Source organism: Gymnogyps californianus, chromosome 5 (assembly GCF_018139145.2).
Source record: "Gymnogyps californianus isolate 813 chromosome 5, ASM1813914v2, whole genome shotgun sequence".
Taxonomy (NCBI): Eukaryota; Metazoa; Chordata; class Aves; order Accipitriformes; family Cathartidae; genus Gymnogyps; species Gymnogyps californianus.
In genome coordinates, this window is record NC_059475.1 from 18,320,735 (window position 1) to 18,392,375 (window position 71,641).

At 44.2% G+C, this 71,641-nt stretch overlaps 2 protein-coding genes across 3 annotated transcripts; both read right to left on the reverse strand.

Moving 5' to 3' along the window:
• Nucleotides 1–30,363: 30,363 nt before the first annotated feature.
• MRPL23 (mitochondrial ribosomal protein L23) lies at nt 30,364–41,007 on the reverse strand. Of its 2 annotated transcripts, XM_050897704.1 has the most exons (5): nt 40,982–41,007; nt 40,738–40,860; nt 39,782–39,864; nt 37,835–37,908; nt 30,364–30,728 (listed from the first exon to the last, which is right to left on the reverse strand). In XM_050897704.1, exons 1-5 carry the CDS (start codon nt 41,005–41,007, stop codon nt 30,564–30,566), a joined length of 471 nt encoding a protein of 156 aa, XP_050753661.1. In that variant the 3' UTR covers nt 30,364–30,563. The 2 variants fall into 2 exon arrangements, with proteins under 2 accessions (XP_050753661.1, XP_050753662.1); XM_050897705.1 differs by lacking the exons at nt 40,738–40,860; nt 40,982–41,007 and adding an exon at nt 40,518–40,665.
• A 982-nt stretch (nt 41,008–41,989) lies between these two features.
• TNNT3 (troponin T3, fast skeletal type) lies at nt 41,990–58,195 on the reverse strand. Its single transcript, XM_050897026.1, has 12 exons — nt 58,153–58,195; nt 56,468–56,479; nt 56,043–56,060; nt 51,842–51,860; nt 51,010–51,055; nt 50,052–50,168; nt 49,635–49,712; nt 49,265–49,378; nt 48,951–49,060; nt 47,984–48,074; nt 44,908–44,948; nt 41,990–42,391 (listed from the first exon to the last, which is right to left on the reverse strand). The coding sequence occupies exons 1-12, from the start codon at nt 58,193–58,195 to the stop codon at nt 42,343–42,345; spliced, it is 738 nt and encodes a 245-aa protein (XP_050752983.1). The 3' UTR covers nt 41,990–42,342.
• Nucleotides 58,196–71,641: the final 13,446 nt, after the last annotated feature.

The following is a 71,641-nucleotide window of genomic DNA, read 5'->3' on the forward strand; positions in this document are numbered from 1 at the left end:
ACCTGTCTTCATTTAAACTTTGAAATCAAGGTCATGTAGATCAAGAACGGAGAGCTAATTTGCAAAGCTCCAAGCCCCTCAGACCACCTTGGGTGAATCGCAGCAGCCCTCTGCCTCAACAGGACATGCTGCAAACTCTCCACGGATCCTGCAGCTGGTTCATTAGCTTTCTCCATCCCTCAGCTGCACTTGGCTGCATGTAGGACTCCCAACAGCCCAGCTTTCTGGAGATAATTAACATCATTCATTTTACATCCCTCTTTTTCTTCTGTTGTGTCTTGCTTGCAGTAATTTGTGTTTGGGTGACAACTAACAAACTGGGTACCCCTTCCTCAGAAAGGTGGCTTTCTATCAGTGCCCATCAACTGAAGAATAAGGCCTTCAGGTTCAAAAGTTAACCCTATCTGAGGAGACAGCTGGTCTCTTCCAAAACTGCACCTCAAAAGCAGCAGCAGGGAAAGATGTGAGACATCCTTAAGGCAAGGCGTAAAAACAAGCAGAGGACACATGGTGAAAGAGAAAAGTAGGTGCCAGGAAAGAAACTTAGGGCACTGCAGGAACAAGGCTCTCCTCACCAATCTGATCACATTAAACCACCTCCTCTGTCGCACATCTCCATTTCAAAAGCCAGGAAACCACAAGAAACAAAGGTGGAAGCCAAACTGAGAATAGCCTACCTCCAGAGGCATTTTCTTTCTCCTCATCCTAAAGGTTGCTTTAGGTAAAAACAGAGACAAGAAACAAAGAGATGGGGGGCTGGCAACAGATGCTGCTTACCTGCCTGTGAGCAAGATCCAAGGGCAGAAAGCATGGCCTGACCAAGCAGTTCTCCCACCACCAGCAACCTGCAGCCCTCACCATGAGATCTGCCAGCCCAGGAGAGACCTCACTCAGGGGATTAACTCCACTTAAAACACCACTCCTTCTGCCTCCCCCTTCTCCCCCAAGCCCTTTAAAACCCCACCACCTGGGTGGGTTCATCCTCTGCTCCCATTTACACCTGGGCTACACCCCTCCTCACCAGCAGGTCCCATAAGAAAAGACAGGTTGTGTTTTCATCAAGAAACTGCAGATGAGATACCACCATCATGTTAAACCATCCTTTCACCCTAGCTCTGGGCCCTTTGTGCCCAGGGGATGCCTTCAAGGCTGAAGTGCGGTCACACAGATGTCAACGGGGCTGCCTCAGCCCTGCCCTCGCCTGCAGTGCAGAGGAAGGTGCTGCGAGCCCTGTATGGCGATAAGCCCACACAAGAGGCATCCCTTTTCTTCTCCATACCATCTCTGACTTCCCCCCCACCTAATCTATGGGGTTTTTTCCGGCCCCATGTATACTTTCCAGCTCGTTTCCTCTTGCGGTTCTCATTTCCCACTCCTAGGAGGTGAGCTCATGCATTTCTCAATTACCAGCCAAAGAAAGGGAGAGGGAGAAAGCAATCTTATGGAAACAGATGAAGTCATGCCTGTATAATGCCATATTACGGCTCGTGCTCACGGAGCCATGATGCAGACATCGCTGCCCCCCAACCCTGGCAGGGCAGTCCGGCTTCCCAGTCCCCCGCTCAAGTTGTTCTCCTTGCGCTGAGGGAAGATGCTCCGCCGACACGCAGGGAGAGTGGAGCATGTTTGTCTCGCTCGCTTTTCACTCTCGTCCCCCCCTCCACCCCTGCTTTCGATCCTCCCGCCCTTTTGTCCACCCCCAGCGATCCCCACGGATCTTTGACTCATTCACAGCACGCCACTGAGTCAATAGCGAGCCCACAGACCATGTGCAAGGCTCCCAGCGCTGTGCGCTCTGCCTACGGCTATGCGGACGCCGGAGAAGTTACACAAGGGAAATCTAAAGGCAATTAAAAGCATAATACAAGTAGTTGTTCAGAAAAGGTGGTGGGGAGGAGAGAATAAAATTAAAATAAATAAAGGAATGTTTTAATGAGCGCAGCAGTGAAAGCAGGATTAGAGGTGCCTGAATGGCATCTCTATATTTCCCGTATGGAAGGGAGGGCTGCCCAGCGCAACCAGAGCTGACAAAAAAAAAATTAGCTGGGCCTCAGGCTCGGAGAAACATTTGGCTAGAAAGGAAAGAAGGTAATTGCTGCAAATGGAGACTAATTCAGGAAGCAGCCAGCCCTACACGGGGCCGGTTCTTGTGCCGTCAGAGCGCTACAGACACTTCATGAGTGCTGGGTTGAGGGGCGGAAAAAAGCACAGGGAAATCTTAGGAAAAAAAAACAATACAAGACAGAAAGACAACAAATCTCTCCTTCCCACAGTTCACACATGCTTAGCGTTTCTCTTCCCTTGTTCCTCGCTCCCCAAGGACACTTAGGACCTGCTGGCAGTCCTACTCAGCCTTGCCTTCACCAGTCTATCCAATGGCCACATAGGGAGCGAACTCAGCGGCTCCCAAAGTGCGGACCATACCCCTCCCTTCCCCCTGCCCCAGGAGAGGAGTAGGCTGGAAGGTGAGGTGCAGGGCACGGAGGATGTGTTTACTCTCATAACACCCCTGTGAGGTGGGGAAGTCATAGCCTCATCTGACAGATGAGGAACAGAGGCAAAGTGAGATTAAAGGATTAGCCCAAGGTCACACAGGAAAAGTTTGTAGCAGAAGTGGAAATTAAACCCAGGTCTCTCGGTCCAAAATCAGTGCCTTAAGTGCAAGACCAGACTTTCCTAGAGCTGGTCAACCTTTTATATTTGATAGTTTGTTTTATTTTCAAACAGAAAAACAGTTTATTTTCTAAATACACATTTTCATAGAAAAGGGAGATGGAGGAGCTCATTTCCTGGAGGGAGGAGCTGCTTAAGATCTTATTTATTTCTTTTTAACTTAATTTCTTTTAGGTTTTAGCATTTCTGATGGGGAAAAAAAATGCTGCAGAAATTTCAAAGCACAGGAAGACATTTCTTTTCATTTATAATTCATCATGGGAAATACTTTCCACTTTCCAACCAGTTCTGCCCTGCCTCTCTTTGCCTTACAAGGTTTTTAATACTTTTCATTATTGTTTTTTCATAGCCTCTACTAGCTTAGAAAGCCTGCATCTTCTAAACAGAGGCCTTTGTTGGACAACACTACCGTCACTAAAATCCCGTTGATTGGAAAGGTACTTTACAAACAAATACAGGCAACAGGTCGATGCCTTGACATCCATAAGCTGCAGGGCCAAATCTGAGTTGGACCTCACCTGCTGCTGACTCTGCTCATCCAGTCCCTGCCTGGACCATGCCTCCCTCTGCCACTGGCTCTGAAACTCCCTATTTTCTTCCCTTTATTGTGCTACCAAGCCCAGTCCTTCCTAAAACACATCTCCCCCTTGGCTCTGAAAGCCCCTTGGCAAAGGAAGGCAGTCCCACTCCGCTTGACACATGGGCCAGCTGAGGTCCATGGAGGAGCAACTACTTGGCCACGATCAACTAGGAGACCAGCAGCAGAGCTGGAGAAAGAAGATGGGTTTCATTAACACAGAGCCTCTCTCCATTTAGACATGTGAAATTCAGCCCTCACAGAGGCCCCTAGGAATTTACCATCACTATCCAAAATGGGAGGTTTTTCATCCCGAGACACTAAGCAGCGAGAAAGCCATATGAAGCAAATGCAATCTGAGGCTGGCATATTTAAAGGTGACTTAAGGATCCAGACACTCGATTCCCATGAAAACAAATGGGAATCAGTAGGCAGAAAAGGGCTGGCTTATATTCAGACCAACCGAACAGTTAAAATTAGCTACAATTGGTAAAGCATTTTGAAGAAAATGTGGAACACTTATATAAAAGCTGAGTGTTGCTCAGAAACAAAGATCTCTTTTCCTGTAATTGTGTTTAATGATCTTTGAAGAACAAGAGGACAATCCACAAGGATGACTACCACCATCACACATGTTCCTGTGACAATGAGGGAATTAGGCTGAAACAAAGACTAATATGCTATCCTTACAAGGCAGTTTTCACTCTCGGTTTGCTCTCCCCTTTACTTAAAGGTCTATTTGCACAAGCAGGCAAACTTCATGTATCAATGAAGCTGAAGTATTTCACCAGCAGAAAAGAAAGCACGTTATAAACTTATGACGAGTATCAGTCCAGCTTATTCCATGTCCTGAAGATATCTAAATACTCACCTACCACGCACAAAAGGGTTTCAGTCCCCTCCCTGGCTCCCAGCACAGCTGGGCTGTGTCTGGCCCACAGTACATACCCACCACTCTCCTCTGGGCTGGGGAAGGCTAACCTAAGAGCAGAGCTTTGGCAGCATTGCAAGGGCAGGTCTTGGATCTCTTAACTGACCTTCATGCACTGAAGACTGCGCTATGAGCTCCAACAAAACCCTTTTTTGACTCAGTCCCAAGGGAGGGCAGTGTGTCCCCTCTGGGACAAGCTCCTTGAGGTTGCCTCACTTGTGCAACAGCCCAGAGCACCCTGCACTGTCAAGTGAAGAGCTCGCTTGCAAATTTTGACTTACCTGAGCCAGTGCAGATAACAAGAGCAGCGTAGACCAGCATGTGCTACCCAGGACATGTCTAAGGCTACCTGGAGATTTTTGCATATGGGCTGTGACTTCACCGTCTCTCTCTGTCACTGCTTCCCCTATTATCAGCTTAATTAACAGCAGGTGAGAAACTAAATTTACCAGAAGCCCATGCGGTCACACACAGGTAGCATAAGGGCAGGGTCCTTCCTTGGCTCAGTTGATTTGTTGCGGTCTGTCCCCCATGGTCAATGTTTGTTTGCTTCCTGAGGATATGCCCATAGGGAAGAGATGCAGAGAGACCTGAATACACTCACAGGGCTGCCTGGGAGAGGTTTGGGAGCAGCTGGTCCAGGGAGACAGGCAGGTGCTAATGCACTAGTCTTCATCCGATTTTGCAGGTCAGGTCTGGATCTAGGACAGAAATACCTGGAGGAAAACTTCTCTAGCCTAGCACTATAAAGGCTGAATGTGGTTTTCACTTCTTTGTCCCAAGTTCTGGGTAAGATGAAGCGAATTCCTGGAAACTGAAGGGTTTGGACACTACAGTTGTAGACTTGGAAAAATACTACTTCTGGCTACGATGATTTATTTATAGTTGCAATTAAGGACAAAAAGGCTCTTCAGAGAGGGAGGATGAAGTGGAAACAAGGCCAGGCCTAGAAACCTAAGACTGTGGGGATTCCCAGAGCAAAATTAATCAGGGGACGGAGTTGTTTTCTATTTATTTTTTTCCTAAATGGTTATCTCTTTTATTTGGCTTATCTGGCCCAGAGCTTTGCAACAACTACATTTCTGGCCCCTCCCCATGGGCTTTGGAGCTAGGCCAAAAACTGGAATTGAGATTGGGAATGGGTCTCAAACTCACAAGAAGGGCGTGAGACCTCAGCCAGAAAGGCCACTCTACACCTTACTGCTGGAGCCGTTCTCCACTTGGCTCAGCAAAGGTAGTGATGGCTTTGGGATGTGGCAGTGGAGGGAAAGAGGACAGCCAGAAATCACCAACTGCACGGAAGAGTAAGAAAGCGCAAGAAGGCAAGAAAGAGGCCAAAAGTCCTTGCATCTACAAAAAGAAATAGCGCATGGTAGGATTCTCTCTGTGCAGGACTTTGATTTACAGCCTGCCAGGGTATATATTATTCCAGCTCCTAAAAGAGTGGGTGTGGTGCAAACCCCCAGACAACCTTTTGAGCTGGAGCTCTGTAGATGTCTCTTCATCTCTATTAGATCCAGTTTTTGCTCCTGCAAATATACCCTGTGGAATAAAAGATCTGGCTCCAGTTACCATGACCTGGATAACAAAGGAGGTGGGGAACTGCAGACCAATTCAGACAGCAAGACAAGTCAAAGGAGGTGCTCTTTGCTGCCTCAGTGGCTAACAACCCTGTCCGACCAAGGGCTCCGATCAAGACCTCCAGGCTATATAGGACCTCCGGTCACTGCAGCAATCAGAAAAGTGCCCAGGCAGACCAAAACTAGGGACAATCTTTCCCTTGGGGAAAGTTTCAGAAAAGCCAGGACCGCTTTACTCCAAGAGACACTGAGGTCACCTCTGTTTGTCCATCCCCCAGTCTGGACTCTCAGGCCTCAACTTCCCTCTCTGGACTGGAGTAAGAGCCCTAGACAGCCTCCCGGGTCATTACCATGTGCAAGCACCTTCAGCTAAAAGGCTGCTACAGGTTCTCCCTTCAACCTGTGTTTCCCTTGTTTACTTATTGCGTTCCAGCCTGGAAGAAGAGGCTGCTACTCCCTGTTTATATACGCTTTGTTCCAAGAGATGTTTTTCAGTCTGTTATTGTTGCCTGATTTCCACACTGTAACAAGGAGCTGCACTGCACCATCTCTATGCTACTTTTCATGCAACTTTCTCCCCATCCTGCATCCATGAGACGCTGAAACATGCATGGACTTCTAGAAGCAGTTATCACTAAACAGATACAAGAAGCACAGCTAAAACCAATGGCAGAGGGGTAGTACCTCAACCTAAAATGGGGAAGCAGCAGGACCTGATGAATTTTAACTCACAGGATTTAGCGAACTGGCTGAAACAATTAGCAATTACCTATGCGTCTCTTGTCAAGCATGGCCGAGGTGCACAATAGAGAGAACAAAGCAAACTTCATGCCCTGAATTAAGTAAGTTTGTGGATTGCAGAAGGAGGAAAAGTCAGGTTAGCTGTAATTCCCAGAAAAAAGTCTGAAACATAAATAAATAATGAATAAATACCACAAACTATTTGTAAGCACAGAAGATAACAAAGCAAAGTCTTAGGCTAACATGGATTTAATCAGAAATAAACTGCATCCAACCAAGCTAATGTCCCTCTATGACAGGCCATGTGGATAGCAGAGAGGCCATTGATGTTACATGCCTTGACTTGTAAAACTTCAGATGCATAACATCCTCCTAAGATATCAAATAAATGGTCTCAAATAAACTTTCATATAGCAGATGCAGAAGTGACTGGAAATATGATACTTGGATGCTAACTATCACTGGGACACTGTCAAAATGGAGGGATTAACCCAGCAGAGTTGTATTGTGTTTGTTGTGAGTCCAGCTTTCTTCAAAGTTTTCTCTAACAACCTGGGCTATGAGATAGATTGCACACTTGTAAAATACACAGCTGCTATGTAGCTGGGAAGGACTGCCTGAAGACAGGTTTGAATTCTGATCTTGGCAGTGGGGAAAACATCTGAAAAAAAAAATTGGATCCCATTCAGTAGAGATAAAGATGCGGAAAAGCTGTGCACAATTCCTCAGAAAATTATGGAGGGAGTTGAGGTAGACTGCAAGCTGAACACGAGTCAGCTATGTCTCACTGCTACAAACAAAGGACAAATGTTGTCCTGGGTTGTACAAACATGAGTCCAGCCTGTAAACCATGTGGAGTAACCCTTCTGCTCTGGTCAGCAGGGCAAGGTCTTAGCCAGAGCATCCCATCTAGTCTTGGGACAGCAAACTTCAGAAAAGATGTGCACTGACTGGAAACAGTCTGGAGGAAAGCAACAGAAACAATCAAAGGTTTAAGAAAACCTCACCCACAAGGACAGCTTTGAACAAAGTGGGGTTGTCCATCATAAAAAAGAAACTTATCAGGAGACAGGACACAACAGGAGTCTTCAGACTCCTGAAAGTCTCACCTGCCTTTCTAAGCCCAGGAACTGGACAACCTCCAACTCGCAAACACACAGCAGGTAATCAATATGCATTTTAGGAAAGTACACCGCATGATTGAGGGTGGTCCAGCAGAGACCACGCTGTAAGCAAGAACTTTTGGCCACTGTTCACAAAGAGCAGGACCTACTGATACCCTTTGCCTCCAACAGCCCACTCAAAAGATGTCGCAATGGAAGGCAGTCTCTGCATCCTGCGAGAGCAGCCGGGCAGGAGTGCGTGTGAGACCTTGATTGGAAACAGGCTGCTCTTCACATTTCAGCTCTGCTTCTGGCAATGTGCGAGAACTTCCTCATTCCTAGATGGTCTCCTCATCCCAGATGAGGGAACTGGTGCCTGGGGAAGACCTTTAGTATTCATTACAAAAATGTTTCCACCCTCTCATTGGTCTCTCCTCACTTCACCAAAGCATGCGGACAATCTTATTTTTTTAGAAGCACCCACCAGCTCTCCCTTGACTGGCTCTGGCACTGCTACTTGAACGCCTGACTCAACTCCTATCGCTGTCAATGGAAAAGGCTTCCATTGATGGAAAGCTCTCCACTGGTTTCAGTGGGACCTGAACAGGACCCCAAAGCAATGATAACGAAACATGAGGAACCCACGGCTTTCACAAGTGACTCATCGGATTTGAGAGTAGGTGGAAATCCCTGAAATACAGGTGGAAGAGCGTTACGCTGGACCGGAATCATACAGAAGGCACAGCAAGACCAAGCTGCATTGCTCTGTGGGTTTGGGAGTGATCTCCCCTCCCCAGACACACCGAAATGCGGAGGCAACATGGCTGCTCTCCTGGGGAAAGGATGAAATGCTGGTCCCCAGCGGAGCTGCGAGTTCCCGTCCCCAGTTGCAGCAGATGGAGCATGCCACGGTCCCAGCTGGAGGGAGAGAAGCATCTCCAAACACCGAGGGAGGGGCGTCTCCGGTGCTTACAAAGCCTAGAGGAAGGTCCAGACGATGAGAAAAACAAACAGCAACCAAAACCCCGTGGAATATGAAAGGGAGAAATAAGTAAAAGCAGATGGAGTTGTGCCACAGAGGGCTCTTCCCTCGCATTCCCGGCATACCGAGAACGGTCACCTCCCCTGCCCAGATCGTCTCTGTCCTCACTGAACTGGGCAACTCTGCTCTCAGCTCCGTCTGGCAGCCCTCGTCCATGGGGAACACTAAACCTCACAGCCCCAACACACACATTGCAGACAAACTTTTAACCACCTCCCCTGCTCCGAAGCAAAGCCAACCGCACTGGAGTCCCGGCACGATGAAAGCACAACACAGGTACAAACCTGAACAGGTCAAAAATCTTCGAAATTTCATATAGTACTTCGTTATCTCCATTCCTTTTCTAGGCAGGTTCAAACCTGGTCACACATATTCTGCCATGTCTAGCCATCAATTTAAATATCAGTTAATGCAGAATTTTACATTGATTCAGTTACATCAGGGCAAAGACCTATCTGAACAGGGTTAATTTGGCCTGAGCCACTTCCTGATTCACCTGCAGAGTATTACACAGGGATTTAACTGAGTTCTTGAACAATAACTTCCCCTTACAAATGCAAGTTTGTGTATAGGTCAGTCCTAACCAGTGCTTGGTCTAGACTGGAAAGATCTCTGTATGTTGCATACCCTGGTGTAGCTGTGTTTCTAGCATAAAGACAGCATCCCGAGCACACACAGACCACGTCTATACTCTCAGTGAGATACTGGTGTTACTTCATCATGATGAGAAGTTATATTGCTTTAAAAGCAGCAGCCCAAACAGAGTGGTATAGCTTTTTTGCACAAACTCTCAGACCTTTCCCTGAAAGCAGGGGCCAGCAGCTACTTCTGAACCAAGACACCATACAACAGTGGCACTGGATGATTTGTTTTCTGGAAAATGCTGCACTCAAGCCAGGCTGATAAAAGCAGTCCAGTACCCAAAGCGTTTCTGCCATTTGTTAAAAATGCCAAATTGTCTTTCCAGTTAATTTACTAGCATAAAATCCAGTACATTTTAATTGCTGTCTAACTAGCAGAGATCTTACTGGGCCTGTGCTTAGGCCTCCCCTGAAGCAGGAAAATAACAGAATTGCCTGGGAAAGACCAATTTTGAACCTTTGCAGGTTCAGAGCTGCAGCCTTCAAGGAAAGACCTCACTGGCATGAGAAGCTTGGCTGTATCTCGCTGGCAGTCTATGAGAGTCCATGAAGAAGCAAGTGCACTCATAAACGTAACTCCACACAAGTCCTTGGCTAGCTGAAGGTGAGGAAGCTCTACTGTACACTGCACAGCCCAGGGTCTACTTCAAAGAGATCAGTCCCCAGTTGAGCATTTTATATGCACACACAGCATTTGCAAAGTCCCACCGTTACGACTTGGTATCAGTAAAAAGAATGGCTTCTGAGGGACAAAGACGCAGGCTCAACACAAAACACTAAATACTCCTGCTTGTCTATTAATCATCTTGGATGGATATCATGGAAATAGAGGCAAAATCATTTTTAGGAGATTTTAGGTGACAGTAGCTATGCTTCTTCCAGTCATGACTTAACACATGCATTTTACCAAATGTCTGGCTAGGACCAACTGGTGTTGTTCCACCATCTTTGGTGCTCATCTCCACTAACCATCAATACAGGCCAATGTTTTTATGTAGCTGTCTATATCCTATGCAAGTAGCTGCCCTAGATTTGAACAAAGCTTTCAAGGTAGTCATACAGAGAAAGTTCAGGTACGATTTATGGTTATCATGAGGGTAAAGGGAATTGACACTCCCTTCTGATGTTGCTCTCTGCTATGCAGATGTGGTGAAGACAAGCCCAGGTGCATCAAGTCTAGCACGTGCACATGTCTGGAAGACTGAGCTGAGAAACAGACAGCCCAGGAGAATCACCTACCACCTTCTGGCCACCAGAGATTCACATGCTCAGCTCACAGGAGCAACAATTCCTCACAGAGTTTCCCTGAGCTGACTCCAAGCAAGCTGGGACATCCAGCCAGTGTGATTGAGGCCTGTATGGAGAGACTAGATATTCTGAAGAGCAAGGAGAGCCACATCAGCATGGCCCACAGCCAAGCCCAGCCAGCCTCCCGAGCTGCTTGGCTCAGCTGCGGTATCACACTGACACGACTACATCCCTCCAAGCGCTGGAGTTACCTTGGGCATCACCGCAGAGTGCTGCATCACACAGGGTAGAGGTGCTCAGAGGGATCACAGTCTAACAGACAGAGGAGAGGAAAGGGAAGAGAGTCATGGAGTAACTTGCCTGAGGTTACACAGCTGGTCAGCCACAGAGCCAGGTAGCGCGCCCAACTCGAGCCTGCTGTCCACTTGACCACACTGTCAGTCTGCCAGCAGAGAGTTCAATATATAGTTTAAGCCACTTGCACACATATGGTTGCTGGCACATTGCTCAGGAGGAGGAAGACAATAACAGACGATCTAAGGACAACATAATACTGTATATCAGATAATGCCAAGAGGGCCCAACCCAAGTATGCTTTTTCCCCCCTTCAATGGAATTTTCTCGTGTATGCATGTTTTATTCAGAAGAAGACATTTGTTTGCCTAAGAGGGAAGATTATTCTGTAGACTATTTTCTTTAAAGAAAAAAAAAAAGAATCTTCCAGATCACTAGAAAAATTTACAAGATTTTTTTAAAAGGAGAGACCAAATGCAGGAAAGGCACACAATGAGAATAGAGTGAAATAACAGAAATAATGGGAAGAAATTCATCCTTCGGGTTTGCAGATTAACCCTGCATTTTCTCAGCCATGCTCAATTCATGTATATTTTAATAATCTGGTTCTTGTCTGCATCCAGGTCCACCTGGCCCTACCAGGAAAGTTCCTTTCATGCTTCCCCACTGATAAGATGAAACCTGAACAGAAACACAGATGAGTCTCACCAATAAGATAAAGAATAAGAAACACGGAAGAGACTCACCTATAAGATAAACAGCCCCGAGCAGTTTTCATGGGTTTTATGTTTCCAGCCAAGATCATACCTTCTACTCTTTCATCTCCCCTGCCTGTCCCCATAGTCAAACCACAGACTCACCAGGGAGAGACATGTTCATGGAAAAAAAAAGGACCTTCTCTCTTCTGTGTATAAGAACAGCCACCCCCACATCACTTTACCAGGGTCATTTGGGCCACCATGCTCACTGTTTCCCAGCCTGAAGAGTCCTACTATATGTTTCAGCCCTTTTTGACTGCTAAAGGTTCTTCCAGTAGACACACCTTCTGCACAGTAAATGGAAACTCGCAGACAATATCTTTTCTTATCAACTTTTCACCCCTGGACTGTAGGTTTTTCAAACATAGGTCAAAACCTGTGCATCTAGTTCCTCTCACTCACATCATTCCAGCACTCAAGCAATTTAATCCTATTTATCGTGCTTGTCAACTATCTCTGAACCTTGTATAACTTCGCAATTAACTACTATTTTCACATCACATTCTCCCCCTACGCCTCAAAAATTGGTACACCTTAGTATCAGAGACTATTTCAAGTCACATAGGACCTCTGGAAATCATCTAGTCCCACCTCCTGCTCGAAGCAGGGCCAACTCAGAGCAGGTTGCTCTGGACCTTATCCATTCAAGTTCTGAATACCCCCAAGGATTCCCACAACACCTGTGGGCCCCTATTCACGTATTCCACAATCCTCAAAGTGATGGGGTTTTTTTTCCTAATATCTAATTGGAATTGCCCTTTTTGGAACTTGTGTCCATTGCCAGCCCTATCACTGTCCAGCTCTGAATCAAACAGCCTGGTTCTCCAGCCTCCCATTCAGTACTTCTAATGAGTATAACTGCTCACACAGCAATTTCAATCTAAACTGAAGACAAAAGTTGGACTTCATCTAGGAAATGAGAGCAGTTCCTTCCACATCAATATTTTTCACTACTTTCAGCAAAGGAAAGCTGAACGCTAGGACAATGCAAAAGAATTCCTAACCAAAAGTTAGTGAAGTAACTGGGAGTCTTCCCATCACAATCAATAAGCTTTGAATTAAATACAGGAAGTGGACAGATACCATAGTGAGAGGAGGTTTAGAGATGCATTTTCTTAGTGGCTTAAGGCAAACTGTTTTTAAAATTTGTCCCTGCATGCATGCATTGCATAGCAGATCCCTTTTTAATTCCTACTTGCAAAAGCAACAACAAAAAATATCTCACAGAAATATCATTTGGTACTCAAAGAATGCTTGGCGTAAGTCGGGGAGGATATGGTATAATTTTTCACGAGTAATAAATGTTTAAGTCATGCTTGAAGTGCAAAATTCAACTTTAATTAGAGAGGCGTCACTAAAGCTCTTATTATGATTTTATAGGCCACTGAGGAGATCAGATCAAATTCTCAAGTTACGCTGAACTGGGCAGAAAAGGCAAAGAACAGATCACATGCAGGATGATTCAGTTCATCAACACTCTGCTAATTTGTGTGTTACCATTCTAATCTACCTGATCCAGAGATGACTACTCTTTAAGGATCCCTGGTACAGGCTGCAATGCTACTGCACAGGAGGGCTTCAAAAGTACTGGTGCCTGGCCTACACTATGCCATGGAGTAAGTCTTTGGGAGGAGCTGGGGCATGTTGAGTAAACTCTGCTAGGCTATTAGACCAAGTATGATCAGATACCTTTCCAGCTGCAGCACCGTCAGCATCAGCTTTACGATAGTCTAAGGCTGTTGGTACATGTGCCTTTTTTCTCTCCCCAAAATAAGAGACAGATCTGCATTAGCATCAGTACGCAAATATGCATACATCATCCTCCGTAGGCATCATGACAAGCCGGCTCTCCATGATGACGCAGCAGATCAACCGGCAGAGCGTAACCAAGCGAGTGTAAAACAATCAAGATGGTCCTCCAATGCGCAGAGCCAGAACCTCAGCAACTGCAGCCAAGGGAAAGATACAGTAATTATACCACAATGCACTCTGGATTGTTTTACTGAGATTAGGAAATAATATTTCTGCTTAAAAATAAAGAGCTGGGACCACAGGGACACAGCCACAGGTATGACATCACTGCGTTAGAGGGAGATAAGGTTCCACCATTTTTCATTTCTTCTGCCACTTAAGGCAATAATTCATCTCTTAACTCTGGCTGAAGACACGCAATTTTATGGGAACCACAAATCAAGGCACTGTGTGTTTTAAAGGCTGACAGGATTACTTTTTTTAATAAGATTTCTTCTTTGATTAAATAGTTTTATTTTGAAAAGGCAAGTGAAGAGAACTATCATATTTGCAGCAAAATGGATAGGTAGTCACAGCGAGTCCTACAATAATATTTGACAGTTGTGCACTTTTTTGTGCGTGTAGCAAGAATAGCTGGAGTATAGGAAAGAAAGAAAAAGAAAGCAGAGAAACGTACAGTAAGCCATAGAAAACAGGAGAAAAATGATGTTACAGAAAATACAAGTCAGAGGAAATATTTGGACAGCCAGAGAAATGTCATCACGCAGTAATGGCATCAGTCTACAAGTGTTTGCAGCACTGTTATACCAGTACGTGTAACAGTGACCCAGTTAGGCCAGATGATGATAGGAAACCATATCTTGGACAGGCCCCATTAAAAATAGAGAGGTTGATGTTGCACAGGCCTATTCTGAAGTTCTTGAGAAGTCAAGCAGCGAAATAGGCTCTCCCTGGCTCCTGGGCTCCAAGTGACACATGAACAACATGCGATAGGACAGCTGAAACAAAACTAAGATATACGGAAGGTAAGACTGGAGCAAATTTAAAAAAAGCCTTCTGGAAAAACAGAGGTTTAGACAAGGCTTTCCTGACGATCTGCCCATTTGTGCAAATCAAGAGGAAGTCAGGGCTTTAAACCACTCAGCTTGCAATAGTGAGGCTTAAGCCTCTGAGAAGGGTCCGGACTATGACTGGCACCTGGAGCAGTCAGAGAAAAGCACCCTGGTAAAGTGGTTAGCTGTCAGCCAGCCCAGCCCAAACTTTGTGGTAGACGGACAATGCTTAGACACTGCTGACATGATAGAAAATCCAAAATATGCCATAGAGAAAGGCACAGGGAATGCTAAGCCAGAGGCCACCGAAACAACACCTGGAGCAGGCAGGAGGTGGGTAAGATCAGACATCTGCAGAACAGCATGTGGCTTTAGAAAGTGCCTGCATGCGTATAGTTTGGACAAGGAGGACAAGAGGTCCACCGAAAGCTGAGCTGCCTCAGGAGCCGAACACCTGCCAGCCTGAAACACAAGGCAGGATATCAGCGCCTGTTGTCTGTTGTTGCTGTGCAAAGATACCTAAGCCAAGGAGGTACCAAGACCCATGGTGGCATTCAGATACAGCAGCCAACAGGCAAAAGAAGGAGATGAAAAGCTCTGATGAAGCTCACCAAAGAAAGACATGAACTATATTGAGGAAAGAGCAAGCTTAACTAGGTTGGAAAGAAGCTCTTTGCTATTAACGCCTCACAAGACACTACATTAAGAGGTGGAATTGTCCACAGGTAAAATCAGGGAATGACAGATTAAAATCCTTCCCTTCATGGTAAGTAAGAGCAGATTCCTGGTAGCAGCAGTAGTACTAGCCTATGGTTATATGTAACATATAGAGTCTAGACAGAAAGGTGTGGGAGGGGATACAAGTAATTTATTTTGCATATAGGTCCAACCTGCAGAATTATGTCCACTATCTTTACTCTGAAGAAGAAATCTACAAGGAGAAGACACTGCAGAGCACTACCATAGCAGAAAAGACAAAAGCCACTGGATGTTTTCTTTTTGTTATTCCTCCTTTCTCATCACTTGCCTTTGCAGTTACTGTTTGCTCAGTGGCAGAATTCCTAGCAAGTGCTGGCAGCAGTGTAGATCAGGAGGGTTATTCCCACAAAGATTTACTTTGAAAGAAGCTGCTCCCCATGCTGGTGTTGCCTTCTCCCATTCCACACACAGAAGAAGTTATGCATGTTCAGCACATTTCCTTGGCAAACTGAAGTCTACAAATTTTGCTACCAAAACAGGTACTAAGGCACCAGATGTTATCATGCACCAGAGTCAGGAGGAGAACCCAGCGCTTTGATCCATCTCACCCATCTAGATCCCATTGCAATATACCATGCTTCATGATGGCTTCCTCCCCCACCACACATCCCGTTTTCCGCTTGGTTACACGCTGTGCTCCTACATTCCCTCTCTGCTTGCTTAGACAAGGAACCAATTAGTTAAAGCAATGCACTGAAACAATTAGGCAACTTGTTCACCTAACCCAAGAGACCTGACTAGCAAAAGAGAACTAACTGTAAACTTTGAAACAGACAGACATGTAAGAAAGATGACAGCGTTTCTTACCCAACCTTTCTCCTGGGATCTGAGAGTACAGTTGTGAAACATATCAGAATTCTGTTTTCTTCTTTCCTTTCCTAACTTTGTGTCTGAGGGCTTAATTTTTATTGGGATGGTGTTGCAAACAAGCCAGCCAGGGGCTTCAGGAAATGTCTCTATCCCTGATCCTTCACAAGCAAGTCCAAACATTCTCCAGTTGGTCTTTGGAAATTATCTGAAGCAAAGGGGCTCTAGCTCTGATGTGGACATGGTTAAAAGCTGTAAGAAGCTCCCTAGGCTAGAATGGCACCTACAGGCTTAACGTATTTACATTAATCAAGATTCAGTCAAAGGCTTATTGGCACTCTCAGTCTGTGTGCCTGCATTACAAATAGCAATAGAGATTTCTGGGAAGGTTTAGTCAAGGCCTTAGCATAACTTGTAGCTACAGTACAAAAATACATAAACCATATAAGGTTACATACTTCATTAAATGTTAGCAATATGCTTAAAACTAAAACTATGGCATGCTCTTTATATACAATTTTGATTGTCTATAATCCGTGTCAACACAGCTGTGCTACAGACCTCCTAAGTCACTGTTAGCAAGTCCATCTGCTTCACTGAACTGTGTCTAGTTTTCAAATAATGGCAATTTCTTTAACGTTTTATGATTCCTGACTGTGAAAACTGCCTCTTGCGTGAGCCAGTGTCAAAATCTGACTAATGTTGCAAACTGTGTGGTGCAATGTGATTTTGTTGGCAGTTGGAGAAACATAAAAATGTTAAGACACTTTGCAAAAGTTTCAAAAAGGAGTCACTGAATAAATCTTTTAATCTCAAGTAGCACGTACTTCATTACATCAGCATTTTTCAAGGAATGTTCCTATTGTCAATGAAAATTAGCTCCAAGAATTTGAAAGCATGAGGACTTAACATGGGAACCAAAATCCCAGAATTATGGCTTTTGTGTCAAGCATTCTGTAAAAAACCAGACTTCTGAAAAGCTGGCTCTTCCACTTTACAAACACAAGCCTTTACTACCCCAATACGACCAAAGCAGATAATTTTTACAACAAGATTTTTGATAGCTCTCCGTTAGAGAAATGTCATCACGCCCATCTGTTTTGCTGTGTACTAGATCCACGGAAACTTCAATGGAAAAGAGAAGACAAAACAACTTCCCATCATCAGTGACAGGACTAGGTTTGGGACCTTAACTCCCAGGCTAGACTCTCTACACATTCTACAACAATAAGTATTTATAATGGTGCTCAGGTTTTCTGTATTTTCCTCAACAATAGCCGCTATTCAAGTTATTAAGGAGATTTAACTACACAAAAACTTTGAAGAGCTGGTGATAAGCTGCTTCTGAGCAGAAGGAACACAAATATCTAATTCTTAAATGAAAATAGTTTTTCATAACTTAGTAACTGACAAGCACACTGGCCAATTTTTTCTTCCCCTGACTTCATTCAAACATTATCATTTGCTTTCAGAATAGTCTAGCAAGTCTCAGATCAAGGGAAATCTATCATTTTCCCAAGGATAGAGAAAAGCTGTAACAGAACATTACACAGAAGCAGGTTGCAACTTCCCTTATAGAAAAGTCAGCATTTCTCCATAACAACATGATCTTTAAATAACTCGGTCACATAAGACAAGAGGCCACGTAGCTGCCACCTCTTAAAAGTACCCTTATATTACAAATTAAACAACAAATCCAACCTATTTGCAGACTCAGCAATGGCTGTGGACGTTTGTCCTGCCTGACATATGGGCACTAGCCAGTGCTGTAGGTGTGCTCTCAGAGACAGTCTGTTGCACAATTTACTGTATGCTTTTTGGATTTCACTCTGTTCCTTACAGGAAGCCTAGACTTTTATACCTTCAGTAGACATCTCAGTTATTATTTCAAGTAAAATGAATAATATCTGGCCAGCTCACTGCTCAAGTGAGAGAACCAAGAAAAGTGATGCGAGTGAGTCAGCAGCTAGGGCTATGGCTCATAAGTGGATATTAAGTTTACGCCTGAGACCAGTGTAACACATGCGTGAAGGTCTCCCTTCCTGTACCACGTGCATAGTGGGTGATCATTACTAAAAAGGCCTTTCTCCTTGCCAAGGACTAACCTTCAGGGTGACATAAGTTCTCCTCTTGGTATGAAGGCCAAGACAATCCTACAAGAGTTTCACAGCTTGGGAGGAGGTACCATCACCCACAGAGCATATCTGGGGAGAGGGTTTTTCAGTCACTTCTCCACTCTCTCCCTATTTCCTTGTCCTGAGAAAGACTCCATTGCTTCATCAATTCATGCAAAACAACTCCCACCACCACAGCCCTCCACTTTTCTCCTTGGAAAAAGAGGGGGGAGAGCAGCCAGAGCAGAGGCTCTCTTCTCTCATCCACCCACTTGGCTCACTGCAGGGAGACATCCCAGCCTTCAAGCTGTGCTGTGACCAACTTTGTGCTCAGAGCAGGAAAGCAGAGGTAGCTACTCAAACTTGCTTCCTGGCACAGCTGTCAGGTGTGCCAACACAGCCCTTCACTACATCTGCTTCAGCGCACCCTAGTTTCTTCCCTGAATGCACACAGAGACAAGCTAGACCATTAAAAAGGGATAATTCAGGGAAGACACGATTTAAATGTCCACTTCGCTTCTCCTCTTCTACTTTCTCCACCCTCCTCCTATGGGCATAAATCCATCTATAATTTCCCCCACACTGACACTTTGGATACCCAAGGCAAACATCTCCTAGTCAGCTGGGGAGGTCCCTGCATGACTGCTGCCATGCGCGGGGAAAACATCAAGCACCCAAATCCATCGCAAGCCATAAAGCCACCTCACCAAAAGGCTTTTGCAGTTCTCAGAAAGACAATGTACTTGGAGTAACTGGAAAGACCTTGACCTGGATGCAACAGCCCAGTGGTACTGCTCAGACTGGGATCAGAGAGAGGCAGAGGCAGCGCTCCAAGAGGACTGCACTGCGAGCCAAGATACACACTGAGACTTGGGACCTGTTTTAATTATTGTTTCATTTCTTTCACTGCTCAGGAACATGTAACAAGCTGAAATGTGCGTTATGCCTGTAAACATTTACTTTCTTTTGGTCTTGTGCAATGCTATGTCTCATTCTCTTGGATGGTGCCTGGAATGCAGGAATAGCCATAACACATCGGCGGAGCAACTGTTGACTCAACCGTCCGTCTCTGACAGTGACCAGCACAAGCTGCTTCGAAGGAAGTTGCTAGAAACGCCACATCGGGCAATTATGGATTAGGTTGCCTCTGAGGGGAGTTTCTCCTTTCTGCCACGCGATTCGTGTTTGACTCATGCCCTAAAAATCAGGAAAGTCTGCTTGTCCATCTGATAATTATTTTTTTTCGCATGCCAATTCATGCACTCAGGATACTTTCCACTCGCGCATTTGCCAGTTCCTTTTGGTGGTGCGCTACACAGGGTTGCACAGGTTAATTGTGCCCTGTACGGAGGACCATGTACCTTGCACAGTCAGACACGTGGGGCTGTGGTTGCCATAAGCCTGATGGCACACAGACACAGAAATCTGAGTCAGTCTTGGCGCGCTCTTTGCAGATCACAGATGCACTCTGGCCCTTAGGACCCACAGCCTGCGAGCACAAGGCATTTGGGGATCCTGCCCCTCTCGCTTGCAAGAACGGTTGTTTTTGAACAGTGCAAGAGAAGGGGCATGCACGCCATCAACAACTTCTGATCTTCTCCAGACCTTCAGCAGAGAAATTATCTCACAATTTGGCAAACCTCACAAGAGGCCGGCTGGGGCCACAGCGAAGAGTCAGCTAGTCCGGGAGCACGTCGGCCTCCCTCACCCCTCCGGCAAGGCTGTCTGCCTCGTGCTGAAAAGGAAGGGAACCTTTGCCCCTTCTTCTTGGTCCGAAGAAGCATCTGCAGGACTGAAACCAATCAAAGCCAGCTGTGAAAAATGAAGGAGGGGGAAGGCAGGGAAATGCTGATTATTATGACTAGGAAAAACGCTATTAAAAAAAATAAAGAAAAGGGAAAAACTGATCCCATATGGGAGGCAAATGAAATACAAATTCAAAACAGGCCATTACGCAGTGTCTGTTGTAAGGCTGCTGCGCTGGGGGCTGCGTTCACGTGTCAAGATGCAGTGCCTCTGGAACCTCTGGAGACACCCCTCCGCTCTGCGGCAGGGTTAGTGTTACCTTGGAGCATCCTGGGCTGCGACCGGCACTGGGGCTGTTGATTAGACAGCCTCTGCAGACTGACCAAGAAGTTATTCAACTCCCCCACAGACACACACACAGAATAACCTCAGGTCTGCCAGACCTAATCATTCCACCAGCCCTTTTCTGCCTCAGCCGCTTATTCCAGGCAATTTCGCTGCTGGCCCCTCACTCCTTTTGAGATGAGTTATTGCCCTCCTCCGCTCCCACAGGGTCGCCCATGCAGCTGCCCTTTTATCGTTCCCCTTCTCACTCCACACTTCCCCTTCTTCAGCAGATCATCTCCATCACCTGCTCCATCTGCCTACCCAACATGTGCCCTTCAAGCTGTTCCTGAGCTACAGCCAAGCCCCTGCAGCCAGGCTCTCCGGGGCAAAACGTCTTCAGCAACAAGGAGGCTTTCAGGGTGCAGGCAGCAAGCACAGTCCAAGCTCAGTCCCCTCTTACACTCCCAGGAGGGAGTGAAATGCCCACCCTGTACTAGCCATACTGTGAGGTTCACTCACAATGCTACTGGACCAACAGGGCTGCAAGTCAGCTGTCTTTTCCTTCTCAGGTGTTTCTTCCACTGTTCTCAAAGCACAAGGAGAGTCAGTGCAATGAGGGCTCATTTTTTTGGTGGTGGTTGTGATGATCATTCATTCACAGAAGGAGAAACTGGAGGACAGCAACATGACTTCCCATGTCTGTGGGCTGTGCTCCCCAGAGATAAAAGACGCTCCAGATCTCAAGGGACAGATGGTTAAAGGGTGGGTGGCTCAGTCTGCCCTGCTCTTGTGATTCTGTCAAAGACTCACAATATTTGGCACTTACTTTTTTTTTGTTGTTGTTAAGAGGCCCCTGCCCATATGTGAGTCTCAGTGTCTATTTAAAAGACAAAGAAAGTAATTTCTTGCATACTCTAATGGAGAGAAAACATACAAAAATCTGAACTTCAGAGTTCAAACCACAGAAAGAGAAAAGAATCCCTTTAAGAAAATCCATAGCAAACCCTCCCATTACAAGCCAATCTCACATTTTTGGAGTCTAGCTCAGCTGTAGTAAAATCCCTGTATCTGCTAATGTGAGAGCAGGAGGCACTTCAGCCATTCAGAGGCACAGCTCTACAGACATCCCCAAGTATGGCTTCTTTGCCCAGCCTGTGCCAGGGCCTGGGCAACTTGGACCTGTTTTTTGAGGACTGTCTCTCTGGTGTCTGGATTTGGGGGAGAAGCAGGAAGAGAGGGGGCTCTGAAGACACTCCACTTCTCAGTACTAGAGTGTTCCACAGCATACCCAGGGCCACAGCCAAATGCATTAGACCGCAGCACTCCCAGATCCTACTCAAGAGTCTTCATAATTCCTCTTCTCAAGCCAAGAAAAACAGAGCAAGCAGAAAACAAATAACAGTGGGCAAGCAGGAGTATTTGTCCCTTACTACAATGGCCTTAAGCAATCAGAGAGGTAGGGCTGATGAACCTTTAATTACTTGTGCAATAACGACCTCTGTTTCCAGCATTCCTTGGCAGGCAGGAAGTGGCTGGAGCAGTCAGGGACCTGCTATGCTTTCCTCTCCACAGCTTGAAACTGATACAAAGGCCCCTCACCCAGCTGGTCACAAGTTTCAAGACACACTCCACATAGAGGTTGTTTATAGCTATTAAAAGCAGTGAAAAGAAAATACAATAAAAATAAACAGCTCTTTTACTGAGGAGTTGTTACTGAATGGCATGGCTCTACAGCTAAGGTGTTCAAAGCTCCCATACTACTTTTTCCAGATAGTTAAAAGAGTGATTAAAAAAAACCAAATTATGAAACCAGTCTTCAACCTCAGTATACCAATATTTTGTGGTCTGTCATATTCACCTATAGAGGGAATGGAGGGGGCACTTTTCACTAAGGACCCCTAGACATTAGCCAGAAAGACAAGTAGGGGCAGAGGAGAGTGATCATCCCTAGATAATTTTTATGACACAAAACGAAGGCAGAAAGAGAGGTTAAGGAATTGACCCAAGCTCAGCTGGATACAGTCTGGAAGTTAAGGTCACTTTCCTGATTCCCAGGCCACAGAAATTACCTTTCTTTTGGGGGGGAAATCAAGACGTTCACAACTGACAGCTGAAGGATGCAGAAGGTGCTCTACCTGCCCACAGGGTCTAACACACAACTAGAGGTACTGTAGCTGAGACAGCTGCCAAACTTGTCATCTTTCCCAAGCTCCATCTTGGCTGGGATTCTGCAACACGACAAAGGCTGATCCAGAGGTCAGAAAAGAAACCCTGCAAGAGACAGCTCGCAGGCTATTTCACTTCCTAAGGAAATAAGTCTCTTCCTATCCCCACCTCCATCTGCTGGAGTCAGCTTGTGCCTTGACGCATGTGGCACTGACAACTTCCCCAAACTCTTGTTCTTTTAATATTACCATTAGCTCTTTGATATCTTGGTTATCCACAGAAACAGCCAGAGTGTGTCTGCATCCAGCAAAGTTCTTGGCCCTGATATTTTGTGGCAAAGAATTGCACAACACTAATCTAACCCAATGTTGAGTGAAAATATTTCTGTGTCAGTTTCTATCTTGGCCTTTTTTGTTTCACTGACAGTCCCCACTCACATATATCGTAAAGGGAGGTACTTCCGGATAACCCATCTCTAATCATGTTGCCTCTCCCTCCTCCCTCCTCTAGAATTAATATTTACAGGCTTTTCAATCTCTTTTCACAAGAGCTCTTTTTTTATTTCCTTAACTGCAATCACAGCTGGCTCCTGAACTCCCCCTCCTCTTGGAGACAAAGTGGCCAAAACAACATGATGTGTCCCAGTATTTAAGGGAACCTTTACAACACAGAAAGACATCGCGGGATTGCTGAGCAGCTTTCCTGTCGGTTAAAACAGGAAACATGGAGATAAAAGGAGTCAACTCCCTCTGCCCATTGAAATGTCTCTGTTCTGCTATGCATTAGGGCAGTACAAAAGAACTGACTTGGGTTAGAAAACAGCCGCTTCAAACACAAGACTGAGGCTATAGACAGACCCATCAGTTCCTGTCCTCTCTCACCAGTCAAAAATGGTAAGAAAACTCCAAATGGCAGAACACCGCATAGCTCCAAAGTCTGCTCCAGCTGAATTACCCATTGCTTTCATCAGCCATTCCCTTGACCTCCCTCACACTGCAGTAAGTTGCCTGCCACATGCCAGTGCTCTCACTGCCCAGAACCTAGAAGAATGCACATGAAACAAGTATCCCCAGGGATGTGTCCATCTGTTAATCTAAAGACATTCAGTCCCTTTGCACAGCACCCTTAGTTTTCTCCCCACTGTCCTTGTCTAGCTGTTTCAGTATTGTAAGACATGAGGAAGATCCAGTTGGACAAAGCTGCCTCATCCACTGAGATGCCAGCAAGCAAAAGCAATGCAGATCTCCACTTCCCCTCCTTCTGCTGGATCTCCAGTCAGGTCACAATAGCTATTAAGCCCAGCTGGGGAAACTGAAGCATTCAGAAGTTCACTGAGTCATCTAAAGCAACAAAGATCATCAGCAGCAGGCTGCCACACAGCTCTCGAAAAGTCCTCTTTAAAACACTAAATCCCTGGAATGAAGGGCTGCCTCATCCATGAGAGTATCTTAATGGCATGGACGAACTCACCCCAAACTTCAGGGCCAGTTCATTCAGAAGGGTTAACAGGGAGGTGGTGGGAGAGAGCAGCACCACCTGTGGTTTGAAAGCAACCTACCAGGAGAGATCCCATGGGCAGAGTGGGGGGCACTGCAGTGTTAGACAGCTACTCAGAGCTTCAACATCAAGTCTTAGGGTTTCTCAGGCTTCCTCACGCTCACCCTGTAGAGATTTGCCTGATCAGCCCTTAACAGCAGGACCCATCTTTGAAGTCCATGGCCCAGCTATGTCTGCATAAGCAGTAGCAACATCAGGCCCAACATGCATTGGGCAAAGAAGCAAAAGAAACAGCCCACAAACTCTTTCAGCTCTCCTTCAAAAGGTTTGGAAGTTCCTCCCCTTCTCTTCCCCTAGCCCCTTCCATAAAAGCTTTGCATGCAGAGCAGCGTCTCTTGGGTCCCTCATTCTCTTGAGCAAAGTAAACAGACCTCCCATGCAGTGACAAATGAACAACAAACAGAGGAGGAAGGGGGGGGGGGGAATCTTGCTGCCAACTCGGAGATTTTTTTTTTGGCATGTTTAATTTTTCAAAAAAATTAAAATGTGCAAGCTATGCCCCAAGGGTGACCCTGCACAAAGCTTTCTGGCAGCTCCAACGTCCTCCATTCCCCCCTCACATCACCACAGACACCCCATCTTTCCCCATGCTCTTCCCCTGATGCATGCGCACACATACGGAGCCCTAAGAATCCTGGCACCCAGACGGCTTTTTCTTTTTCAAGCATGCCAAAACAAGCTAAGCTCCTAAATCCCTTTTAGAATCTGGCCTTGTGTGGAAATGTGTTTGCCTCCATCCTATGTTTATTTTCTTTTGTTTTCAGGTTTGTTAGCCCAAGGGCAAATGTTGTTCCTAGCACCAATTTTGGGGTTGGGGTTGGGGTTGGGTTTTTTTTGGTATTTATCTTTCAATCAAGTGTTCCTCCTTGCAAGGATAAACAGGATGTTTAGAGACTCTGGGTATGACGACCAGTCTTTGACAGCATTTGTGACACACCACACACTGGGTTTGCCATGTGTGCAGGCACTGGCACAGCTCAATCTGCAGCAGGCTCTTTTCATTTGAGGAGATGGACCACATGACCTAAGAGGCCTTCACCAGCTCTGTGTTTTCAGCACAGGCTCACAGGAAACGCACCACATGATCAGAACAACTCCCTGGTCTCTCCCTCCACTTACGGGGATATCACCTGCCCACCCCACAGCCATTCCCTTTCTACTTGGTTCATTTCACTTGCTTAGCTACACTAAACTATGCTCTGCCTCCGAGAAATTTTTCTTTTCCAGGTACATACAGACAGACAACAGCCAAAATACTTCTAAACCACACTGATTCAACGGAGGGAGCTTCCCAAGCCTTTTTTTAGGAAAGGAAGTTTTCCAAGCCTTGAATCACTGACGTCGGTCTGACTCCTAAACCAAGAACTTTGGAAAATGAAACGCAGATAGCGCTAAGGGCCAGATCAAGCAAGACCTACCTACCTAGAATACTGTGTGTGGCCTCAAGATGCTCTCTAAAGTCCCAGTCACCACAAAAGACAATGCAGTGCCTAATTCTACACTGCACAAATTCTCCAAAATTTTAATCACTTTTCATTTGCAGCATTTACTAACAGCTGAAAGCAGGAAAGGTTAAGAGACTGATAATTAGTCCTAGTTTGTAATTAAAAACAATTAGTTTTGCACCAGGCCCTAGTTACTGTGTTCTCAGGCCACAGAATAAGCGACTGTGATGTATCTCCTGTATTCTGCAAGCTGGGCGTGTCCACAACAGCAGCGCACACTTTGATAAGCCATACTATACACAAAGAGCTAAATTCTGTCTAAACAGCCATAAATCACTCTAAAAGAAATGGCTCAGCCAGGATGTCATCCTAGCTAGTCTAAAAATCTTTTGCATTTAAAGAAAATATTTTTTATAAAAATTACCTCTTCTCTGCAAACACATGATTACTAAACAGCAATGCTCAGTTTTCCCTATTACACCCACTTTAAGAAATTCACAGGACAGATGACAACGTGCTGCTAACTGTCATGCTGTTTGGGCCCAGCTTATTCAAGGAAACTTACTTTGTCCTGCAACGTTTGTCAAGTTCAAGCCTTGAAATCCATTCCAGGTAACATTCAACCGCAAGCTTCTGGCCTACACACAGAAACTACAGCATGAAATTTTATGGTCTGTGTTATTCAGGAGGTCAAAAGGGATTATCACAATGTTCCTTTTTAGCCGTGGTACCTCTGAGCCTTGGCATATAAGCCACCCTGGAAAGCCATTCTCAGACAACTGTTTTAAATTGGACTCTGAGCAGTTCTTGAACTCTACTTCAGGAGAAAGCAGCATTGTCAAGATAACGGTTTTACAGCTTTCAGTCCTCCTAGCAAAAATAGTGCTTGCTTTGTGTACCTTGCCCTCTTTCACACACTAAGCAGACGTCCTCTATCCAACCCTTACCGCTCTCTGCAAGCCGTTCCACAAACATGCCAGAGCTGAAGAAGCAATAGTCTGTCCTACAACCTGAAAATTCAAATAAGTAAAATAATTTTCCTGAAAAAAAACAATCCAACTTTGATGTAATTGGGATAACCTGGATGGAGCAGGAATTGCCCAGCCATGAAGACATTTTCCACAGCAAGACAGCCTTGGATAAAGTAAGCAAAATTTTCCTACTGTTTCATTCATTCAGAAGTGCTAACGACAGTGGGTCAACAGTGGATCAAATCGTTGAATATCTCTTTCTGTCACTAGATGCATAATTTGGGGGTCCCAGCATGGGAGCAGGTAACAGAAACTCTGGATTACCCATTCTCAGGCATGTTCAGCCATGAAAGTGAGCCATCTACCCTCCCTGCGACTTGGCTTTCCTTTGCACAGAGCAGGAATATTCGCTAAATGGATTAGCATATACCTTTTCTGGAATCCACCACAAGATTGTACTTACTTCTTTCCTATAATTTATTTTATTTAGCCTTTTCTCTTTTAACCACCAGCAGCCTGACAAACAGGGAATGATGCACAGGACTAAAACTCGCCACTGATGTGCCGGCCACACTTAATCTTTGACATAGTGTGGCTAACACACAGAAGATGAAGCTACCACAGCTTTCTGTCTAACCACTTACCAGCTGAGCTGCACTTCCTACTTCAAGGGAACTGTGAAGACAAACATTTGCACCCTTTGAGGTCATGTAGCAAGGCTCAGGTGACAAGCGGTTACAAGACACAGTAATTTTGTCACCTGCAGACACCCGCACATTCTTATATGATCCACTTCAACCAACAAGGAACCTGTCTCTACCACCCAACCAAGCATGACCTACAACACAAAACTCATTTCAAAGCTGTAATGTTAGGAGAGCCACTAACACAGTCACTTCACTGTCTCTGCAATTCATTCTGGTTTGTTTTAAAAAATAATAAATACAAGCAAACAAAAAAGCAATTGCGTGTTCCCTCTGAAGTGTACTGGTATTGCTCGGACAACGCTCATTGTAGTTGGATGCCTTTCTCCACCGGAGTGGCTGACGCAGTCAATTGCGCATCCACTGACTGTTCCAGCACATTACTCTCTTTGGGGGGTTGCACACGTTCAGAGGGGAAAGAAACCGCGTTCAACGTCTTCCTTCCACGTCAGAGAAGCCAGCAGCTGCAGAGCTGTGCACGCCAAGTGCGGGACGTGGCTTCTCCTGCACCACAGTGAACGTCAGCCTCTTCAACCAAGTCATTACTTTGGTCCTTGGAGAAGTTATTCACACGTATATCCAAATCCTTGGCCCACAGGTATGGCTACTGACATAGCCAAGGACAGCTCGACACCTCTGATAGCAGGGATAGATGTGACCTCACAGGATCTGCTGATCCCTTGCATCACCCAAAATACACATCCGGATGTGCTGGCAGGAGCACAATTTAGTGAACAAAACTACATAATTCTGAGTCCTTGTCCTAGTTTCACCAGTCGCTGTACTTCTCTCTGGTACACGATACAATCTCTGCCTTCATATTCAAGTATCATCTCTGTTATCTTCTAGCCTACCTGTACAGTTTGGGGGATGGGATTTGTGAAGCAGTGAAGCACCAGATCATATTAAGCACTGGCACTTCCTCAGAAACACTGGCCAACAAGGGACTGGGAAAGACTCGAGATCTTTTTAATCCCGCTTCCATGGCAATCAGGAGCATTAAAGCAAAATAACGGTGGGTCAGGGGCTTTGAATTTTCTTTTTTTAATCTTACCTTAACTTCACAAGAATACTATTCTAGAGGTAGCTGGTAACATTGCTCTCTTAAGCAGCCTGAGTATCTGCCAGAATTTGGTCACAGCAACTTCATATAGATACAGGTATACTCTGTCTATTTCTTCCCTTTTGTGCCACTCCAGACAGAAACCTGTCTTGAACGTGAGCTAGAAATTAATCACCCATGGAGAAATCACAGAGTAGCAAAGCATGGTAGACCTACCCAGGGGCTTTTGATACTCAGCCTAGAGCATATTTGGGTCTGCAAATAAACTCCTCTCAGCCTGGGTCCTCAATGCCAGTACAGAAGCTGGTGATTTCAACCTCCCCTGAGGACTGTAACAGGGAAGGCAGAAAGGCTGATGGTTAATATATCTCTTGCTGTTACACCTAACGCACAGAATATGGCCTCATTTATCCAGAACTATCACATACCTGACTGCCTGCTTGCTCAAGGCTGACCAACCAGTTAGGAAGATATATGGCAGCACTAGATGAATTCTTTCCATTTTATCTTCACCATGGTGAAGAAGATGGAGTTACCTATACTGGAGGTGACCACAAAGGAAAGAGAAGAAAAAATAGCAAACTCCATAATACTATACTGTAGGAACAAAACCCCAGCTCCAATATGGATCAGCTCCACACTGAGCTGGGAGTTTGAGAAACAGCCCCTTTAAAAAAATATATTTAAAAAAAGGGGGGAAGGGGGAGGCTGTGTACAGCAGAGGAGAGACCCTTGCATCTGGACAAATTCAGTTGTCCTACTTTAAAACTGCAGGCCAGCTCCTGATTTAACCTGGAGTTTCACATGTCACTACAAAACTCTGGAAGCATTGGCTTTGCAGATATGCCAAACATATGAACTGTTTTCAGTGAAGTCAGTATTTTTCCACATCTACTATTGTAACTCTGCTGGCAGGCTGGGAGTAGCAAATCCTCCCTTATATCTCCCTCCTCTCTTAGAGCATCTCTCTGTTTAAGCACCAGCTAACTTAGATCATCATGCACAATCCCCCTTGGAAACTGGACAAAGAGGGGGGTGGGAGAGTCACTGGGGTTGTAAGCAACAAACCACAGAAGGAGATGGACTGTCGTGCAGAAGGGAAGTAGCAGGGGAAAAGAGGTGACTAATGAACAGAAGGGGATGTGTAAAATCCTACTTGGATTGCCTCTCTGGGGAACAGCTGTTTCCTTGTAAACATCTTGCTAGCTGTCCAAACAAGACGTTCAGACACAGAACAATAAAGGAGAGCACCCGAGTAGAAGCGTTCAAGGCATGGGCTCATTCACTACCCTGCCAATTGCTCCAAGTGGCAGAATTCAAAAGCAGGGGAAACATTAGCTGTATATTTAACCCTGCATGTGCTGGTGTTAGAGCCAATGGCCTGCAGAAACACATCCCTCTATCTGCGGTGAAGTCCTTCCTAGCCCTCCTTTTCCCCCACCATTTCTGACACAACAGCAGAGCACATTACTTGACAATGGAAAAGAGGAAATATCCTCATCAGAGCAAGGAGAAACAGCCACAGAGCTGAGAAATGAAAAACCTGAACGTGGCAGCCCTGAAGGCCTAGAAAAGTTCTACCACTGCCCTGGCATCAGCAACTTGGAAGTAGAGGGACTTGCACCAGAAAAAGTAAAAAGAGTCTTTTTATTAGTCCTGAGCACAAAACAGCCTACACTGGCAGAAGCATTTCTATGCCAATACAACTGTGTCCACACAGGACTGTTGCCAGCACTGCAAGGTAGCTGCGGACAGGGGAAGGAATACTAGCACAACCGTGCCAGGAAACATTCCTAGGGCAGACTGGCCACAGAAGGCAGCTACCTGCACTGCGCAACAGCAAGCAGAGACTGTGCACCACCTTTGTCTGTTCCTTGATGCTTCTAGGGATCAAACGCACACGTGCCCAGTCACAAGCCTACCCTATAAACTCTGTCTCCAAAGTGCCACACAACCGTTAAAGGAGTGCAATCAGATCACACACACATCTCCAGGAAAGGAGGGGTCACTTTGCAAGGAAGGCAATGCACAGGATAGTAGGACACAATAACTGACAATAAGGGAACCCTATGTCCTGAGCCTATAGTCCAGTTATCTACACCTTCATGTCCACCTCTGACTGACCTATCTTGACTTTTTATACATTCTATTCAATGCAAACTACACTTACCCTGGGAAATGAAATGCCTCCTACTTCTACTCAAAACAACCCGTAGAAGCAGGAAGAAGGTAAGCACAATGATACTCTCATAGTCAGAAACAACAACAAGCAATTCCACATTTTAGAAATAGTCCACAAGTTCACAGGAAAGACCTGATGTAGTCAAATTTATTTTACCTTTTTATTTCTTTAGGGCCATTTTGTTGTAGTCGTGCACAAACAGCCAGGAAAAAAGACATGCTAGCAAGGGCTGCTCAAGAATAAACATTCAGTCATTATGAGAAGGGAAGAGTGCAAGTTCTGCTGACCAAAATCCCTCTGAGCCTAAAGAAAGGCAGCTGGCTTGTTGCATCAAAGTCCAAACCAATCGGGGACTCCACCTCGTCTGGGGTCACCTTTCTGCCTCTGCTTCTCTCTCTCCATATATTTATTCTTGAAGTCATCAAAAGAGCGAGTTTCTGTGTCTTGTTCTTTCTCTGGAAATAGGTTGGGAAACTGAAAGGTTTGTCCTTGGCCCTAAAGAGAAAACAAATGGTCAGAGAGACATTCCAGCCTTTCTGCAGTAGCTATGATGCATATCCTTACAATGAAAGACCACCCTGAAGTTTCAGCTAGTGCAAAATGGTACCTCTTAACCTCCCAAGATCTCTTTCCACCCCTCTCCCCAAGACACACATATATCCCTACCCCCAAAAAAGCTAACTTTCAGCCTCTCCTCTTTCGTGTGCTAATTAAGACACTGACATCTTTTTTTTTTTTTTTTTTAACAGATGAATGGTCAGGAGATGGACACCTCTTCAAAGCCTTTAAACCAGCTCAGAGATGTTGTATGAGTCATACAGTAAAAGCAAGACGAGCAAAAAAAATTATTTCGTTAAAGTAACACCACGGGGAAATACATGGTGGAGCATTATGTTAACACTCAGGATATGAGTAGTGGTTACAGTTGTTTAGATCTCAGCTAAGGATAAGAGAGAACAGTCCTAGCAGCTGTTATTGTAGGGTGTAATGTGAGAATACAGAATAACAGATATTAGAGATCTCTTATCAACAGGAATAAAGACTATAGTGTAAAACAATTACAGTGGGAACAATCTGTCTAATACATCACTAATGAGATTAAAGTGATTACATCTGCATCAGTCATTCTGCCTAACAGACAAGTCATTTTAGTGAAACATCATCATCAGATCTATGTCTCCCACTTGGAAAATAAACATTTGCTTGGTCTCTGGTTTTTATCTAACAGCAGGAAACCATTATTCTGTGGAAATGTTCTATCCCATTAACATTACCTACTTACTTTTTAGTGGTGTTTGCGCTAAGCACAACTTCATTAAACTCAACAATATCAGCTCTTCCATTCTGTATGGGACTTTGCATAATAAAACTCGTAACTGATAGCTCATAACTCTAAAATTACTCTTTAAAATACTTACAAACATTACCAGACATTAACTTATTTGGCAGAATACCGCATACAGAAATCTCAACAAAAGCATTTAATTGCTTCAGATGAAAACGGGGGGGGGGTTCAGATCAGCCATTCTTTACATTTGTGCAATAAATATAATCAAACAAGAGGCCCAGTTATGAAATGGTTCCACAAAGGACATGAAAGGAGCCTTCCACAACACGGCTACCTACACTACATTTTGGGATCAGAAATATGACTTAATTAAATCAAAAAAACCCGTCACCATGTCCCTGACCCAACTGAATGTGTGCTATGTTTCATTTAGCCATATACACTCAACCTGGTAATTTACAGGTGTGAAAGAATTTAAACCTCAAGCATACACTTTGGAAAGAAAAAATATGACTTATCCCAGTTGAGCTTATCCAGACTAGAATCTAGGAAATATCAACTCATACCCAGCAACGCTCCGGTTGTTTTTGTAGTGCATACTTCTTGGGGGTTTCCTAAAAGCCTGACCATACTACAAAAACAACAAGGGAGCTGCTGTGTACATTGCTCTTTCCTTGATTCTAGCCTGGATAAGATCAACTGGAACAAATCAAGGTTTTCCTTTCCACGGTGTACACTCTGAGGTTTCAACTCTTTTGTACCTTTAAATTACCAACAGGTATGCTTGTAATAGCTGTCCTATGACAATTAAAGCATAGTTCCATTTCAAGGCACAGAAACTGGCCTTATCAATGTCCTTGAGCAATCCCAAAGCTGTAGCCTACTGAAACTCTTCCTGTAGTAGGATCAGCAGCAAGCACCCTTGAGGCCAAGTGCTGCCCAAGATTTTAGCACACTGAAGCATTTGGAAAAGAATTTGTTTATATTACAAAAAATTACTGCGTTTTAACTGCACTGCAGGCGGGTCACTCAGCCCTGTGGTACCTATAGAACAGACAGGGCTGATTCTAAGGACTCGTCCGCCCTAGAAAGGAAGCCATTTTAGTTAAACAAGTCAGAAAACAATTCAGGCTAACATGGTAGGCATACCACCTACACTGAAAATTTGAGAACTATTTATATTGGTAACAGTGTAGTAAGGGACTGTTCTTGTTATGCAGCACTTCCATTCTGGTATGCTTCCAGGACCAATGCACTTCCCTTACTGGAGATGAAGGAAAGCTGTCCCTAAAGCATACTAACAACTTCCATGGTAATTCACTAGCATTGCAAAACAGTTATTATTTTAAAAAGGGGGGGGGGGGGGGGGGGAAGATATGCACAGAGGCTGTAGCGAAACCAGACAAACCTTTCAGCTGTTTATTAAAGAGCTCACAGTTCCCATTTCAAGGCTGGTGAAAGTCAAATATTGAGCTGAAAATGTCAATCTGTATCTGGAGTCTTTTAATAAATCAAAATCAGCACAGACAAGTTGGCTCTTTCCAGCTCTTGTTTTGTGAAGAAATTCTGATTTTGGCTGGCAGCCAGACACAATTCGAAACAGCCAAGACATTACACCCTGAGAACTGAAGGTTGATAAATCTTAAGTAACAATACTATGCAGTAATACTGCACTGTAAGACTCTGGAGTGATGAAAGCTGTATGAAAAATAGCTGTTGTGCATGCTCAGTAGCTAGTTTTCAGAAGAAGCCTGTATCTTGGGTATTTCAAAATTTCAAAAATACCAAAAGGCATCAGCTTACATAAAGGATTGTGAGTCTGTCCAGGCATATTTACATTCAGTGCATCTTCCACACGATGCCAGAGGCTACTGAGGTTCAAGCTCATATGCCACCTTCTCAAAAAAATGCCTACCAAAGGAATGGAGGGATCATCACTCCTTTAGGCAGTGCTGCTTTTTCTTATGCTTTTTCTTCGTAAAAGTTTTCCCTTCTATACAGCAACCATTTGACATATGATAAATGCATCCTCAGAATGAAATCCTAACTGAAATAAAGCAAACAACTAAATGTCTACCAAGTTCATGAGGGTTTTATCTGGTTTGCAAACTGCTAGGTCATGAAATGCTGGCATATTCAACCAGAAAGCAAAATTTGGGCTTATTTGTAAACCTTGCATTTGTTCACTGTTTTACCTTCTGCAAGCCATTTAACCAAGGTCATCCTTTCAATTACTGAATTACTGAAATTCACATAAGCTGAAATAAGCTCTAAAAAGGCTAGGCCTTGGTCGTCCTTTAGAACTTCTGCCAGCATAATTACCTTAGTCAGAAGCATAGAGAAAGGGGGAGAAAATAAGAACACCTTCCTACCTGACATAGCTGTGCTAAAAGAAAATCCTGTAAAAAAGACAGACACTGGCAAAAAAAATCGTTTTGCTCAGATAATTTAGTCTGTCTTGGAACTGGATGCTGCACTGCCAGCAAAAGAACTTTTTCACCAATGTGAGGTGATACACTGATACTCTGGAATTTGTCAGGATAAACTCTACCACCACATGCTCTTATATCTAAGCGAGCCCTTACAATGTTAAAAAAAAGAAGAAAAAAAACAAACAAAGCAAGTCAGAGAGGCGGTATTGAAACACCTAAAACAAAGGCAACATGATGATTTTACGCATTGCTATTCTCAATTTAGGATCTTCCCAGAGACCTCCCTTTTTCCCTACAAATTCTAAGATTACGTACAAGTGAGATGTGTGGTCCAGTGTTTAGATAACAGAAATGGCAGACATTAAACTTCTACTCCTGCACAACTCTAATCCTCGCTTCAGCATTACCCAAATGTAAAACTGATTTATATACAAGGCCTTATGAGGATTCATTTGTTAAATGCTAACATCCTTCAAGATAAAAAGTGACCTAAGCATCAAACATGTATTTTCCCTTTACGTTTCAAGCCTTTGTTGTTAGAAAGGGTGAAAACACAGCTTGTTCTCTGCGTCTGTAGAAGGAGTTATCACATCGAGTGGTACAAATTGCCTCATTTTAATGAGAGGTTAAGTGACCATAATTAGGCCTATGAACTCAAGCGTTAGCCTTTCCACCGCTGAGCCTCATGTCAGAAAATTGCTGGAAGGATTATCAGGCACAAACTCACTTACACTTCTCTGACCTTTGCATCCCCTGAAAAGTTTAGGAATGGAAGGTCAGCACAGATATTATTGTGTAGGAATGACGCAGCAAATACTGATCATGTAAACAACTGTGAGATCTTCTGATTATTTAGATAATTGAAGCACTTACTACTGTCCTTCAGAATTAGGAGAAAAGTGATGTTTATAGTATCGTTAACTAAAAAAATGTTGGACTCCCAACAGCACGGGATTCAGTCCAGCAGTAGCAGCAAATGCAGCTAAGTTTAATAATCCAGTGCATTTGAACAATTCTCCTACTATTGCAGTGGTAACATCTGATGTTAAAACGTATGGCAAAACAGCACAGAAAGCAACTTCAAAAATCTACACAGGAATGACACAGCATACGGAGCATCCAAGTTTCCTCTGAACTCACTACATGTCAAAAGAAAACTGCTGTCACATCTGATGTGCAAATGGTTTAATTACTATGAATGTACGGGACACTCCAAACAGGGTTTGAGGAGAAAGCATTTGCAAAAATGTTCCCACCGGTGCCATCATTCATGCAGCTAAATAGGTGTTAGTCCTAATGTTGACAAGGTCAGACTCCTTTTTACAGCAATCTCCATTAGATTTCTCAAAACAGGTTTAATTAAAAATAGGTCTGGATTCCAGAGGCTTGTCTACAGTTGTGCTCCCACGGGTGCTAACACCTGTTGAGCTAAACCAGTGAGAAAACTGAAGGAGGAGGAGGGGATGTTGTTTTTTTTTAATTTCCCTGATGTTGATGCAACTGTAAAGTTTCCCGCTGACTTTTTTTTTTTTTAATAACATTAGGATAATTATAACAGTATTGGAGTAAGGAGAAATGTTGCTGTATTACATTCATTTTATCTACTCCGCAAAGATATATAGCTTTGTTTTTAATTAAAAAAATAAAACAGTGTAAAAAAGTAGTATTTGATACCCATGGCCGTAAGTCTCTAACTTAAACCTTTCTCACCACATTCCAAAATGGGAAAAAAGGCAGGCAGGCTCTGGAATGGCAAGATATTGTTGATCCACAGCCTTCTATGATTCGAGGTATTTTTTTAGTGTGAAAATATTATGCTTGGACAGATCATGTATTTGTCCAGTTACAGCCTGAGAATAAAGTAAACAGCTCTGAATCTCCAAGAAATAGTATTTGGAAAAGAAAGGACAACAATTCTTACATGTGAAACAGCTGGGGCACTAATCTGACACCTAAGGGTATGTTGACTATGACTTCATACACCTTCCACCTTTGAGACACTTGCAGTAAGTTAATGGATACGTATGTTGCGCTGGGACACATAAGGTGATGTTTTATGAAGCAGGGAAGCGTAACTGGTCATACAAATATACTCAATTTCATCCAGGTAAACCACACCACAGCTGCTACCAAGTCACGCTGGAAAGAGCAATACTTCCACCTAGTGGGCAGTAGAAAGACCAACCCACAGCCTTTCAAAAACACATCCTTACTTTTCCAGTCATAAGCAGTTTCAACTTGAAACTGGATTAACGAGAGAGAACACAGCTGGTAAAAATGGTGGGAAAACCCAGCTACTCTGACTCACGGCAGATGCAAACTAATTCTCATGAAAATAAGGATTTTACAGTGGTTACCAAAGACTTTCCTAAATTAGGCAGATATTAACAATGGACTGCATGGGGCCTGTTATAGCCTGAATCACACCATGAATGAGAATGAAGGCAAAACCTTCAGTTTCAGAAATGACACTAGGTTTCTGGCCTCATCCACTGTTTAAAGCTGGTGTGAACACAGAACTGGGAGCTCATTGTCTGAGACATCAGAGCTAGTGACGAAAAGCAAAGAACAAAAGGAAAAAGAGAAAGGAGGGGGGGAAAAAAAAGGGACAGACAAACCTGAATGTTAAAGGAATTAACAGACACCAACAACAATAGAAAAAATTAGAAAAACTCCTGGCATTCAATTCCTCAGCTGTGTTCTTAATGAATCATTCATACCTGATCTCTCGCAGACAAAAACCTAGCACAGACAATCCAGGAGAGAGAATTTGCCCACCAAAGCAGACTCTTCCTTGAAGAAGGAATGTGGATTTTAGCCATCGTAATGCAAAATCCTCACAGAGATGAGGTTGCCTTTAACTTCAGCACAGTAAATCAAGGTTAGTCCTCATCTAAATACAACTCTGTTACTCTATTAACACTGTACTTTATACTGTTCTTTTAAAAGTACCAGCTGTCTAAAAAACCACACTCCTCACTTTTCTTTCCACTTCCCGTCCCAGAAGGGGCTTACTAAGCACATTTAAACTTTGAAAAATTAAAAAAAATCAGATTTCCCATTGTATGTGCCTCTTTAGTTTGACTCCAAGTCCATATGAAGTCTTACGCAGTCTTTAAGATCACACAATGCTCCCCTCACACTGAATCCTTGTCCCAGGATGGAGTAACACTGAGGTTGTGTTGCCAACGGCAATTTTGAGCTTATGGTTTTACAATCATAAACAGCATTCCTTTAATGTAATTTTGGTATGTGAAGAGGTTTTCTGTCACTGGTTGCATTTCTTTTTTACACAGAGACAGGTAAGCCCAAGAGAAGTCTAAACTATAATATGCTCCTGTTACGAAAGAAACTCGTAAGAACATGAAGCTCCTTTTCCACTGGGCAACCAACATACGTTTCAGAACCTGGTTTAGCCACAAAGCACGCTTGTTAGACATGACTAAAAGCTCTCCAAGGAATATGCCTTAGTCTTCTCTGAAATCCAAAAAGCTTTAATAAGAAGTTCCCTACCCTTACAATATATTCTTTCACTTACTGGACATTTCAGCAATCAACCACACAAGTCAACCTTCCAGCACACAGAGTACAGGGTCAGCATGAAACTCACTGGCAAAGTAGTACCATATGACATCAGATCATAACTTACACACAGACCTCAAACAAATATGGGACTTGAAAACTAACCATTTGTTTGAATTCGATTTTTAGACTAAGTCATTTAAATCTCTTTATACATTGTGGAAAGTATTAAAGAAAATGTCATTATTAGAGGACTGGCAGAAATATTCAGCTAACCAGACAATTCACTGAACATTACTTCTAGCTTGGCTGGTTAACAGTCCCTTCCTCTTTCCCCACAAGCATCCATGTTAACTCACCAGCTGTACATAGGCAACTTTGTAATCTGGCTTCTTCACTCTCTGATTCTTGTGATTCCTCTTGTTGTTTGCACCTGCAGACATGAAGAGAGCCCCACCTTTTACTTCTCAGGACTTCCAAGTTCCCCAAAGCAAGGCCAAGCTGAAGGGGGACTTCACTAGTTCTGATTTATTGTTAAGAGGAATACTCTTTCTTCAGTACCAACACAGTATCACAATTACTAAAACATACTGAAATGGGTAGACACTACTCTCCTCGTTTACAAGTAGGGAACCAAGGCATCATGAGACTCAGGCTGCTGACAGCCATTGTGCCTTCACGTCACACAAAGTTTGCAAAGAAGCAAGGAGGTAAGTTTTCTGAGTAGGGGGCCACGAGTGATAAACTGTCCTCCCAACATCAACAGCTTCAGGAAGACAAGGAGGAAATGACCACTAAACAGCTTCAAACTTGTCAATTTTTACTACCCAGCTAATGAGCTGGATCTACTGTTTACACACCAGGAAATTACACTCCACATCCAAAAAAACTAAAGCATCTCAACCTTCTGCAAGTATGCTGGTCACAACTGAGTGGGAAGTTCAATTTATTCCCTGCATGTTAGGTGGACCTTAAAGCTCTCAATTATTAGACATTCTAACCCCCTTTCCTCTTTTATCCCTGAATATACACATTCTTCCGTCACTTCCATTAGCAGTGGGGGATGAAATGGTTATAAGGACAAGCATAAATATTTTTCAGTGCTGTTTGGAACTGCATGTGTTTGGTATTTAAGATTTAATTCTCTTTTTCACATAAGCATATTACAGATGATCTTTCTGTTTTCTTTTTCTTCTTTTATATGTTCTGAGTTTTACAACCTTATTTTGAAGCTTTTTCTTTCATTCTCCATTTTTCACTATTACAGCTCTTTTTTCCTGTCCCTTTTTTAAAATCACCCCTACTCTTACCATTAGAAACACATCTATCAATTCCTTTGCTAGAGTCACTGAATGAAAAAAGAAAAACTCAGCCATCAAAGATGTCCTAACCAACAAGTCACTCTCCATTTGATTAAGGCACTGCCTTGTGATCAAAAAGGTAAATAACATGAAAATTATATTTCTGACTTTGCACTGCATCCAAACTGCAGTCAGAGAAGCTCTGGGGAAGGAAGCATTTATACGTAAAGGTGACCTTATATAAATTTAGCTTATTTCAGTTAGAGATGGGTCCCTCTGCTCCAAGTCAGAGTTCAGCATAACTTAAACTAAGAATGTTTTTTCTTTTGCTCTTGGGTTGGTTTTACGTTAATTTTTTGGTTGGGTTTTTTTTTTTGTAGGGGTGGCACAGGGGAGAAACACCATGAGTGGAAGCATACAAGTCTGTAGCAGAAATGTGGTAACGACAGTTGATGAAAAATTGAAAGTTTGCCAAGATGTTTTTCTGACATTATCTACTGGTCTAATAGAACATTTTTCTTTGTTCTACAAACTTTGCCTTTTGTTAGACCATAACACCACCTCTGTGTGCATGCCACGTAATCTCTACTCACATATTTTTTTTAAAAAGGCTACTGCTGAAAATAAGTTTAAGTACTAATTTTATTAAAACACATGAAGCAGTTCCTTCTGAAGTGAGACACCCACTGGTCTTCAAGGAGAAATGGTACCAACTACAAAAGCATACAGGACAAGCTAGATAACTGTCAAGATGATAAAGCTTTTTAAATTCAGATTTTTCTTCTTAAAACTAAACTTAGGTCACAATCTAATCAAAGCATTCAAATATGAAGTGGTGCATATTCATTTGAAGGGACAAATAAACAACTAAGCTGACAGATGTCACCAGCTAAGCATCTGGAACAAAAGTTCGTTGAAATCTAATTGATGTTTTGATAGGAAAAATCTATTCTGGCTCCACAGGGATGCTGTATTCATTTCTTTGGCTTACTCAACTGCACTTACCATACTGTATCCTGGTCCTCACAGCAGCTACTGGCACATTGTATATTTTTTCAAGGTAATTCTTGATATCCACTTTTGTCATTCTAGGCAATGCAAAAACATTTTGGGGAAAGAAAGGAGGAAAAGTATAAATATTTAAATAAAATAAAACAGAGCCAGAGTATTTATAGACTGGTTGATACTCTGGAATAAATATGTCTCCTCCTTTTAACCAAGGTAGCTTTCCTGCACAAAGTATAAAATCAACATAGATCACACACTGATACAGCAATTCATTATCCATAAACTCTAACAATGACAAATATTTTATCCTCTGTAGCCTCAACAGTCAAAACCCCAGATATATTCTGTATTCAGCAAGACTGGGTAGGCTTTCTCACTGCCCGAGCCAAGAATCCTTTCTAATCTTCTGAATAGCATTTTGTAATCTTTTCAGGACCTGCCACAGGCTTGTGGGCTTTACTGTGTACAATCAGATCGGTCAGGATGAAAGAGTCCTGACAAATACCTGGACATCACCTCGTTTTCTCTGGATCATTTTCATAAGCACTTCCTTCTTCCTAAGCCTGTCCCTGGGAAGGCTGAGCCTTACTAACACTCAGGAAGAGGACCCAAGCAAACTCGTACTTAAATTAGTGCCCTTGCAGCCCTCTAAAAGGTCTCTCCCATGCACAAGCCCCTTCCCCCAGCCCAAAGGGCGCTATCTGGCATTTCGTCTTCCCACCCCTCAGCTCACCAGACAAGCTGCAGCCCAGGAGGAGGCGACAAGGGGCAGTGTGCCGGGACGTGTGGCACTAGGGGGAGGCTGTGTGCTCTAGAAGCGGCGGGGGCCCCTCTGCACCCCCCGGGCGGCGCTGGGCCCTTTCCGCGGCAGGGCAGGCCCAGACCCGCGACGGCTCCCGCTGCGGGGGGCTATGCCGTGCCGTGCCCCGTTCCCCCGCCGCCCCCGCACTCACTCCATGGAGACGCGGAACTGGACGGTATCCTCGGGCTGCGGCACGCCGGGCCGCACCGCCAGCATGAAGAAGTTGGGCCGGAAGATCCGCAGCTGCGGGCCGCCCAGCTGGAACAGCGGGTACCTGCGGGAAGACGACGACGCTGCTGACTGACTAACCGGCACCCCCACACCGCCACCGCCACCGCCGCCGCCCCGACCCGAGCCCGCCCAGCCTCCCCCCCGCCGCGGCCCGGCCCGCTCACACGGCCTTCCTGGCCCCCGTCGCCATGGCCGAGGCCCCGCTCGGAAGCGGCGCGGCGCCAGAGCGGCTCCCAGCGGGGCGGCGGCGGCAGCTCTCGCCCCCTGCTGGCGCGGAGGAGCGCCGCGCGGCAGGGTGGGGGTTGTGTGAAGGGGCTGTGAGGGAGGATGGGGGTGTCTGACCGCCCCACGCCCCGGCGGTCCCCTCCTCACGGCTGCCCCCCGCAACCACAGCCGGCCCCGGGGCTCGGCCGCCCCCTGGGCCCACTCGGGGGGGGACACAGCCTTGGGGCAGGGGAGAGTTCTGCAGAGGAGCCGCAAGGCCAAGGGGCGAGGGGGGGAAGCGCCTGCAAAATGGTGCCTCAGTGGGAATTTGCAGCCTTGGCTGTGTTTCACGCTGTCTTTTCCTCGTGGTTACAGGAGGGAGGTGATTCTCCTCCTCTGCTCCTCTCTGGTGAGACTCCAGCAGGGGTGCTGCCTCCAGCTCAGGGGTCCCCAGCACAAGACAGGCATGGGCCTGTTACGGTGGGTCCAGAGGAGGGCCACAAAAATGGTGGGAGGGCTGGGACACCTCCCTTGTGAGGAAAGGCGGAGAGAGTTGGGGTTGTTCGGCCTGGAGAAGAGAAGGCTCCAGGGAGACCTTATTGTGGCCTTTCAATACTTAAAGGGGGCTTATAAGAAAGACAGAGAGAGACTTTTTACCAAGACCTGTTGTGACAGGACAAGGGGCAACAGCTTTAAACTGAAAGAGGGTAGGTTTAGATTGGACATAAGAAACTTTTTACGATGAGGGTGGTGGGACACTGGGTCAGGTTGCCCAGAGAAGCTGTGGATGCCCCATCACACTGGAAGTGTGCAAGGTCTGGTTGGACAGGGCTTTGAGCAACCTGATCTAGTGAAAGATCAAATGATCAGCTGGATCAAATGACATTAAATAAGGATTTGGACCAATGCCCAAATCCTTGCAAAATGGGATGCCATTAAATAAAGTATGAAACACCGTTCCAGAGAGCTGTCATTGGAGTAGGTACTGGTCACGCTTTATTTACAAAATCCAGATATTTGTACACAGCAATCTATAGGACAGCATAGGGCTAGTATCAGGAGGATAAAGGACATGCTCAGCAGGAATTGAAGATGCCAGCAAGGAGTCATCTCAGTTCCATAGGGAACCTGCTTCCTTTTGACTGAGGAAGCCGCCAGACCCCTCCAGGAAGAAAAAGAAAAGCAGCAGCAATAGCCAACCCAGGCTGATGTTGCGATTTTTGTTATCGTTGAGGCGTGGGAACACAAGTGATTGGTGAAGAAAGAAAGAGGAGACCAGCAGGGTTTCAGCATGCCACTAAGGGCCATCCTGCCTGGTTCTTTACTTCCAGCGCCCGCCAACCTTGCCCTTGGCTCCTGCCTTCTTGCTGCTACAATACAAAAGGAAAGAAAAACATGTCAGCATGATGGAAGCAGTGGGACTCTGTGACCACTGCGCATTTCTGACTTTCAGATTAGGATCGAGCTGCTTTCACTTCTCACATGTTGGGCACACCTGCCATAGAACGCATCCTGAGAAAAATATTGTCGATATTGTGGAAAGAGATTCCTCCTCAGGCTCATAGTGAAAGGCCAGGATGTGCATGCCTGAAAGAGGTGGACTCTTCCAGATTCCTGCATTATCAGGACAGAAGTCCAGGTGGTCTCCAAACTAAACGACAGGCCTATCCAGCCACAGACATGTTGTTTCCTGAATTCAAATCTGCTGTGATCTGGATTTTAGGATTTAGAGCTGTTTCTGGAGAAAATGTCCTCATTATCAGGGAGCTCTGGTCAAATTCCCCAGATGCTCTAGTCATCTAGTAGTGGAGGCAAAAAGCTGAGCAATAATTTAAATACAACTAAGAATTGCTTTGCTTTAGCGAAGGCAGGGTGGCTTCTTCCTTATATCACAAAAGCAAGAGCCTCCAAAACAGTCCAAACAACTTTTTAGGCCTCCCCTCATATCAGTATCCCCGTCTTGCTCATGGTGTGTGTGGGAGTGGTCCAGCTACACTCCCCACGCAAAGCACCTGAGGCAAACTCTCTCCAAATAGTATCTTCTTGCACACAGAAGGGCAATCCTACATGCAAGCCACTTACCTTCTGACTGAGAAGCAGGCACGCCTGGAGTCAGAGAGGGGCCAGGCGTGAAGTTAGTCAAGTTAGATTCTGTACCGGCTCCCATAGGCAGCCCCTTGGCTTTTGGGGCTCAGCACACCACCAAACCTTTCCATCTCACACACACGATGATGAGGCTGCTTCTTGAACCAAAGCACATGCAAACAGGGGGCAGCTCTTTGACATGGCAGAGCATGGGGTTGGGGGCCAAGCACAAGGTGGTGGAGCCTTGCTATCAAGAGAGGCCTTCTTCAGAACCACTGGTTCCTCCAGGGAGCAGAAAAAAGTATGGACGACACATCTGAGGAGATTTTTGTGGTGCTGCCCCATGGATTGGTTCAAGAGCACTAGCCATATTTGTGGAACAATGTAGCACAGTCACACAGATGTACACATAGTGGATACTTTACCTTTTGACCAAGTTAGACTTGGTCTATTAGAAAAATTGACCTTTTACATGAGAGCGAGCAGAGCGTTTTCTGCTTATCTTAAATTCCTCTCAGTGTCCCTTTTGCCAGCCTTTCCACAGGTTCAAAACCCATTATAGGAACTGCATAGCTCCTCAAATGAAGGCAGAGTCCTTTTATCTCCACAAGCACCTGTGATGTTTGATGTTATGCCTAACCTTTAGAGTGTGCTTAAGGAGACTTAATAAAGTCTGAAGCAAAAGGATCACTTGATCCTTGTATAACACATTAGCAGACATTGCTTTAGAATGATACAGTCTAGTGTGGATAGAAATTTAAGTACACAGAAATCTCACGAGCTGTGGGCTTCTGAGTGCAACCTTTTCAAATGATGTCCTGAGAGAGTATTATGTCTTTTGAGGGAACAAGCACGCAGTAATGGTACAGCCTGTTGTGGGTGGCGTGGTAGTGCCCCTCAGAAGAGCAGCAACACCCAGACAAACCATGGCATCCTTCTGCAGCTGCACATTCTGCTGAGGTTTATCAGCCTACAGCTCTGTACAGAAAATACCACGGGAAGGTCAAGCCTTATGTTTGGCATTTATGGACAACTGAGCCCTCAGTGTTACATTCATCTGATAAGGCAGGGTGGCTTGGGGAAGTGGGAAGGCAGTGTCTGGTCACTCCTATCATCCAAAGATATCACCAAAGGCCACCACTTCATTCCTGGCAGGACTTTGCTAAGAAGATACAGAAGCACAGTGAAGATCAAATCCCACCACTGCAGAGCTCTGCTCCCTTGCTTCCCTGCAGTTCCTTCTCTGTGTCTGTTAGTTTTCTACATGCCCTAGCCCCCAGGCTTTGTCTAGCCCTGGTCTCTCATAAGTTCACTGTAAACACCTAGAGTAGTTAAAGATATAAGATGCAAAAAATCTAATGAAATAGAAGTCTTGTGGGGAAGGAAAGTGGGAGAGAGACGATGAGTGAAAAGAGCTCACAACAGTAATCCCATGATGTTAGTCTTGTTACACACCATTCCTTATAATCTTAGCAACCACTTGTTTACCCGTCGTAAACAAGGGTTGTATTCCCTCAAGTATTCAAAGCACCTCAGTCAGGTATTTGAAAACCCCAGCAATAAGCAGATGGAAATTCTGCAGACATAGTGTGAAGAAACATGATTTTTTCTTGTTAGCTGTTACATTCACTTCAGTTTCCCCTTCATTTTCTCAATGTGAGACAGGATGGGAGTTGCCCTTCCATCTCTAGCCTCATTTCATTGCAACAAGAAAATGTCGGTGTAGAGGCTGAAGCAACTACTTTGAACACTGAGAAGATATCCCCAAGCCAGGAGCTGGGAAGGGGATATAGGTACTTACTGCTTCTGAGCCTGATCAATCCGGTTCCTGAAGGTGACAATCTGCAAACAACATACATGACCAGGGTTTTTAGAGATAAAGAAACGTTGTTCCCTCACCGAGAGGGGAGTTTTACCTGCTAAAGTGCTGGAAACAGGTGCCTATGGTAGGGATTAATACTTCCTTTGAAATAAAAGCTCATCCTTGCTTGAAGGAGAGAAATGTTGCTCCCTGGCAATAAATCTGCAAGCCAGTTTCATATGTCAAGGGAAAGAAGAGCTAGAATTTTATAACCCTTATTAGAAGAGTTCCTATGTATACAAATTAATCTCCTATGAACTCACATGTCAAACTGCAGGCAAGTGAACTGGAGTGAATGTCACCCTGGCCAGTTGGAAAGCTCTTGCACGGCCCCATCCACCTGTATGTGTCAGCCTTGCCTTCTCACTCTTCCCCTATTCCTACACATTAGGAAGTGTATAAGCTCAAAGAGCTTTGGTGGACTTTGGCTGGGGAGCTCAAGAATGGAAAATGGATCACACATTCTGCTGGAGTACCTTTGTTGGCTGGGAGAGCAGGAGGTGAGGAGCTTGCAGCAGTCACCACCTTCCCAGCCACTCATCTAATAAGAGAAGACAACTTTTAAAGGGACTGAAGAAGAAAATATTCAAGGAGAGCTTGAGCAACCACAGAGGAAAAGGTTGGAGTTGGGGCTCTGAACACCTTCCAAGCTCTGTTGATGTCTGCAAGCCACTAGAGAGTCTGTCCTACAAGATGGAGCATCTCTTTGTTTAGCCATGGATAAACTGCATATTTCAACCTGATGCATGGGAAAGCAAACACCTACCTTGCACAGGATGAGCACCTTAGGGCCTGACTTAGCACCTCAGTCCTGGCCCATAGCCCTGGACTCACTACTGAAATTCTGGGACTCTTCCAGCTCAGGTACTGGAAAAGCCCACAAGAACTAGGGTGTGATAGAGAGCCCTCTTTTGCCCCTTCACCTTCTCATTTGTAATGGAGTCAAGGTTCTACCTAGTTTTCCTGGGGTGGAAAAATGCACCTGCCAAGACGTATGCTTTGCTTCTGCTTTTGGTGTAATTCAAAGTTCTCCACTGGCTCTGCAGGTCCAAGAACTGATGAACCAACATTTGAATATTTAAAGTGGCACTTGACATTCCTTGTGTGTGAAACAAGAAAAAAAAGGTCATATATTCAGGTTGGCCCAGCAACCTGTATTTCCTGGTTCTTGTCTTTCCATGGCAAACAGAAGCAAAATAAGAGACTGAAACATTAGCAGGAACAGGACAACACAAGGAAGGAAAGATCAGCAGATCACCTGCTTTTGTACTTACTCATGGAAGTTTTAATATCTGCAGCAGTGGTTTAAATTATTTTTTGCAGCTGAGTATTTTTCCCAAGGGTGGAGGAGAACCAGCTGTCTTCAGTTTGACCCAAGGCCTTAAGACTTACCTTCACTGATAACCTTGTGATAGTGACTATAACACTCACTCTCCAATGAAGCACCAAAGAGCAACAGACACTAGAGCTAAAGAACAGCTCCACTCCTGTGTGTCCCAGTTCCTTCCTTTGTCTCTCCCTTGCATCCTTGCTTGAGTCTCCTTCATTCCCTTTGCTGTTTTCACTTACCTTTCTCCTCACTTTTTTTCCTGCTATCATTTTCCCTTTGTTCTTCCATGTTTCTTCTCCCATCTCAGCTGTGCATTTTCCTTCTACTTTGCTCATTCTTTGTACTTTCTCTCCTTGCTTTTCATCAGCAGCCACCCATCTCTTTGTTTATGCAGAGGTTTCATTACCATAGCATGTATGTCTCCCCTGGCACTGCCTTAATTCCTGTTCTTCCGCATCCAGTTGACCTGTTATCCTTAAGCTAGCCCTCTCCAATATTGTGGGTCTGAATAAGCATGTGGCCACAAGGTGGAGAATCTTTCCAAACCCCATACCATTCTTTTCTGTGAAGTCCAAGCTATTACACATGCATCCCTAAGCTTCTGCATATATCCCAGGTGCATCAGGGTGACTCGCCCATGCACATAATACCAGAGGTTTCGATAGGGAACTATTTTAGAGATGGTCTGAGTGGGTTGCGTGCTCAGTGCTTTAGCCACGTCCGTGTTGGACCCCGACTCTTTTCCTAAATTACTGCTTCATCTCTTTTCAAAGAATGGAAGGGGAGAGAAAAAGGAAGTGAAGGGAGAGACACAAGATCCAGTTTTCTCTTTTCTCTCTGCACTTGGAAACAAATGCCAGTTTCTGTCTGACACCTGGCCTCTGACCATGCGGCAGGCTCATGCATTTGATAGCCTTTGCTGCTGCTGTTACACAGGCAAGTTCATTGTACTTACAACTTGGAAAGCTCCTGCAGCCTGCAACGCATTGTTAAAATCTAAGAGAGATTGAGATAGTTACATTGGTGTTGCTCATTCCCTGTCAGCATGTGTCTGTGAGATTGGGAATTAAAAGGAGAGTGAGACGGAGCGAGATCTAGTAGGATTTCTCAGCCACTGAAACCTGACATAGGTGAGTGCAGCCATGTCCTGTGACTGTGAAGGGAACACGTCCACTTTCTGTTACCATATGACACTTCAATCAGATGCTCCTGTCTGGAGACAGTTTTCAGTGACTCCAGAGAGCTCAGTCCACAGGGAATCTGTCTGGGATGGGAATAAAACTTACAACGTTCAAGTGTGAAATCAAAGATGGATTTAAAAATATTACTTTGCAATGGAGATGAGTGAATTGAGAGTTACTGAATTTTCAGGCCACAGTTACCTATAAATAAACAATGAACAAGATGTGTTTGAGCAGAGGGTGGGGAGTCCATTTTCGATTGGGATTGCCTTTCCATGGGGCACTGAAAACCTTGAGAGTGGTCTATTCAATTTCAGCCTAAAATGTGAAATCCAGTCCAAGTATGTACATTAGGGGAATGCAGTTCCAGGTGTCTTGCTGCTTAAATATTGCAAAAGGGCATTGGAGACCCAAATGATGTCACCACATGGCTTTTGCCAGAGGAGTCACAGAGATTTTTACATTTTGGATCCAGTGCCGTTAGCAAAATGGCTTCTCGACTCACCTCGTATTTTTTCCTCTTGATCTGCTCTGTAAAGTCATACTTTTCAGTCTCCAGCTGGTATAACCAGTCCCACAGTTCCTTAGCCTTGTCCCTGTGTGTTTATGGGGAAAGGAAGGTGGGAGAAACACATCACATCATATATTTTCTATGGTTTTCGCATCACTAGTAATGAGGCTTTTTGTGTTTAATGCAGTTCACACATCTTCCTGCAAACTCTTTCCGTTCTCTGAAAGCTACTTACCATTTTCAAGGTCAAATTTTTCTCACCTTCTCACCCGAGAACCTTTTAGACTAGCACTCTTGCATGTGTCACACACTAACCTATTCCTTATAGATTTAGTTTTCCCCCTAACTCTTAATGAAAGAAAAGAGTCCAGGGGAATCAGACAAGAAGGAAGGAGGACTCTGAAGGTCACCCAGATGAGCAGAGCAGCTGCCATTGTGCAATCTCATCTGTTTCAGGGCTGAAGTGAGCCAACCTCATCTTTCAATGTTGTATAAACTCCAACGTGTGGAGTCCAGACTATCATCTGATGACTGCTCTGCACCAGAGCACTCAGCTCCCAAGCCTCCAGCCTCCGTGGAGATCCGTACTCATACCTTAGCAGCTCTAACTCACCCCTGGCAATGCTACAGATACCAATCTGTAGGTTTGTTCAGCTAATCTCAGAGCTGGGTTTAAAGTTTGTACCTAGTCCTGTAAATGACTAATCCTAATTAGCAGGAGAGGCTAATGGAGCTACACCAGGAGTATGGCTAGATGGCTACCAAATCATTTCAACAATTCCCCACATTCCCATTTTCCCTCCATTCTCCAGATCAAGGAAGGGCACAACTTAACATTGTCCCGTGATGAATTTCAAGGAAGGCCCTCTCCTCTGCCTCGTTTTTTCACTAAAGGAGAGTCCAGGACAGTAAGATCAAATTTCAGTGGATTACATTCAGTAAATTAGGATAAGCATGTTACCTCAGCTTGTCTTCATTAAGGTGGTCAATGTTCAAGGGCTTGCGCCTCTCTGCCAGGACCTTCTTCTTCGTCTCTCTAGCTGTTTGCTTCTTTCCTCTCTTCTGATCAGCCTATTTTCAGAACATCAATTAACATCAGACTGCAGAAATTCAGGCTGAATGAAATTATTTCAGTGACAGAGCATGTAAGACAAGCTGCTAGGGATCCGGAAGAAGGAAAGTTGAGCTGTTTTCTCAACTTGTAATAAAGACTGTTCCCAGTCAACCCCGTGGTTTAACGTTTCCATATTTCATCCACCAATCCATGCTTTTTACCTTAGCCAGATAGCTGCTGTATGTGGCACCCATGGAGGACAGAGCCTTCTTCTTCTTGAGATCATCCTCAGCTTTTCTCTTGGCATCTTCTTCCTCTCTCCGTGCCTTTTCCTCCTGTGGAGTGCGACACATAGAAGCAAGTTACTCTAGGGCAGTCTCACAGCTTCCCCAGCAGCCAGTGTCACTGCAGGGAATGTGATCTGTTAAGCATGTTGATGAGAATTGACAACTCCTGTTTCCTGCCCTTGCTTTAAGAAGGTGGTCATTTCTTCTTTGGACTGAGACAAACAGAACCTGTAGTTTTTTTCTATGTCTAGAGATCTCCTCCAATTTGATGCTGAGACAAGGAGAGAGATGCAAAGACACTTACCGCAAGCCTTGCCTGACGCTCCTTCTCCTTCTCAGCCCGGATTCTCTGTTGCTCTGCTCTTTCAGCTCTGCGCTTCTCCTGCAAGAAGCAGTGGCAGAGGCATTGAGTCATCATTGTGGCTTTATCTACCTCCAGTATTATGCCCCACCACCAAGACCTTTGGTTCATAGAGAGTGAGCCACCTGCTCCCTTGCCAGAACATGCAGAAGGGTCTCATGTGCGATTCGCAGGTGTAAAATGAGGCTGAGAGAGGGGACAGATGTGGAGAGAAGCCGTTTGGTGGTGACTTGAGCAGTCGCTTCTGGACATGGCAATACAGCTTTCTGCCAAAGTCTGACAGTGGACTAATGGATTCAACTTCTCATCTACAGAGGATCTGTCAATCTAGTACAGGGAAATGGCAGTACAATGACTCACAATCCGCTCCTTGAGGGCAACGAGCTCTTCCTCTTCCTTTCTCCGGGCTTCAAAGTGGCTGTCAATCAAGGCCTGCAGTTCAATCAGGTCTTTGTTCTGCCTTTTCTTTTGGATGTCCTAGAAGAGCAGGAAAACGCATTAAGTAAGCCCATATTGCTCTAGGAACATGCCCTGGACATTCCCAGCACCCTGCCTACACAGAGAAACAAAAGCACAAAGTGTCTGCAGATATCCATGGAAATCTATGGGATTAGCTTAAGTGGCTATTGATGCAGGTCAGAGACAGAGACTCATCCAGGTGACAGTCAGGAGCCCAGAAGGGAACAGAATCCATATCTCCCATTCCCCTACACCATATTTTATCCGTGTCTTAGCTACCTATCTTTGCATATACTTAGCTGCCTCCTCTTTGCTTTGGGATATGAATCTTACCTAGAAAATATTCCTACATTTTTGGGCAAAGCAGATATTTCTGTGGAGATTTTCAACACCAGAGTTTCTTCATTTTTCTATCAGCTTTCTAGGAAGGTATTTGGATCTCTGTTTATTATTAAAATTCTGTTGTCATTTTAGGTAGTGTTTCTCAGCAACAGATGCGTATAGGCCTGCTTTATCTCAACCTGCAACTTTCAAACCATTTACAACAATGGGACAGGGGATCTGAGATCTTCTAAAACACTTACTCTCTCCTTTCTTCATATATTGGCTTCAAAGATTCAAGGAGGAAAAAAGAAATACATGATTTTAGCTTAGTCACATTAGCAACGAATGCATCCAGAGAGTTTCAGGGAGCAGAGAGTAGCCTTTCACTACTCAGAAAACAGTCGGCAAAGCATCCATACTTTTGTCCTTGACTTTATTCTCAGAAATATCCAATACAGGAGGAGTTATGTGGGTTTGCACACGTGTATGGCTTGGGTACAGACAGACAAACACAGCCAGTCTCAGGAATACTTACATCAAAATCTACTTTCTCACCCTCTGGTATTTTAGGAGCAGTTAGTCTGCAGAGAGTCAAAAACAAAACAAAAAAAAAAAAAAGAAAAAAAAGGGTTTTCATCTTAAAGAACAGGCAGCTTTTTAAATAGCACGTCCTGCCCTGCCCTGCCCTCAGGAACGATGCTGACAAGGAGGAGGTGAAACAGCAAGTCAATGGAAAACTACTCCAGAATAGCACTAAGGACCATTGTCCTTCCTGGAAGGTCATGCAGGGCAGGGAGTTACCCCTAAAAACCCTTTTCATTCCCAAAGCCTATGGTCATTCCTAGCACACGGAAAGACGCTGGTCCACGAGGCTGTTGGTGCAGTGCTGCACACTCCGTTCTGGGCAGCTGGCAGAGTGGGAAGGCAAGGTGCTGGGACCCAGAGCCAGAAGGTCCGTAGGAAACCTTAGTTAAGCTCAAGCCAGCCCAGCCCAACATTTGCCACCCTTCCTACTGTCAGCAATCCTGGATGGATGGGTAGTTTCCCGGCCACGGCCTCTCACAGAGGATTTACTGTTGAGCCACCTATATCTTGGGGTACGCTGAGACCACTGTATCTTGGACAGTGCACGAGTCCTCCTACTCTATCCGGAACTGATCTTAAGACCCTGGCCAGTAACTACTGCTATGGCATCCTCTGGCAGAAGCAGACATCCTGGAAAGGCAGGCAGGAACAGCTGGATGTTGCACAAGGGAGGGTTGGATAAAGGCTTCCAGTGGCCATTTGCGTAATAGACAATCTAACGGCTTCTGCTAGATCAGAAAAATGATGCCAGGGTTTTGAAACTCTCTGTCCCTCATACTTACTTTATTCTGGGCTTTTCCTCTGTATTTGGAAACATGGAGCAAAACAGGAAGGGAAAAAGAGGGAGAACAGTTAGAACAACAGAGATCATGCCAGCTGCTAAAGTAAAAGGAGAGAAGGGAAATTTAATCTTAGGGGAAACATCCCAGAGAAACTGGTTAAATCTCAAGCACTTCCAAAAGAAATACACACACTCACACACCCCTTTTGCTAGGAGCGAATCTGTTTTTACCGTTGAAACAGAATTTGGCAGAAAAGAATCAAGAGACTGTATAAAAGTCCCAAACATAGCATCTGGAAAGCAATGGTTTCATGTAAATGCGAAATTATTTTTCTCAAACCATCCTGACCAAAGCTCTAAGGAGGACAGCTGGGCTGGAGGGTAGAAGAAAATGTTGCCTTTTTCAATCAGCACTTCTTTTGCTAAAGTTAACCTGAATTCACAGTCATGTCAATGATAACTAGGCTTCTCCAGTTTTGCTCAAATGCCTCACATGGAGGCCAGGAGGGAAGAAGCTTCATGACACACATTTTCTCCAGGTTCATTGACTCCCAAGATAGCTTAGGGCACATGTCCCTGAGATACCTTGGTACCATGGGGAAGATGCTTATTCTTCTGCATTGTGTGGTGCTCCTCAAACCCAGCTTGGAAAGGCCATCCTCTCTTAGTGAGCATCCTCTCCTGCTGACGTACATGCAAAATTCCCATGGGCGTTAATGGGAATGATCTTTGCATCTCCAGGAGAGGTATAATGCCCTGATAGGCAGGCTAAACCACCACAGAGACCGTCAACTCAGGCCCTCTGGCAGTCAGAAGTGTTCCCCTGCAACAAGTGACCTTTGCCTGGCTCTCAGAAATGTGCTGTCTTACAAGTTACTTGCTTAACATTAGTGCTTGTGATCAATTTCCCTCCCTGCTATGCTTTTTAAACTTTAGTTATTAACTCCAGTGTAATGCCAGTAAGTTCAGCACTGTTATTCTGACAAACAGAAGTAAATTAAACCTATGTGTTTGTTCTGGCCCAGTCTCACAGGGACCCAGGCTGACTTTCATAACCACACACTACATTTGAACTTTTAGGTATGCTGCTGGATTCTGCAGTACAAGACTCTCCTTGTGTTGGTTCAGCGGGAGGAACTGAGGTAAAAAGCTCACAGCCTATTGAATCTGGTAAAAATAAACCAGCTTTGTAAAGTAAAAGTAAAACCAGCCTCCCTCAGGAGTGGGTGCACGAGCCCTGCTATCCATATAATTACACAGAAAGCTATTGTATTGTATTTTTTCAAATGCTTATTTGCATCCAGCTGTTTTGGGACTGATGGAGGAAATTGGGAATAGCAAATGGAACAGAGTAGGATAAAATAAAATGAAACATTATAAGAGGAAAAAATATCAAAAACTAATACTGGAAAATATTTAGTGGAGACATCAGTTGCAAGGATGTTGGATAATAAAAAATTGAGAAAGTGGCTGGAAATGGGTTATTGAGATAATTAAGAGAAAATACTTGAGAGATGCATAAAAGAGATCAGAAACCCACCTTTCCTTTCTCTCACACTTTCCCATACTAATTTCAGTAATGAAATTTTGGGGGGTAGACTTTTCTCATTTACTGCAAGAACACGCCTACCAAAACATATCTCAGTTGAGGCCTCTAGATGCTAGAGCAATGCTAATAAAATAAACAGCATGTAATTAGAAAAGTGTTTTAGAGCACTCATATAAAGGAAGCCACAAATTGCTCCTGAAGAAAAATACCATTAGCCAACAGCGGACTTCTATATTTCTCCAGTTATTTTTTTAATTGTTTTGCTTTTCAAATAGCCACTGAGCTTCTTAACACATTAGTTAAATTGGGTTTTTTTATCTGGAGAGAGGAAAAGTAATGACAATTAACCAGTCTATCAGACATGTTATTCACATAGGATTCCCTTCCCTCGTGACATGCCCAGATAATTTTCAGAAACATTCTTCTTTAGCTTAAAGTGGCCAGTTAGTAACACTTCAGAGAAAGCAGGGGAAAAAAAAAAGTAGACAGGAAATGACTGCCTTTTTTTGTTGACCTTGGTTGCCAGGATAGACACCTGTCTGTCAATAACTGTTTGAATTTGGTTTCAGCTGCCACCAAATCAGCACTTTAAACTTAATTAAGCCAACAAACAATTGTAAAAATAAAAAGAAAAATTAAGGTTAGTTGTTCTTGAAATAAGAATTTTTAGTTAGAATATTTAACGGTACCTCCAGAAAACCAGAGAAGGGGATAACAAAGAAAAAGGAGCCTTTATTAAAAAATGAACAGTAATAAATCTGTCCTTTGCAGTGCATGACCCAGCATTGGTCCATGCTGTATGCACAAAAAGCAGCCCAGGGATGTGATTTATTTTGAAATGCCCCTTCTTTCAAGACACCAAGTCAAGGAACTGGGCCAAAATTTGTTGACAAGCAGGAATTGTCATAGCAAATTCCTGTTCCTATGGCGGATTTTGACTGACGTTCTGGTCATTCTGCCCATGAACCATGGGGCTGTGACAAAATCCCCACATACAACCCTGCCAAAAGAAGGCAAGAGCCACTGGAAATCCAAGTTCACTACCCTGGTGATTAGAGAGTCTCTGAGTTTCTGGTTTCCAAAAGGGTTAGCGCAGGGAGAGTACACACCACCACAAATACAACCTCGCTTTCTCCTGCCCAATCTATGAGATAGTCACACAGTGCTCCCGCTCTCTGTGAATCCATCTGAACTGCCTTTACTTCATTCAGAAATCCCTAAACACCCTCCCTTAATCCCACTTCTCAGAAGCAACATATCTAACTCACACTGTGTCTTTGGGAAAAAAAAAGCAATATGCTATTAAAAATAAAAGGAAAGAAAGAGAAAAAGAAGGTGAGAAAGGGGCTGAGAAAGGTCCTCAGGGTACTTCCCTAAATAAGAAAAAAGCCTGAAAAGTGAGCAAGAAAATTAAAACAAACGAACAAAAAAAATCTACAGAAGCAAAACAAAACAAAACAAGGAAACACAGAAAATGCAGGGTCATTTTAAGTGGCGTTGGGCTTTGTCTTTCAAAACAGCTGGCCAGGTGTTCTAGGGGCTGGGGCAGTCAGAACACAACCGAGCTACTTCAAAGGCCTGTAAAAGTCCATGAGAGTCTTTCTATGCATTTAAACTAGTTTTGAATTTGGCCCAGGGGGCCTAAGTTATCTTGCCCACATACAAGAGCAAAACTGACCCTGCATACATTTAGATTTGGTCTTTTCACATGAGTCTTATCCCCACCCATGTGCTCCAGCACCCACTCAGCCAAGTATTACAAACACACTATCTTAAGCTCATGGCCTGCCCCACCAGTCTGAATAAATTTATTCACATGCTTGATGTTTAGCACAATTTTAAGTGTATGGCTGGAGCAGAAGTTTAAATATCTGTAGATTCAGGCCTGGAGACCTTGACCTTCTAAGGTTGGGTGAGGAAGGCACATCTATGCAGGGCTCAGCTCCATTTTCAAGCATGCCACTGTGATTTAAGAGATACTTTCCTGATTTTTTGGGGGTAGAGAAGGTTTGCTGATGAGAGCTATGACACAACAGGTTCTAGCTAAAAGACAAGTCCAGAGCAAGCTTCTAGATCTTGGTTTTCACCATCTACTATCCTAATGAGGATGTACAGGCTTCTCAATACAACAGTGACCCCCCAAGGGTGATTGGATATGCACAGTGAGCGATTCTTAGCGGCAGAGATGTTTTGGCCCAGTTCCTGAGTTTGAAATCAAGTGAGGAACAAAAACAAATACAGAAAAAAAGAGTGAGATGTTAGAAAGATGACTTTGTTGTCCTAAGACAACACTGAGCTACCATCATAGTATTCGCCGCCTTCATCAGCTGTAGGTTGAGGGATAAAAGCAAAAGAGAAGAAGCACAGTAGTCAATCCACAAGCAGCACTGTTCTAAGAGCAACTGTCTCCACTCCCTCCCTGCTACGCTGGGAACCTCGGACTCTCCAGAGATCGAACAAGAAGAAAAAACACCTTTTTGGTGATTTGATTTGGCAAACATACATCCCTTTTCTCCATGTTCATCCAAAGCCATCCAGAGAGACCATTTCCCTCCCGTGCTCTCTTTGCTCTTGGACAAAGTCAGTGTTTTTAACACTGTTTCCCCAGCACTGAAAGAGAAAAAGGATGAGAGTCTGTAGGCGCATCACATACCTTCTTCAGGGGCTTCCTCTGTTGGTGGTGTGGTGCAAGCAGTGATGGAAAGACAGGAAATAGGAAAAAAAAAAAACAGAACAGATATTTAAAGCTCTTGGAAGCCTGAGAAAGAGACCAAGGAATGCATGAAGGGGGAAAAAAAAAATAAAGGAGGAAAAAAAATAAAGGAATTAGTGAATTAAGGCAGGGAGAAAAGGTATCTGGAGAGGCTGTCAGGAGTTAAAGATGCTGTAAGGTTAAAGTAGTAGTAAGCATGGAGATTAAAGGAGAAAAGGGCTACAAGTGATCATTGTGGTTAATATTTGTTTCTCTTGTTTTGTTCTCTTCTACCAACCCAGGACTCCTGTTCTCTGTCTCTCTCTCACACACACACACTCTCTTGTTGCAACTAGGTGGAGTAAATCAGAAGTCATGTCACATACCTGGCTCATGAACTTCAGGTGTGAAGTGTCATGGAACAAGATGCGATGGAAAATAAGAGAATGAGAACGAGAAACCTGTTATTTCACACACCAAAAGAGCTTTTGAGCCAAAGGGGAGGAGGGGCAGAGAGGAAAAGGGGAGAGGGGAACAAAGTTAAGAAGTAAACCTGAGGTAAGATAAATTAATTAAATTTGAAACAGAAGTCACAGGACAGGAAAGGAATTCAGTCAGGTGAAACAGGCAGATTTACGATAATAGTGCAGTGCTTAAAAAAAAACTTCTGAGCATTATATGAAATAAAGCACAACCTGACAGCACAGTGTACCAAGGTTTACCTTGATTTGAAATATGCACATGAACATAGTCAGCACTCTCAAAGCACTATTGGATCCATCCTTTTCTACAGCAGTATTTCAGTCATTTGAAATAAACACAGTGTGGTTCGGAAACCTACTGAAATACCTGCTGAAATACCTGCTGTAACTCATCATCAACATTCAGCTAATATTTCCAAAGAAGCTCGGTTCTCTTTTCTAGATCTATGGCTCAGGCCACTTTCTTCTTGGAAGACAACTTTGATGTCTATATAAATCTACTGCTGTTCTTCACATCCATTTGCAATGTAGAATTACAAACAGATTACTTCATAGGAAGAAAAGGTTCATTAAAAGTCTGTGCAGGTCTACATTTCATTCTTCTGGTGTTTTGGCAAAGCAAGAATCAATCAGCAATGCAGATTTGCAGGGCAGATTTTGCTTTTCAGCAATACACGCACCACTGAATATTTTGCAAAGCAGGCATAAAAACAATGCAAAATCTCACAGTATTTATATTCCCTGTGTACAGTCAATGGGTCAAATTCTGCCCCGAGATTTGAAATGAAGCTTTCCCTATAGGAAGAAACATTCATTCTCATATCACAGTGCAGAATTTAACCCATTCCACAAGGACAATTTTTGCTGAGCTACTCTTTCACAATAGTATATGTGTTCCCCTAGTTTTTAGTAAAATTTTCATGCAACAGGTAAATTTCCTCCGCCTTACTGCTGATTACACTTTACTGAGAAAAAAAAATATTAAACTAAAGAAACAACCACCCAAAGGCATGCAAGATACAAGCTATCATTAACAGATAGGTTGTTATCTCCTGTCACCTTGTATTCACTTCCCATGCACACCACCCCAGCAGACAGACACTGGGGAGTTTAGAAGTTAAATCACATACCTGGAGGGGGGGCTTCATTTAGTAGGAAGTGTCAGGGGAAAAACATAGGAAAGGAAGATAAAAGAATTAGAAACAAGTTATTCAGGAGGGGATCACCTCAAACTGTGGTGAGACCGGGTTGAAGGAGTATCATTTGCACACTAGGTTATAGGGATAAAGTGTTAATAAGAGTGGAAAAGGAGAGTAATTACAGTAGGGTGTGAAGTAGACAGGGAGGGGATGCGATAGAAATGAAAGATAAAAGGAATTTGAATGTTGATGAATTGCAACAGTTTAAATCATGCAAATATATTAACAGTGGGCAATTGTAGTAACACTGGCGATCCTTAAATTTGAAAGAAAACATACCCAAGAAGAGAGTTTTACAAGTGTGCAGTGTAACCTATGTTTCAGCTATGCACATGCCCTTTTAGCTATCAGAACAGGTACAGGGATATGAGAGTTACTGCAAGGAAGTACTGCTTTGGATGTATCTCTGTGTCTGCATCTGAAGCTCCACCATCTACGAACTTCCACGGGCAGATCTGGGGCTTAGCTCTGCAGAACTGGAAATATTCGGGTCTACACAGGGCTTGTCTCCACTGCAAAGGGGTAGAAACTGCTCGAGCCTGCGTGCTGGGATCCTGCTGCAGGCAGTATCTGCGAGTGGAAACAACTTGTTTCTGCAGCTCAGGTACGTGCTCTCTGCCCTGGCTGTGGTGTAGTCACAGCCCTAAAAGTTTCCAAGAGCACTAAAATGTTTCTTCTAAGCTTCTTAGAAGGTGACTCTTCAGTTACAAACAATAATTATACTTTCCTGTAGGGTTAATAAATTTTAGGGAATCTTAAGAATGGATTGATTCTTCATGACTCTGGTTTTCTTCAACATCTTCAAATTCCTATGTACAGGAATGCTTCAGATTAATACATAGGAATTTAGATGTCACATACATGCGCTTGGTTAGGTGGAAAGTGTCAGCAAAGAAAAATAAAGGAATTAGAGCAAGAATCACACAACAGCAAGTACTCTGAACTTGGGCAGGCCAAAGCTGTGACTTAGAATATGTGTTAGACAAAGACAACATTAATAACAGAGAAACTAAATAATCATACAGTGATATGAAAAGCTGAGACAGTCTCCCTCTGACACAAAAGTTTTCTTTTAAGCTTGTTATATTTACATCTTCTTTATAAACTTTCCTTTTTGTTATGCTTTATGTTAGAGGGAAAAGAAAACATGAGGAGGCTGTAGGTATGGCTTTATCGTTAATCAGATTACGTTAATATCTGGTGTTTTGCACAAATTTCAAGCTCATATGTATGTCAAAGCTTGAGACCAACGCTCAAGTACTGAGTAGCAGTTCAATAAATACCAGGGAAAAGAGGTACAGAGGCAGGCAAAGCAGCTGGGACGGTAGCAATGACCTTTAACTTGTGCAAACCATTGTCAGAAAAACCATAGAAGCAGATAACAGACGAGAATGAATGGTTAAAAGGAGAAGAGAAAGATGTGAAACAAGAAGCGGTGAGAACAGGAGGGAAAAGAGAAGCAGTGCACAGATGAATGTTGAAGTCATGCAAAAATCAATCATCAGACAGCTTTCACCTCACTGACTTCAGCCCTGGCAAAAGTACTGATCTCATCTAAACTAAGAGGCTGGTCTCCCTCTGTGGACAGCAGAGTGAAATAGCTGGGATGGGCAGCTGCTGAGATGTGCCTGCTTTAATAAAGCTACTCCAAATGGCACAGAATAATTTTCACAGACAGTTTAGAGGATGCTGCAAGTTCAGTTTCTGCTTTTCCAGATAATAAACATTATAATGTTCCCGTACACAGTGTAAGGATGGTTCTGAGTCCAGTCAGTGGCTATTATTACAGCTTATACATTTGTTTACAAAAAATTTATTACATTTTTCATGCAATAGTTAGCTCTTATCCTTATTATTACGCATCACAGAGCAGAGGAAATTATTACTGGTGGAAGGTGTAAGGAAGCTGCAAGTTACAGTTTATCATTAATATTTGATTTTTATCTGTTTTCTTCCACCATCTTTGAATTCCTGAGTATAATATTAGAGTTACTGGTGTCATTTTCCAACAGAAATCATAGTTTCAATTATATTTCGATATTTCAAAACTCATGTAGAATTAGCTAAGATTTTGGTTAAAAATATAGAAACAGTTTCACAACCATAAAAGGCTGCATAGATATTAACATCTCTAGAACAAAACCTTTTCATTTTTTGCCTTGTGACAGTCTCTCATTCCAGATTTGTTCTTGCATTACACTATATACACCCTACATTATCCATAAAGTCAATGTTTCAGAAGCATCTAAAATAGAATTTTCATTTCAAAATTTGAAAATCTTCCATAAAGGAAAGAGGAAAAGAAAATAAAATGTTGGAACAAAATGTTCTGTTTCAACTAAATAAAAAAAAATAGTTTTCAATAGCTGCCAAACAAGGCGTTCCTCCTTTCTTTTTTTTGTTGTTTGTTTGAAAAGTTTCCATTTTGTCCCAATTCAGAACACAACTCAATTGTGAAATTGCCAAGCGCAATTGAATTCCCAGCACACAATAACCCTTCAGATTGACGCAGAGGAATTCAGAAGTCACATACCTGGTTCATGGACTTCTTTAAGAGGGAAGTAGCAGGGAAGGAGATGCAAAGAAAGATAAGAGAATTAGAGCAGGAAACAGAGGATGATTAAAAAAAACTTACACTTTTTTTAGCCAGGGTGGAGGGGTTAAAGGGATAAAAACCATTAAAAAGATTAAAAGAGAAATAGAGGGCACATATGGATGTCAATTAGAAAATCATGGAGAGGAAGGACGGGGGTGTTGGGACATAAAAGATGCAGATGACTAACATATATATTCATAATGTTATAAAACAAGTGCCATTGGTAGCCTTTGGTTGACAAAAATATTTACTAATATTTAAATCAAGTCCATTACCCATAGGTTTGAATGTGCAAAAAGGGTATAGACAACCTGTTCTTATTCATGTGCATAGAAATCCCAGCCTCTGTGGAAATCAATGGGCTCAGAGGAGCTGGCATTGATTTCCTTAGTGCCCAGGATTTCACCACTGGTGTGTAGGACCGCACACCGATGTGGGAAGGTAAGTATGACCATGTTACTGCTCTCCGACCTGCAGGATAAAGTACCCGATGAAAGCCTAGCTGGACATGCAGAGAGGGGGAGGCAGAAGGGCAATTGAAAGGTAAATGGGTTTGGGCAGGCTGATGCTTTAATAAGCAGGACCTACTATTTTGCTAATCACACAGATTGTCTTACCAGATCTCGACTTTAATTCACGTTATAAAATCAAGCAAAAATGCAACCCTGCTACCCCCGTTTTTGTATAATGCACATTAACCCAGAAAAATACCAATAGTTATGGAAAAAGCATGCAACTACATCTTTTCTCTGAATTGGCATTTTCTGCAAATACACTGCAACCAAAATGATGCCACTTGGTCCAATCCTTAGCCCAACAGAAAACTAGGTATGACGCGGTGTCAGTTGTTGCTCATGACTTCAGATGCAAGTCTCTCCACATCAGCATACATTGCTGCAAAAGCAAGTTTTGTCTCTGCGCAGTGGCGGGGGGACAGGAGGAAGAGATGTGGGCAACCGAGGGACGTAGCATTGCCACAGGGCACAGCTGTCCTACCTTCAGCCCCAGTGCATGGCGTAGGGGAAATGCTTTTGGGAACACTATCCCCGTACCAACTGGTATCCATACCGATAGCCTGGTTAGAGACATCAGAGTGCTGGGGAATATATGAGCAATGCCCAGCCTGTGCTTCGGGCATTGTTTTCAAAACAGCAGTTAGTACTTATTACTCATCACGCTGCTTATCCTACGAGAGCGAAGCAGCCGTCAGTGAGCGTGCAGAGGATATTTTTGCATCCTCTCCTCTTCAACCACCTCCAGAATTCCTGCATGCGTTACTGCTCCCGACAGAAACAGAGGAATTCTCAAGTCATGGCACATACCTTCCTCATGAGCTTTAGCGGGTGGGAAGAGTCACAGAGCAAAATGCAAAGGAAGACAAGAGTGTTAGAAACATCAGAACAACTTTTCACTTGTACAAAATGGAGGAGGAGGGAAAGCCTAAGAATATATTGCAAGAAAATAAAATTAATATGCATATGAAAAGCACTGCTGGAAGTAAGGGTACAAATGGTCTGAGATATTAAAAACATAAAGCTGATTTAAGTGGCTGTATCCAATGACATTTGTCTTATATGCACATTCCTGCAGTCCTGCATGCTGTTTCACAACCCTGATGCTTGCCCAAGTGGATTTACAACCTGAGGCCAGCAGGTTTTTGGTGGCACGTGGCTGCACGTACTACCGTGAGACAGTGGTCTAGAAACTCCATTGCATGAAGAAGAAAACCATCTTTAATCATTTGCAAAGCTAAAGCATCAAAATTATCACCAGTTGCTTTATACAACAGGGTTTAAGCTGAAAAAAGGGCATGTGGAAAGGCTATTGTAAGAATGTCAGCCTGGTAAAGGAGGGCAAATCCTCGCCGCAGCTGCAGCGTCAGCAGCTGCTGCAGCAGCAGACCAATCATGGGCACATCTGCACATCGTCCAGAGGCCCAGCCCACCCCGAATGGTCCAAAATAAGCCTTCCAGAGAGACCCAACCAGTCTCAGAGTGAAGGCTTTTCAGCCTTCATCCTTTGAAGAGATTTACATTTCCCAGCAGTTTTCATACTTTTTTTTTCATACAATTACCACGTAGCATCGCCAGTGCATTCAATGTCAAGACAGAACATGAAGGAAGAGAGTACAAAAACCAAAATGGTGGCAAGTTTTATTATATATTAATATGCCTATTTTTAACTCCTGTTTTCTTTTACCATCTTATGGCTTACTGGCTAAACCAGAGCTTACTCTGAAAGACGGGAATTCAGGAGTCATATCACATACCTTCCTCCTGAGCTTCTTTAGGTGGGAAGAGCCACAGGACAGGATGCAAAGGAACATTAGGAAAAACACATTATTACATGGGCTGATACTACATAGGCTGAAAACTCTGTTAAGCCAGAAGGAAAAGTTTTATCCCAGTAAAGGATGCACTAATGGCCAGGAGGGGAAGGAATTTGAGGCACGTGTGGTTGGGAAACAATTTCACCATGTGAAGGGAAGAGGCAAAAATATATCGGAGAGGGAAAATCTCACAGTAACCTCAAATAATACACAATGAAATTTCTCTCTAATTCCAGTTTTAGAGGAACAACCTCCTGCCATTGCCTGGATGGGCTTTATGGCGAGCTCTGCACACGGCAGGAGGGGCAGAGAGGCTGGGTTACCACCGAGCCGACATCTGTTGGACCTTGCACCGAGACCATTCCCGTGTGTTAGCCTGCGGCAGAGCCAGTCACAGAGGAAGGGTGGAAAGCAAAGACAACAGAAGTGATAAGGCAAAGTAACTGGGTCCTGCTCCTCTCACACCACCCTTGAATCCCCCCACCGCCAAGGAGATGGCAGGGAGCAATTCAGAAGGCAATGGCACGTACCTGCTTCGTGAGGTTCATCAGGTGGGATGTGGCGGGGAGCAAGAGCAATGAGATGGAAAATGAGAACAGTTAGACTAAAGAGTGTGTGAAGGAGGGGTCTAAAAAAACACAGGGGGTGTGAAATAGAGAAACAGAGGAGGAGATGAAATGGAGACAGGCAACCAAAGCATGCACAGGTACAAGACATGTAAAACCTTCAGGACCTGGATGCTGTAAAAACCCTGAAAACCACGTGGAGTGGGTCTCCCATGGCACTATAAACAAGTTTACCCTTGTTTCAAATATGCCCATAGCACAAAGCTTTGCAAATGCGGAACCAACACACCCTTTGGCTCCTCGTACCCGGAGCACCACATTCCAAATCTCTCAAGTGCAAAGGGTGGGTATCTGTTCCAGCCCCTCTTCTGCCCTGCCTGTCCCACCTTGCAAATGCTGCATGCAGTGTGGGGAGCCGGCTGGGGTTACTTGCCGGCATCTACATAGATAGAATTAATAAGATCTGCATTCTGCAGTATTATTATTTATATTATATATAATATGATATATTATAGTCTATAAACTTATAATATATAAAATATACTATATATAATATTACATATTATAGAATATGTACTATGTAACGTATGGCTACACACATACCTTACCACAGATGGATTTTGATTTCAAAATCCATCCGATCATTATCTGCCAAGCTACATAGGAGAAACCAGTTGACACCTGATAGAAACCTTTCTAGCCAGACCCCAGTTATTCCACGGCAGGCGTTACAAACACCCAGACCTAAAAATCATCCTCGGAGCCTGCTGTGGCTTGGATGAAGGGATGGTATCTGCATTTCCCCTGCTGCTCCCTCCCCAAAACCAGAGCAGAGGTGTCCGCACAGATACTCCAGGATATGGGGCACCCTCGGTGAAACTTGTGCAAGGGACAAGAAAAGCCCTCTGCCTGCAGATCATTTGTCCCAGCATTTTTCCTCTTGCCTCTTGCTTTCTTCTACCACCTTGCAAAATCGAGGCGCGCATCAGCACTGAGCCCTGCTGCGGGAAAGAGGGGGGCTGAGAAGCTGTTTCACGTACCTTCTTCTTGAACCTCTTCTGTGGGTGGGAAACGTCGCACAGCAAAGGGAATGTGAGGAGAAAATTAGAACAAGAAATATCTTATTGGAACGTTCTTGAGGTTTGCCAAGCTCCCAGGCCATTATGGGTAAGAATACACAATGATGGAATTACAGAGTGGGAGAGAATTAAAAATAACAATTTTATGGGCATATTATGGGGTTATAAATGTTACTGAAATATGGGAATATGACCACAAACGAAAACCACATTAAAAAAGGCATCCAATATTTTATTCTTTATTAGAGCTGGCTAAAATTTCCTAAAACTGACTTTTGGTGAATTTTTAAACAAAAATAAAAATTGCTGCATTTCTTTTCTTTTAAATCTTTTTCTCAAATGGTGAAAAATTTTCACCAGAATTTAGCAATTTTTGAAATTTCAAAGAAATTAATTCCTGAATTTCAACAGATGGATATAAACTTTGCACAGTGTCCCCCTCCCTTCTAACAATTTAAGCTTTTGCAGAGAAAGGAGGGGACTTGACACAGTTGTGACAAAAAAAAGTCAAGCAGTTCAGTAAAAGAGGTAGACCAAAACAAATATATATATATTTGTTTCCATATACATATATGCATATACTTATATACACACATATATGTTATATATAAAAGTTATATGTGTGTGTATATATTATATACATTGGTTTTTATATATGCCTGTATTTTATTTATATTTATATATATATATAAAATGTTTTGATTTGGTTTTTTAAACAAAAAAACAGGCCCAATTTCCTACCAGCTCAGTAAGTGACATCAATGTCCATTATTGCATTGATGTCCGTGGCTTGGGACCGAGTCCTGGCCACTGGGTGTGAACCATTTGCTCTGGATTTCTTCACACACATTCTTCCTCCACACTGAGAGAGGAAGAAAGCAGAAGCCATGTCACATACCTTCTTCCTGAGCTTCAGGTGGCAAGTGTCATGGAACAAGAAGCAACAGCAAGCAGGAAAATGAAAACAGAAAACTGTTAGAAACTGGTATTGGGGTGAGCTAAGGCCTGGAGAAAAAAGTGGTTAGAAAGTGATGGAGAAAAGTTATATGGGAAGGAAATGGATGACTTTGGAAGAGAACGCAAAAGTCAAACAAAAGCGGGGAGCAAGGAGAAGATACACCTCAGAGGAGACAGTCATGCAGATTAAAAAAATAGGAAGCCACCTGCCTATTAATTTCATATTAATCATTAAATTCTTGAAACCCGAAAGTAGACAGTTAGGGAAGGAAGGAGAAAGGCAAGAAATGCTGCTCCTTTAAGGAAGGCTTGTCTGTAGGAGCAACACCCTTTGCTTACTCTTTGGACATTTGACAAGGCATGAAGGATGGAGCATGAACAGCACTTTCACCTCCCTGGCTCTGCTTCTCCGGGCAGGACTAGAGACATGATGATGACTGAAAGCAGCTCTACAACCCATTTGGCGTCTCTATTTTCTTTTTTTTTTTTTGAGCCCTTGACCCCCTCAGAAGCAATGCTGGGGGAATTAGAGACATAAGGATAATGTACCTTAGGGCAGGAACTGCTCTCAGCATGGCCACAGTCACACCTCTGTTCCCCCACCACTGATGGGAATTAGCCGGTTGCAGCAATTTGGGGGAATCCATGGCAAAAAAAAAAAAAAAAAAAGCAGCTGTGTATAAAATCCCCAAGGTGGACATTTCTACACAGGGGCAAGTCTCTGTCTCAGAGCTGGTCTCATACCCTCCATGTGCAAATATTCCACCTCCCAGGACACGGTTTTGCTCTTGACCCCTTAGAAGATATCTTGGACACTAAGGGCAGATCCTGGGAGAAAGCCCCATAGTTTGGCCCTCATCTCTGTCCCAGACACCTTGGGAAAATGAAGGACAACCAGCAGCTACATTTGTCTGAACTGAAGCCAATGTGTCAAAAGTGCCCAGCAAAGACAGCGATACATCTCCAAAATCTTCCTCTCCCTGCTGCCTACAAAAGCTGAAACAATTCAGGTGAGAAGGGCTTTTCATGCTCCCTCTTTCCAGATCAGCGCTCTTTCTCTCGCAGCTTGTCAAATCACCTTTTGCCAGCTAAAGGTGTGTTAAAAAACTTAATCCTTGCCAGTCGGTTCTCTGCCTCACCTTTTCCATCCTCGGCAGCGCCCTGTCGGGTGCTCCTCAGGAGCTGGGCAACCTGCTCTTCTTTTCAATTTCAAAATTTAAACTCAATCCATGGACGTTGCCAAAATGAGAATGGCAGGATTTCACCGACGATATGTTGTGTGGGCTCTGTGCCAGTCCCTGCTCTAAAATGCTTCGAGTTTATGGACAGGTTAGCTCCCAGCTTTACAACCATCCCCTACGGCTCACACAAATACTGCGTTTCACCGTAACCTGAAGGCTCTGCACATCACGGCCCCAACTTGGCTGGTTTCATGGTTTCCGACTGATTTACCGATCAAGTGTTTCAGATCACCTTTAGTGGCAAGCACCAAAGAGAAGGGTGAAATATAGACAAGGAAAAAGCAGGACCAAGAATCAAAGAAAGATAAATTACGTTCCAAGTTTTTTTGTTACCTTCTTCTTCGTACTCCTCTGCATTGAAATAGGGGAGGGAAAAAAAAAGCAGACAAATCAACCATCAGCCTTGACACATTGGTAGGACATTACCCATGGCAGAGCCCTTTGTGCTCACAGGGATGCTGGGCAAGATGGTCTCTGAGAGGCCGCTTCCAAATCAGCAAGTAAAATAGCAGATAAAATGACTTTGAGAAAAAAGAGGAGGCATAAAAAGGGGAGGAAGGCAGTATCATATTGAATTTTTTCTTGGGCGATGGGAACTCAGGTGTACATGCGCATTAGAAGGAAAAAGGTGGCAGGGAAGGCCTCCGGGTATAACAAAAAACAGCAAAGAAACAAACATGTATGTTTCTATGTATATTGCTTGTATATATTGTGGGGTTTTATGTTTTAAAACAGAAAATATTATGTGTACAAAAGCCTCAAAATAAATTGCCAGCAGATGGCAGTGCCCCTACAAAAACTAGCAGCGTCCCCTGCAACCAGGGCATCAATGTAGGGCTGAAACCCCGAGCGCTGCCCGCAGCACGAAGACAGCCAAAGTGCTACAAGTAGCGTAAAATCACCAGAAGCTGGTGGCAGTCAGACAGACAGATGCGCAAAAAAACAAACCTCAGATTTGTCTAACCGTACCGGCACTTTTTGTTAAAATCTCAACAGTGGGCAGAAAGAAGACGGACACGACCAGTGAATGCTGCAGGCTTGCATGGAAGCAATTAAAGACAGATTTAAGACTTACCCTCTCCTTGCTCCCTGCGAGAGAGGAAAAAAGGTTATTGAAACTAGATAAATATTTCTTCCATTCCCTATTATCGCCAAGCTTTAAACCATACACAGAAGCAACCTGATGCACTGTTGTTTAGTCTGTTGTTTCTTCTTTGCCCCGTTCTCCCTCTGCTCTTCAAGGAGCCATTTGGTTTTAAGAGTAGTAAAGTGACTGGGTTTGAGTTTTCTTTTAAATAGTGTTCCTGATTCTGAAGGTGTGTATGGATCCATATCCAGGAATAATCCTACCACCACAGGGCTATAACATGATACCCACACATGAGCGCTCTGCAGGGGCTGATGAAGCTGGACCTCAGCCCCGCTGTGCCAGGAAAGCCAGGCTGCAGCCGATGGCCCACGCCAACCCAGATGTGCTACAGGCTCCCTGAACCAAGGGCTGTCTAATAAAAATTTGGCATAAACCAGACGCTGCTCAATGTTTATCCCACGGCTGTAGCAACATCAGTCTCATGGTCTGTTCCTGTTCCTTGGCCCCACTTGCCAGCTTCTCCTGCTCTGCCATCACCTTGCATGAAACCCAAACCCCAGAGCAGCCCTGGGGCCAGACCCTAAATGAGGGACTTGTTAGTTAGAGATTGCCTGAAAAAGGTGCCAAATCTCATCTTTGGAAAATTTTTTTTAAGAGCAGGCTGGGCAAAATGACACAGGTTGAGCTGAGCCTGCCTTGTAGCAGAGGAGGGTGACCACTGCAGGTCTGTCCATGATGCCTCTGATCCCACGATTGCCCTAAATCTCCCCTCTGTACCTACTGATGCATAAATGTCAAATGACCCCATTGGGTTTGGTCATATTACTCTGGATTTATTAAACCAGGGCAGAAAGTGGCTCCTCCACTACACTGTGTGTTTTATTCCCCCTCCTCCAGGTGTAGTGCCACGGCCACCGAGGACAGGCTGAGCTGGGTGGAGGTGTTTGGATGTCCTGTGTTGGACAGGGAGGGTGTCAGATGAACTTCGATGGACCCTTTGACACTCAAAGCCAAGACGCCCCTTCCCCACTGCCTTGGGGGGCTTCGGGCTGTGCACAGAGCAGCACCCAGCCCCTCCTCCCCGCAGGGATGCCCTCGCTCTGCTGCGTGGAGCCAAGCTGAACAGACGAACACGCAGGCGGCTTTCTCTCTACTTACACTTCCTCGGTATCAGACATGTTGGCAACGAGTTTCTAGACAAAAGATGAAGAGAAGAAAAAAAAAAGAAAAAAAAGGTGTTATTAGTGAGAGTGCCTCCTAAAAAATGCCAAGGCAGGAGCAGATGGGTTGACATTTGAGGACGAAAGCCAGGCACCTGCCTTCCCACCCAGCAGCCAATCCCCCACCAACACTGCCATTTTCGGGAGCAGCACAGACCTTTGCTCGCCAGGTCAGAGGAGAAGGAGAGGGGAAGAGGAAAAGATCATCTGGAAAGACATGCCCTGTCAACTCAGCTGCTTCCCACAGGCAGACCCAGGGGGCGAAACCTGGACCCGGCTTTAAGTTACAAAACCCCCAGAGCTCAGGGAGGTGGGCCAGGGTGTCCTCTCGCACCCATCTGACATTTCCATCGCTCCAGCAAGATCAGAGAAATTTTTCCTTCTTTTACAGTACCACAAGTGGGAAGGCGCCAGCTCCAAAGTATTAGTCAGAGCTAAAAAAAATAACTGAAACTACCAATATACCCAGAGATAACTACTTATTTGTCAGCACTCAAAAGTGTGTCTGGTTTATACAGCTGATGAATGAACAAACAAACAATTATCTGTTCATTAGTTTAAGATTAAAACTGGCCAAATGCCTGGTTAGGCAATTCACATCAGTATAACCAGTTGTATTTATTGCAACCAATCCTTGCACTGCAGGGCAGAAATTAACCCATCCATGGCGCTGTCATGGCTTGCATTTCTGCGCAGCCCGAGTCGAGGCTGCGTGCAGACCACCGCCCGTAGAGAGCTGCAGCCAGGGAAGTGCGAGGGCTGGATATGGCCACTCTGCTGATCTTTGCTGGACCCCAAATGCGTGTATCGGAGCCTCAGCTGGAGTCAGAGGGAGTGGTGCTGCTATTTGGGGAGCATCGTGGTAATATCGCATGCTGTGCTGGGTTCGGTGATGGCAGCGGTGCAATACTATGGCTCTCCTAAAAGCATCAGCTGCCCTGAGGAGGTGGGGAAGGGCCCCCCGAAACTTCCTCCAAATCTGTGGTGGGTCTTAAATTAGAAAGTCAGGCTCCTCCTCACGGGAAACCCAAACCATTACTTTCATGACTTCATTACTCAGCTGATATATGAGAGATGTCTTGAAGGAGCAGGTGGGCTGACTTAGGTTCAAAAGAAACAACTGCAGCTCAAGCAGCTTTCTATTTCAGAGGAAGGCAGTAATCCCATAGGCTCCAACCCTGCCCTATAAGGGATTCTCTCCATTCCCCAGCAATGACCCTGGGCACCACGCATTAACACCAACAGGATTTAAAACCCCCATGTTCTAAGCAGCAATAAACAGCCAGCATTTTTTCTTCTAGTTCCTTATTTATCCTCTTTCTGAAATTCAGTATTGCCCTGAAAGTAGTGCCAGCAATGGCTGTGTTATGACCCAATCTGAATAGCTGGATGGGAGGATGATTTATTGCTAGGACAAATGAGATTTGGGTTCAGTGATCTCTTGGTCCCAGGCTGCTTTTAACTTGGTAGCTGTGATTGCCCACTCCTCGAGTGCAACAGCCATCCCAAGGAGTACTTTGGGGACTCTAACCCTATCAGGTAGGAGGAATCTGGCAGGAATTTCGTGTTTGGGAGGAATTTCAGCTCTGCAAGAGGCTTTTCTTCTGCATTGATTCCTGCTGCTTCTTCTGTTACTTACTTGGATGCTACAGCACCTCTGGTCTCTCTCCGCTGGTCTTTTTTAACTAGATCATCAAATCTTCAGGATAAAGACTTCCACTTGCTATCTGCACAGTGGCTAGCAGGTTTGCAATCTCATTTCAGCCTCCAAAAATTATTCAAACTAATCATTAGTAATAATGCTTGACAGTATGTTGGTTTATGCAGTGGGACAGCAGAGCTTCTCCTGGCAAAAGCCCATAGAGGGAACATGCCGGATGCCCAGCTGTTGCCTTCTTCCAAAATGCATGATCTGTAAAGACTCAGGGCAATGGCCAATCCTCCCGTGGATTCTACCTTTAATTTATAAACCCAGATTTCCTTCTTCCCAAGGTGGAGGAAAAAAAAAGACAACTTTTAAAGGGCTTTGGGCTAAACTCTCCTTCCCTCTCACTCCAGTGAGAAGAGTAATTCTGCTCAATGATGGAGAAGAAATCAGCTCAAGAGCCCTGCGTATGCATACAGAGAGCAAACGTCTATTCGGTGTAGGGTAGGCACGTAACGCAGCGCATGCTGTTCTTTCCAAGGCAAATGAAGTCAACGGGAGTCTTTGCAATCAGGCTTTCCATTAACAGTTATTGGAATGAGCTCATCTAGTCTCCAATTTAGCTCTAAGGACATCTTGCCGAGGGTTGTCACATTGACTGTTCCCCTACACCCTTCCATATTTGTTAATCCAAGCGCTGCAAATGCGAATGGGATTTTGCATGGCATCTGTCCGCATGCTATAAAAGCGGAGCGAGAATGCCAGCATCCCTGACACCATAAGACCCTAACCCTGAGGGGGTTTCTGGGCCCCAGATAAAATGAATTAATAACAAGTGCATTGGCAGACTCTGAGCAGAAATGAGCGAGACACAGAAACTCCACAGGTGAGGGTAGGGGGGACAAAAAAATCCAGGGGGAGATGCAGATTTCAGCCTTGCAAGGGCCAAACATTCAGACAAGTTTGGCTGCTCTGTCGGGAGGAGCTGGCATTTAAGGCTGTAGCTGGCTGCCACTGCCCTGGCCGAAAAGGTCTCGCCTCAAGAAGAACAAGGTGTCTGTCCATTTTGTGGCATTCAAAAGCCATCTAGTCCCTCAAAGCCAGGGGCAAAACGCAGACCATCATAGCAACAGCCACCTGAGACAAGAAAGGCTCT

Excerpts from the sequence above, each read along its gene's own strand:
- MRPL23 (XM_050897704.1), bottom strand. The coding sequence starts at position 41,007 with ATGGCGACGGGGGCCAGGAAGGCCGT. Across the intron at positions 40,861-40,981 it reads ACGGGGGCCAGGAAGGCCGT|GTACCCGCTGTTCCAGCTGG; the intron begins GTGAGCGGGCCG and ends GTCTTCCCGCAG. Across the intron at positions 39,865-40,737 it reads CAGTTCCGCGTCTCCATGGA|AATGACAAAAGTGGATATCA; the intron begins GTGAGTGCGGGG and ends TGCATTGCCTAG.
- TNNT3 (XM_050897026.1), bottom strand. The coding sequence starts at position 58,195 with ATGGTGGAGCTTCAGATGCAGACACAGAGATACATCCAAAGCA. Across the intron at positions 49,379-49,634 it reads AGCGTCAGGCAAGGCTTGCG|GAGGAAAAGGCACGGAGAGA; the intron begins GTAAGTGTCTTT and ends CGCACTCCACAG. Across the intron at positions 48,075-48,950 it reads CTTAATGAAGACAAGCTGAG|GGACAAGGCTAAGGAACTGT; the intron begins GTAACATGCTTA and ends ATAAACACACAG.